The sequence below is a fragment of the Megalobrama amblycephala genome, linkage group LG17 (genome assembly GCF_018812025.1).
Source record: "Megalobrama amblycephala isolate DHTTF-2021 linkage group LG17, ASM1881202v1, whole genome shotgun sequence".
In the NCBI taxonomy this organism is placed as follows: Eukaryota; Metazoa; Chordata; class Actinopteri; order Cypriniformes; family Xenocyprididae; genus Megalobrama; species Megalobrama amblycephala.
The window spans coordinates 47093561-47164532 of record NC_063060.1 but is presented as its reverse complement, the minus strand read 5'-3'; the positions used below and the strand labels follow the sequence as shown (position 1 = coordinate 47164532).

Below are 70972 nucleotides of genomic sequence, written 5' to 3'. Positions count from 1 at the left end.
TAATCCTTTGGGCAACACAAATGGTTTGTTTCTAGTGCGAACGTGCTAATTGCAGCTTCTGCTTTTATAATCATCGGGACCCCTGATACATTTCTCAGCTCCCGTTTGTCTCACAACTGGAGCTGATTCTAGTTTAAAGGGGCAGGACTGTATGACCCCCGAGTAGTCTCCCAGGTAGCCTGTCTTTCTTTTAGAAGCTTCCTTTTGGATGCTACCAGAGCAGGATTTGCAGCATTATCACAAGTAGAAACAATGTGGCCATCCTCGCCACAGCGGAAGCAGTACCATGCTTTAGGTTTAGTCTGCTTAGAAGAAAAGCTGTGGGAAACTTCACTCAGGTTTGTTTGCACAGACTGTGATTTGGTCATCTTTGCAGCATATTTAACATTTGCAGACTTTGTTGGCTTAACAGCAACAATTTCACTTTGCAACTCTGCTACTTGTTTTTGCAAATCACGAACCATACTCTCATGAGAACCCTTGGTTTGATCTTTGGCCTTCTTTAAGCTCTCAACCTGTCCCTGAAGCACTGAAATTTGCTTCTTCAAGTCAGAAACCGAAGTTTGAGCTGACACCACCTCATCCGAGGAAGCATACAAGGAGTAAGATGAAGTGCGCTGCTTGGATGTACCAAGATGCTTTCTCATATGGAACTCTTTTGTGCTTTCTTTGTCTTCGGTTGTGCGCAACAGCAGCAAAAGTTCTGAGAAAGGAGGGGGATCAGATTTCTTTTGTTCAAGCTGAAACTCTGAAATGAGGGCATTGTCCCAACAACCCATACAGAACTGTCTCAGCAAGTGTCGATCAGCCTCACTAGAGGACACACCACCTCTTCTTATGGCTAGTGTCAAAGCTACTTGCAGACGTTGTAAGAACTGGGATGGTCTCTCTCCAGCGTCCTGCAGAGTGTTCAAGAATTTAGCAAACAACTCATCGCCATCTTCCACGGTTCCAAAAGCTGAATCTGATAGATCAAGATATGCTCTGGGTGTAGCATGTGAACCCAGTGTCCGCACAATATCTGCTGCTGGAGGCAAAAGGCTGTCAAGAATGTTTCGAGATCTGACTAGATCAGAAACAGCAGGATCTTGTAGCATGAGTTCAACGCTGTTGTGCCATGTATCATAATCCACCTCATTCCCTGGACGAGGGATTCACATTAGGAACAGGCATTCTGGTTAATGGAACAAATGCACATTAGGAACAGGCATTCTGGTTAATGGAACAAATGCACATTAGGAACAGGCATTCTGGTTAATGGAACAAATGCAGCATCAGCGGGTGTTTCACGGTTCCCCTGAACTTGACTGACCCTGGGAAAATCTGTTTGGATCTCAGGCATGGCATTTGCAATAGTAGGTGGTTGAAGATTTCTCCCAGATTCATCTTCATTTTGAGATACAGGTTCTCTGCATTTTGAAAGCTCCTCATTTAAGAGTTCCTCAAAAGATTTACCACTCAACTTTGCAATGCGCTTCAGTTCCTCCATATAGCCCTTGGTGGCACTACTAGTGACTGTTTGCACATAGATACTGGACAAAGCTTTAATCTCATACTTGAGATTGGTCTGATGTGGGCTTTCAAAAATGAATGGCAGATGAGGGTCTAAGCTCTTCAGTGCACTCCCACTCTCATACTCAATTATCACATTTTTGTGATATGGGGACTCAGGGTTGTCAATGCGAACAATCCTTCCAATGCACCCATATCTGCTGAGATGCTCAGTCAGATCGTTATCTCTCTCGGTATTTGTAATACCACTCACAATAAGTGAGTTTGGAACCTTAACATTCTCTTGCTCAATGACTTCCATTCTTACAGTGCAATATCTCTTTAAATTTGTCTGTTCTATTATTAAGATATCTCTCTACTCACTGCTCCTGGATGGCTCGCCAAAACTGTAGAGCCTCCTTCAGGTCACCAGGATACCGCAGCTGAATGGACACCCAGGTGAGTTAAACAAGAGGAAACGTGGACCAGTACCTCTAGGTTCTTAAGGAGCAATAGTGAGAGATTGAAAGAACAGACAGCCAACAAAGGTAAGTTCAAAGTTTTTTTTTTTTTTTAAATATACTTCAAGATGGCGCCACGCATGGCAGCCACAGTGCTTAGCTCTTCAGTGTTTGTACTGTTTTTGTTAGTTTTTCATGTTTTTTGTTTTTCAAACACCGTCAGTTTTACCAGGGAACTGCTGAACATTCGGCAGTACACACCACAAAATCTTTTACCGGATTTTGATTATTCAGACTTTTTGTTGAATATTGTAGTCGGCGGAGCGGCAGCGCTGTTTAGACGCTTCAGGACGCGCAGACGGGGGAAGCGTGCCGGCGCCCTCATGAAGCTCAGACAGCACGGATTAAGAACGCCGCTGCCTAGCATCCATGCAGCGAATCTCCGCTCTCTGCCCAACAAAACGGACAAACTCCTTCTGCTCTCCCGGACAAATAAGGATTTCTCGAACTCGGCTGCTCTGTGCTTCACGGAAATCTTGCTGAATGACGCCATTCCGGACAGCGTGTTAAGTCTGCCGGGCTTTCAGTTGTTTAGGTCAGATCGCTACACAGTATCAACGGGGAAATCGCGCGGTGGCGGGACGTGCTTTTACATCAATGAAAGGTGGTGTTCAGATGTAACGGTGTTAAAGAAGATGTGCTGTCCAGATCTTGAAACACTCTTCATTAACTGCAAACCGTTCTATTCGCCGCGGGAGTCTTGCTCGTTCGTTCTGGTGAGCGTCTACATTCCTCCGCAAGTGCACATGAGCTCGGCTTTACAGATACTCGCTGATATGATCACAGAGAGCGAGCAACAACACCCGGACTCTGTTCTAATCATTCTCGGGGACTTTAATAAAGCAGTTCTCTCACGTGAACTTCCAAAATACAGACAGCATGTTACCTGTCCCACCAGAGACAGTAATATACTCGACCATTGTTACACAGCAATAAAGGATGCATATCACTCTGTCCCACGGGCAGCTTTGGGGCTCTCTGATCACTGTTTAGTTCATCTCATACCAACCTACAGGCAGAAACTGAAATCAGCTAAACCTGTAGCAAAAACTGTGAAGAGATGGACCACCGAAACAGAGCGGGCTTTACAAGCCTGTTTCGAATGAACTGATTGGAGTGTTTTTGAAGCCGCTGCCACTGATCTGGACGAGCTCACAGAGACTGTTACATCATATATCAGTTTCTGTGAGGATCTGTGCATTCCTACAAAGACTCATTTATCTTACAACAATGACAAACCCTGGTTCACTGCAAAACTCAGCCAGCTCCGTCAGGCCAAAGAAGATGCTTGCAGAAAAGGGGACAGAGTCTTGTACAAACAGGCCAAATACACACTGGAAAAGGAGATCAGAGTGGCAAAGAGGAATTATTCTGATAAACTTCGGAATCAGTTCTCTTCTAATGACACAGCTTCAGTGTGGAAAGGTCTGAAAGACATTACCAACTACAAGACACCATCCCCCAGCTCTGTGGAGAATCAACGACTGGCAGACGATCTGAATGAGTTTTATTGCAGGTTTGAAAAATCACCATTCACACCTCCAACAACCCCCTCTCCCCCACACCTGCAATTCAGTTCAGTGAAGATGACGTGCGCCAGGTCTTCAGAAAGAACAAGAGAAGAAAGGCACCAGGCCCAGACAGCGTTTCACCAGCCTGTCTGAAAACCTGCGCTGACCAGCTGGCCCCTATCTTCACACAGATCTTCAACAGATCACTGGAGCTGTGCGAAGTCCCCTCATGCTTCAAATGCTCCACCATCATCCCCGTCCCAAAGAAACCCCAAATTACTGGACTGAATGTCTACAGACCTGTGGCTCTAAAGTCTGTGGCCATGAAGTCATTTGAAAGACTGGTTCTGGCTTATCTGAAGGACATCACTGGACCCTTACTGGACCCCCTGCAGTTTGCTTACCGAGCAAACAGGTCTGTGGATGATGCAGTCAATATGGGACTGCATTATGTTCTCCAGCATCTGGACAGACCAGGGACTTATGTGAGGATCCTGTTTGTGGACTTCAGCTCTGCTTTTAACACCATCATACCATCACTCCTCCAGCCCAAACTAACTCAGCTCTCCGTGCCCACCTCTGTCTGTCAGTGGATCACCAGCTTCCTGACAGACAGGCAGCAGCTAGTGAGGCTGGGAAAATTCTCATCCAGCTCCTGCACCATCAGCACCGGCGCCCCTCAGGGCTGTGTGCTCTCCCCACTGCTCTTCTCCCTCTACACCAACGACTGCACCTCCAAAGACCCCTCTGTCAAGCTCCTGAAGTTTGCGGATGACACCACACTGATCGGCCTCATCCAGGATGGTGACGAGTCTGCTTACAGACTGGAGGTTGAACAGCAGGCTGTCTGGTGCAGTCTTAACAACCTGGAGCTCAACACGCTCAAGACAGTGGAGATGATCGTGGACTTCAGGAGAAACCCCCCCTGCTCTCCCCCCACTCACCATCATGAACAGCACTGTGGCAGCAGTGGAGTCATTCAGGTTCCTGGGCACCACCATCTCCCAGGACCTGAAGTGGGACAATCACATTCAGTCCATTGTGAAAAAGGCCCAGCAGAGGTTGTACTTCCTTCGCCAGCTGAGGAAGTTCAACCTACCACAGGAGCTGCTGAAACAGTTTTACTCTGCCATCATTGAATCCATCCTCTGCACTTCAATTACCATCTGTTTCAGCTCAGCTACCAAATCTGACCTCAGAAGACTACAGAGGGTAGTCCGGTCTGCTGAGCGAATCATTGGCACAACCCTCCCCACTCTCCAAGAACTGTACTTATCCAGAGTGAGAAAAAGGGCAAAGAAGATCACTCTGGACCCCTCACATCCAGCACACTCCCTCTTTGAACTGTTGCCATCCGGTCGACGCTCCAGAGCCCTGAGCACCAGAACGACCAGACACAGGAACAGTTTCTTCCCTCAAGCAATCCATCTCATGAACACTTGACAAACACAGAACACACAACACTATTACACATTATTTACTTAAAACACTTATTTATATTTCAAATTTGCACACATAATTGTACATACAAATTGTCTATATTATATATTGCTTTTGCTTTTTTTGCACTTTGACTATCTTGTAAATTTGTATATTATTATTTTATTCTTTTTATTATGTGTCTTGTCTTGTCGCTGTTACTCTGTTGCAATGTGGAGCTTCTGTCACTAAAACAACTTCCTAATATGTGTAAACAACATACCTGCAATAAAGCTCTTTCTGAAATTATATTGAAAAATTTATATCAAGGAAAATGATACATGATACACCAGGATACCACAGCTGAATGGACACCCAGGTGAGTTAAACAAGAGGAAACGTGGACCAGTACCTCTAGGTCAGTGTTTCTCAACCCTGGTCCTGAAGGCACTGCAGGTTTTGTCTTTCTCCCTAATTAAACACACCTGATTCAACTCATCAGCTCATTAGAAGAAACTCCACTACCTGAAATGAGTGTGTCAGACAGAGGAGACTTTCAAAATGTGCAGTGTTGGGGGTCCTCCAGGACCAGGGTTGAGAAACACTGCTCTAGGTTCTTAAGGAGCAATAGTGAAAGATTGAAAGAACAGACAGCCAACAAAGGTAAGTTCAAATTATATTGAAAAATTTATATCAAGGAAAATGATACATGAAATGAATTAACAAATTGTTTCTCTTTCAGGTAAAAGCAGAAACAATGGAAAAGATTGACGATCAACAAAATAACAATGAAATTACTAACTGACAATAAATTCAAGAAAAACAAATAAACTGGGCTCTGGGTTTGTTTTCTTATTAGAATGATCTGTTATTTATCCTTATTTTATCTCTTTTTCTTTTAGGACGTATTCCTTTTAAATCTTTTTGAAATCAAGACTTATAGTATATTATTCCTAGTTTAGTATTTTTAGTATATTTAGTATTAGTTTGGTTTAGTATATTTAGTATTGCTAATTTAATTTTCTTTTTCCTATTTATCTTTTAGTGTTCTAATCATTTATTTGAATCGTTTTAGATTTTAGGTTCCTTAACTGAACCCTACACTGGTCTGTTTCAATTTTTTAAATACTATGTAGCTTTAAATTTGAATGTGATATTCAAACCAGCAATACAGCAAAAATAAATACATAAATAAATAAATAAAACTTACATTTCAAATATTTCACCCAATAAACCTTATCTTCACATTAAAACAACACAGGTATTGAATAATGAAACAAATAATAAAAAAAAAAATACAATTCAACTGTTAACGTGTAAACAGCTCAAACACCAATAAATTCAGTAATGTATTTTCAAATACCAGTCTCTGAATTCAAAAGGAAAACCAATCATCCATACCCGATTGAGACGTTAGATACAATAATCCACGCCTACCGTTGTGTTGAACAATCGACCAAACCTGAATGAGACTTTAGATGCAATGATCCAGGCCTTCTTCTGTCGTATTGAACAGAATTGCACATACAAGAAGAAAAGAGAGTTCGACGTCTGTTCACTCACAGTTTTTTTTTTCCTCCGTCCGGGGAAAACTAGCAGTGAATCCGCTGAAATCACTCGACGATTTCGTCGTAATCTCAGATCGCAGTTTTGCTCATTCACACTGCGTGATTGTCACTCGCGTGAACGAGCACCGATTTGCCTGTGATTTCGGACATTTGTCGGCGATTCCTCGAAACCTGTCGGCGAGCCAAAATCGGGGCTAAAATCGTGCAGTCTGAACTCGGCATTACATTCTCAACATAACATAACAAAAAAACAAGAAAAAGAAAACACTCTTTTTGATCATTTATGAAAAGTTTTACCTTTGCATTTATGAATTTAGTTATTAATTTACTTTTCTCTTTTTTTAGTAACCCTTCTGGGTTTTTTTTCTTCCCCTTATTCTTATTGTCTATTTGTAATCACTCTGGGTTACACGTTCTATAAGGTGCATTAGTAATCAGTCTAATTGTTGCATGATATAAAACATCTAATTGTTCCAGAACACCTTTACATCCATTTCTATATACCACATCACCATAATCAAACAAGTGTAAAACAGTGGTTTCAACAAGGTATTTCTTGGCTGATATAGTAAACGCAGATCTGTTTCAATATTGAAAAATTGAAAAGATTTAAAGGGTCATGAAACCACAAAACACATTTTCTGAGATATAAACAGATATTTATAGGCTGCACATCATTGAAAACACTGAGGGTACTCATTAATGTTATTCATAAGTGAAAAATAGTTATTTTTGCATTTTTCAGAGCAATTTCTGTCTTCCGGTTTGAAAAGCTGAGTCGGAGCAACATCACAAAATCTGAAGTAATCGTGTACTTTCGGCCCATTCTCCTCTGCCTGCTCTAGCTGTGTTCAAACACGCGAGCAGTGTGTATGTTTCCTTCAGCACAGCAGCACATGTGTTTGTGTTTTGCTCACGATGTGGTCAGAACTGGAGTTTGAATACGAACACATGAAAAATACGACTGTTATTATGATATAGACGCGGAGCACGCATATGCTCGGTTTCAGCGCGGAGCTCCGCGATGAGTTTAATAACACTAGCCACGTGTCACATAGCTCATACAGAATAAAGTATCCGTGTTTAAAGTTTTTATTTCACACATTCTTCTGCACCAAACATTAACCAGCACGGTGTAGTTATGCACACATATTTCATCAAGTCTTCTTCAAATGAATTATATGTGCAAACTGGACACTGATACAGTGGTGTAGCCTCTGAACGCGGTGACACGATTATTCTAAAAGACTGATTTTGAGGCTGCAGTGCTCGTAAACGTAATCAAAGTAGTCTATTATTAGCCCTATTAAATATTCTTTCGCATTTCTCCCTTGTGCTTGGGAGTTTGTTGGCATTCTCTCCGTGCTCATATATTAATATTCATTATTCTGTATAATGAGTGTGTTGTATGTCTGTGTTTCATTGGTTGTTCTCTCCCCTCTTCTCCCCCCTCTACACTCCCACTTTTCCAGAGCTTTACACGCCCATTTTAACAGAGTTTTTCCAGCTCTGAGGTGTGAACGACCAGGCTAAAACAGGGGGTTTCATGACCCTTTAACTTTCTTCTGAAGATGAGTTATATGATAAGAGAAGTCAAAGAACTATCGAGCCAAATGCTGAGATATTTATATGAATGGTTTCCTTTTCCTAACATCATAGCATACTCCTAATATCATTACAAGCAGTATTCTCAGTTCTCAGTGTATATGACATTAATCTGTTAAGATTTAGAAATGAGAAATGGACCTTATTTTTGAATGGTACAATACACACACGTAATTTTAATCATTTAAAAGTGTTTTTACTCCTGATCATTTAAGAAAAGGATCCCTTCACAATTCTTAACGAATACATTCATGTCCCTGTACTGCCTTTCTCACTGCTTTCCCACACTGAAGATAGACAAATGGCTTCACAGTGGAGTGAGTTTTTAAGTGAAGATTAAAGTTGTGTTTCAGTGTAAAACTCTTCCCGCACTGAGCGCATGTAAACGGTTTTTCCTCAGAGTGAGTTCTCATGTGCATCCCAAGGCTTCCTTTCTGTCTGTAGCTCTTCCCACATTGACTGCAGCTGTAAGGCTTCTCTCCAGTGTGAATTCTGATGTGTTCTGTAAGGCTTCCGCTCTGTTTAAACCCTCGTCCACAGTGACTGCATGTGAAAGGTCTTTCTCCAGTGTGGATCCTCATGTGATCCTTCAGGCTTCCTCTACATGTGAAACTCTTTCCACACAGACGGCAGGTGCATGATGACCTTTTACCTTTCGTTCTTTGAGTTCTTTTCTGTGACACATTGGCTGCGTCCGAAATCGCATACTTCCCTACAATATAGTATGCGAAAAACAGTATGCGAGGCGAGTAGTATGTCCGAATTCATAGTATTCGAAAAACAGTAGGCGAGAAGTACCCGGATGACCTACTGCTTCCGCCCGAATTCTGTAGTAGGCATTCGATGGACGCTGCGCTATCCCGTGATGCCACAGGAGAGGATTCTTAAGAGGATTCAAAAATGGCGGAAAACGGCGATATGCAGCTCATTCAAGTCCTTAAGTACCTCAGGGAAAAACGGTGTTTACTGTGGTTAAATTGCACTTGTTTAACATAATGTAAGTAAACGGCTGACTTATTGAAAGTTTAAACAATGTAATGAGAAGATTAAGAGTTGGCTGTAAAAAGATGTTTAATCATTATTACTGACAGCACATCAAGCTAACGAACAGGTCGAGATAACGTTGCATCCGCTTGTTAACACTGTTTTATTTAACGGAGTCGTTCGTTGTTAAGCAGTTTAATGAGATTAGAAAACTTAACGGTCAGCAACATTCAGGCGGCAGTAGTTTATAGAGCTCACAATTTGTAGGTTTTTTTTTTAGAATATGTATATTATTATCATTGTATTTATTTGTATATATTGTATATAATATTTAGGCTATGTTGTGTATTTCTCTCGCCCTCTCTGTCTATCTACACATTATTTATTTTTATATAAGTTAATGTTTTCAAGTTTGTTTATTGATTCATGTCTTTTGTTTCTCGTGTATTTTTATATGCATTCATTTTTAACAATAAATTACTTAATTTCGTTGCTCTGTCGTGATATTAACAGATGTATTTTTTTTCTGAGGTAAAATTTGCTAGCTAAATAGGTGATTATACTTTGACATATTTAACAAGCTGTTGAAGAAAGCGTGATCTGCGAGCAGCTGACCGACGCCTCCTTTGAGCTGTTGATTGAATCGACATTAAAACAACGATGAAAGCGGTAAGCATTAATAAAAAACATTGCTGATGAAAGCGGAGTAGAGCAGGCCCTTTAAATTTTCGCGCTGTTGTGACGACACATGACACGTGACAACATTAACATGGCAGATGTAGTACGTCCGAATTCCATTCATACTACTCATATTCATACTATATAGAACGTACTGTTTTAACGGTTGGGTAGTATGTTCAAATTCAAATGTAGTACCTATTCGTGTAGTATGCGATTTCGGACGCAGCCATTCTGTTTAGTCTTTGAGCAGCTAGAAGATTTTGCTCTAGTCGTGACATTCTGAGATCTCTGATGTTCTTCCTCTTCACTCAATTCTTCACTCAGATTCTTTAATTTCCTCTTCCTCTTTCATCAGATCTGAAAGGAACAAATTAAATTCACATTTTCGAAAATCTATTCAATTGACTATAAAGATAAAATATTCACATTTATTTTGGCTATAAATCTGCATTTCTTCTTCTTCATGATCTGTGAATTCAGGCGACATGGTCCTCTGGTCTGAAATCAGTGTTTTATTCATAGTGACTCTTAATTTTTAATGCATATAGTTGGTTGGTCATTTAGAAGATCACTTAATGTGCTACTGTCGTTCTAGTCCAAACACTCTCCTACAGAGTTATGATCCAGTCACAACACTGTTCGTCATTCACTTTTAAGTCACTAAAGCTACTGAAGCGTCAAGAAACATCCCCACATCACGTCCCTCGGTATCTTCATCTTTCGGATCATACGTGTCTTCTTCACGCTCCTCTTTAGTAAACGCCATCATCTCAGCGGTAGATCAGCTGTTGCTCCTGGACTGTTCTGTGATCAGTGTGAGTATGAGGTCTCTGCGGAACAAAAGTGGGTGTTTATAAATCATGCAATGAAAATGATCCCCTTAACCCGACCCCACCCCTACCACACTCTGACGTGGGCAAATCAGATAATCCTCTCAAAAACGCCCCTCTGATTATGGCCTCGCCCACTGATCTGGTAACTCCTATTACTGTCCTGCAGAGACCTGTACTTGATCAGTGTGGTCAGGATGATCTGTCTGTGTTTATATTGATGAGCGGCTGTGGGAGGGGCTAACTGAAGCTCTGATGGTCAGTGTGGATGGACACTGTCCGGGCTTGTCTCCTGCAGTTCTCTGTGCAGATGTTGGAGGAAACCAACACCAGTCCACTGGTTGTGTCCTACAGACCGATGTCACTGTGATGCATGGCATGATTTATGAGTAGGGCTTATAATTTATGACCATCTGTCACTCATATTGACCAGTCATCGGGTGTCAGTGACTGTTTGTCCTCCCTTTAATCTCGCATAAACTTCAACCTAAGGTTTTTATTTAACAGATTTATTCCAGTCCAAAATATTTAAGTTAACATTTTAAAGCCTAACCTGTACTTAGTTCTGTCAGATCTAATTTCTACCAAGATTCAAGCAGCATTTAGCTACAATTATGTGATGAAGCACATTGACAAATGAGTTTGACTCAATAATGATGTGCACTGATAAATCATTAAGAATAAACACTGCAATATTACATTAAAAAACAAGAATTGTCAATTTTGATGCCATGGTGACTTCAACTTGATTACAAATCAAGAGTAAGTTGTTAAACAAACAAATTAAATATTTATATATTTATTTATTACAAATTAAGTAAAATTATTTTTATGAGTACCTATAAATTCATCTTTGAAGACAGGAAAGTTTCCCTAATTAAATGAAAAATGTGTGGGAGAAAACTAAAATATGAGAGAAAACAAAATTCTTCATTAATAAAATCCATAAAGCAGAAGTGTTTTTAGAAAAGCTTTTATCACGTGGTTAAACAGCGCCATCTTCCATCAGTGAGGAGAGAAGAAGAACTGCAGATTCATCTTATCGTCTTTGCACGGTGCATTAAGATGTAAATTCTGTTTTCTTAACTAATGGGAGAAATCATATTGACAGGAGAAAGTATTGACCCGTCGATCAAATAAAGCAGTGTGGGGGTAAAATCCTCAGTAATATGAGCAAATCAGTCGTTTTTCGAGAGTTTTCGCCGATGAATCGCGGATTTGATGTGGTCACGCGCTTGTGAATCCTACTATGGCGGAGGATTTGCTCATGAATATTACGCACGTAACGCCACGTTCATCCAGTAGCCCTCACCGATTGGTTGACAGGCAAGACATCAGTTAGAGATCTGACCAATTAGCGGCTCCTCCTAGAGTGACGGCTGGGGATCTGAATATTAATGAGATTTCGTGACCGAACGCTCCAGTGAAATCACCGCGCGACTGCAGCCTGACTCGATTAATATTCATGAGCGGCGGATCGTGAAGCGCCGCCAGTCAGTCGCTCATTGGTCGCGTCCTGCGCCAATTGCATCGTAATTAGTGCGGCTGCGTTGCGGGGCGATTAATTTGTCTTCGGAGAGAAAGACTATAGGATGAGATAGCGGGACATACAGATGTGTCCTGTCCGATCTGCCCACAGTAACAGCCTCTCTCGCCTGCGGTGTTTTCAGCATCAATAACTGGATTAGGTTTTGCGCTTTGAGGCTGTTGCTGCTTTAAGACGGCTCAGGTGGAGCAGGATAACGGTAAGTCTTTCCCTGGATGAATAATGTCAGTTTATATGGAGGCGACGGGCCGAGGCGATGGCGTATTCAGTCCCTCACAAATACAGCCACATCCCAATATCATCCATATAGCTGCATCCCTTATAAATGCATCTACATCCCTTATTATTCTCCGTATAAACGCATGTGCATCCCATAATAATGTCATCCGTATGAACAGGCCTATAATGCATCTTTAACACACACACACACACACACACACACACACACACACACACACACACACAGCCATGGGCCTGTAGAGTCACAGTGATGGTGAATGAGTGAAGCTCCGGATCTGCCCTTGACAATCTGCGCTCGCGATGATAAACAGTTGCGCAATGTTTGTGTGTGTGCAGCTGATGCGCGTGTAGAAGCGCGTCTCCTCCTCCTCTAGTGCAGACACTGCCGCATCTTCATCATCATCATGGGGAACAGGGGCATGGAGGAGCTCATCCCGCTGGTCAACCGGCTGCAGGACGCCTTCAGCTCCATCGGCCAGAGCTGCAACCTCGACCTGCCGCAGATCGCAGTGGTGGGCGGGCAGAGCGCCGGGAAGAGCTCCGTGCTCGAGAACTTCGTGGGCAAGTGAGTGATGGACATTACAGGGCACACATTTAATAACTGGCAAATCTCTACATTTATTGCGTTTAATAGTGTGTACTGTAAATAATAATGTGCCAACTACTACACAAAAAGGCCGTAATGCGTTTTGATTGAGATTTAAAGGGTTAGTTCACCCACAAATGAAGATTCTGTCATTAATTACTCTCCCTCATGTCGTTCCACACCCGTAAGACCTTCATTCATCTTCAGAACACAAATTAAGATATTTTTGATGAAATCCGAGAGGTATATGACTAGCATATACTAGAATAATACTAGAATATATTCTTTATATATATTCTGTAATAGAATAAGAGACGAGAATACTTTTTGTGCGCAAAAACAAAACAAAAATAACCACTTTATTCAACAATCTCTTCTCTTCTGTCATTATCCTACGCAGGTGACGCAGTAACAGTGAAGCTTCCGTGTTTACATCTGAACGCCGGCTCAGTATTGGCCAAAGCTGGTCACATGATCAGCACGACGCATGTGTGTGATCAGCTGACTCAGGAGTCGGCCAATAATGAGTCGGCATTCTGACGATGAACCTGGAAGCGCTGGACGTAAACAACGTATGAGAATGACACAGAGGAGAAGATGTTGTTGAATAAAGTGGTTATTTTTGTTTTGTTTTTGCGCACAAATTTTTTGTGTGAACTCACCCTTTAACTAATAATCAGGGCAGGTAGCTGTAAACACAAAATGTTTTGAGTAATAATAGTAAATATAATGAACAAATGATTATAAACATATGGATAACTGGTTTGAAAGTAGAGCTGGAAGATTCTGTCTAATAGAGATCACGATTCTGAACAGACGACAAAACAACAAGCACTGGTTCAGACAGAATATTAATTGCTACAGTGTATTTGAAAATATTAAATTCATTTTAATTATAACTTTTTTTAAATCAGTTTGAATTAATGATTCGAAGATGTATTCATAAAGATCTCACTTGTTTCATTTCTGGATGAATCAGCATTTTTGAACAATGATCATTCAAAAACATGTCGCCACCTACTGGTGTAATCGAAACGATCATTATTTGAGGCTCCAAGTTACTTTCAAAAGGTGATTTACTCTGTTTTGATCACTACCGTAAACATCATGTTTATATCCTGTAACTATAATCTATAATCTTCTATGATCATTTGAATTATTGAATGATTGTAAGACAGAAATAATGATGCTGTGTGGTTGTGAAGCTGTTTCATATCTATACATGTCAACGGCTCTGGATCATCTGCAGCGCCACAGAGATCTGAATGTTCGCTGCGATCGTACTTCTCAAAGGTTTAACAGAAATAGATGAATCACTGTCATTTAGGAATAAGATCACATGAGTGTTTGAAACAAGATCGCGATTATTTAATGATTAATCGTGCAAGAACGTTACAAGGTGGTTTGTGTGGGCAATAAAACAGAATGAGGAGTCAAATATCATCAGTATGTGAAGGCCTAACCTCACTGTCAATGTCTAAGAGATCTGAGAGAGAATTTGGGCTCAACTAGCCTGATTTCAGAGTTTAATTTCAGAAAGTTCAGTCAGGAATAGGAGAGGTCCGAGAAGTGAGCCCTGAGGAACACCTCTGGAAACTGAGACTGTTAGCAGCTGAAGAAGATCATGTGCTTTCTGTAGTTTAAATACAATCTCTCGAGTACTAGTGATTCTGTCAGACCTGACTAGTGCGGTGAACAGAAGCTAGATGAATGTGTTAAAAAAATATTGGCTGCCTTTTTTCACAGATAAGATCTCAAATATAAAGAGCTCAGAGAATACAAACTTCCATAACAACATATTAGCTCACATTATGGATATATAAAGTGCTCATTAGTAAAATCAAACAACAAAATGTTTCCATATTGTGTGTGTTAGCGTGGGTTAGACGTGTTCCAGTGGGATCAGTTCCAGTAACACTTTCTGTTTGTCAGTAATCCACTGCAAAATAATGTTTTTTTCATGCTGCAAAATAATGGTTTTGAGATCTTTTCTTTTAGACACAGACTAGACAAGCCCGGTAACAGTGACAAAGGGTCCAGTTCCAGGTTTATACTATATTAGGTTTATAATTTTAATCTTTAAATGATGGATGTATGTCTTTTAAGAGATCTTCAGACTGAGGCTTGAACTTTTCCAGGAAGGAAATTCCAAGCATCCCATTACGTTTATATTAGCCATTAGCCAGTTTGGATTTTTATCCGGTCTGGCGGCCGATATGCATGGATGACGCAATCCAGTTAACTGATACACAGCATTCCTGAAATTATATGAAACATTTATCACAAAGTTCACTCAAAACTATTGGATGTATTGGAGTGTTCCTCATTATTCTTTGACAGTGAGGTTTAATTGGCCATTCATACATGGCAAATTTCAGTTAAAATATTGTAAAACAGTAAATGTTCATGATCTCGGACAGGGTACCAGTAGATTAGACAGGTGTGTTAATCAGGTGATCAGGCACGGCTATAATAATGTCTGATGAAGCGGTCTACAGTGGAGCATAACACGCACAGACACATGTAGGATGGCCGTGAAACACATACATCGGTCTTTCATGATGATGTTGTGATGTTGATCCAGTGAGACGGACAGCACTAGTTCGGTTCTGTGTGTTTTCCAGGGATTTTCTTCCTCGTGGATCTGGCATCGTCACTCGCAGGCCTCTGGTTCTGCAGCTCATCAGTGCCAACACAGGTGAAGCCGTTTCTCTGATTTCAATCTGAGTGTGGTTAACATGCATGTGTGTGAGAATCTGTGTGTGTGTGTGTGTGTTTCCTGTGTCGTCTCGACTCTACAGAGTGGGCTGAGTTCCTGCACTGCAAAGGGAAGAAGTTCACTGACTTCGATGAGGTCCGTCAGGAGATCGAGGCCGAGACGGACCGCGTTACTGGGGCGAATAAGGGCATTTCCCCCATTCCCATCAACCTGAGGGTCTTTTCCCCACATGGTACTGAAAAACACTGCTGAAACAAAACTCACTGCGTATGCTTATACACAACATAACTAATCTTTAATCTGAGGAAGAGTACAGCTAGACTGAGTTTTCAAAGGTTAAGACAGAAGCTTTGAGGTTATGAGACATCTCAAACCTTCTAGCATTATTCTTTCAGTCTATATCCCGTTTTATTTGCCTTCTCTGCCGGTCCTCGTCACGACTCCTCATCGCACCATCTGTCCTCTTCCCTGTGTGCAGTACTGAATCTGACGCTCATCGACCTGCCGGGCATCACTAAAGTGCCGGTGGGCGATCAGCCGGTGGACATCGAGCATCAGATCCGAGACATGATCATGCAGTTCATTTCTCGAGAGAGCTGCCTCATCCTGGCCGTCACCCCCGCCAACACTGACCTGGCCAACTCCGACGCGCTCAAACTGGCCAAAGACGTGGACCCTCAGGGTGCGTGAGAGCTGCTGACACACACGGCCAGACTCACTAAACACACACTTTAGCGTGAGAACACAATCCTGCACCTGATGATGAGATGATCTTCTGACAATTAAAGAAGCAGCAGCTCATTTCCATAATGACCAACACAATCCCAGCTGACATGAACATGTTCAGTGAACGTTTTGCTCACCAAATTAAGTTATGAAAACATTATTTCTGAATGTTCTCTGAGTGCTCAAAACCAGTTTTTAAATGTTTTAAGAAGGTTTTCTGGGTTAAATAAATGTTAAGGGAACGTTCTGTTATTTCATTCTTCAATCATTATGGGAACGTTACTTTTGAATGAAAAAACGTTCTTTGAACAATGTATAAATCATTTTTTTGTGTTAACGTGAACTAACTTTGAACAAATGTTCTGTTAGGGTTACTGGAAGAACTGTAAAGTTCACAGCTTTACCAGAACATTAGCAGTACAAATTAGCATAGAGCCGATGATAATCAGGTGCAGTTAATCTATTAGCAAATTAAAAATAAGGTGGCTTGTCAGATAACATCTTCCTCTAGCAATCCAAATAAATGAAGAGGGCTGGAGAAGATTCGGTCTCTTCTGTCACACGCCGTCTGTTTCCTCTCACAGCAAATATCACAGCATGTCAAGCATGGGATGGGTTCAGATGTGCTTTTCTGGGCATTAAATAATGGCAGATACTATTAAAACTGCAAACCCCAGTAAATCATGTTGTGTGATTCATTTAAATACTCTCCTAACATAAATTTTGTGTCTGAAAGAGAAACTCTTACAAAAGCATATGCAATAATGTCAGTTACAAAAATAACTCTTTTCATCGCTAATTTCTCAGTTAAATCCGTATTTTTTAACGCCAGAAGAGTGTTTGCACAGTGCTGCCTGTTAGTCAAGTCAAGTCAAGTCAAATTTATTTATATAGCGCTTTTACAATTGGTAATTGTTTCAAAGCAGCTTTACATATTAGAAGCACAGAAAAAAGGGAAGTGGTTATAAATAAGCTGTACAAACAAGCGTGGTAATATGTAACATATACAAGATGGTGCTACATTAAGCCAATGTCGGCTGACTCCCAGGGGTGGAAAAAAACCCCTAGGAGAAAAACCCAGCGTGCTAACACTGGGAAAAAAGTCCTAGGAGGGAAAAAACCCCTTGGAAGATATATATAATATATGTAAATGGATATGGAGATCAAAATCTGAATTATACATTTTTATTATAGAAATTAAAAATAGATTATATATAAATATATGTAAGCGGATACGGAGATTTAAAAATCTGAATTATAGATGCAGCCAGACTGGATCAGTAGCCCATTGTCTCCTGGGCTACGTTGTAGTCAGGTCCAGACACAGGTTCTCCATCTGATCTGGATACGGCCTGGATCCAGCACCCGGCAAACCTCAGGATAAGCAGAGAGACAGATATTAGCGTAGATGCCATTCTTATTCTGATGTACAGGTATATCTAGTGTTATAGGAAATGTTCTCGGGTCCGGCCGACCTAATTATTGCAGCGTAACAATCCTTTAACGGATTTGAAAAATGTTAATGTTAGTAAAAGTTTGAGTATCTTACTCAATTTAAATTACAAATGAATTCCTTAGGTTTAAGACAATAACATGAAGGCTTATGGTGTATTTTATTGGGAAGACACATTAATATATGATTAATTTCTGTCAGGATTAAATTCAGAGGACCCTTAACCACAATGCAGTGGTTTAGTTTTAACAGTGTTTGATTAGTTGTACTGAAGTCTCGAGGTCTCTCGAATGTGTGTCGTTACAGGCCAGAGGACGATCGGTGTGATCACCAAACTAGATCTGATGGATGAAGGCACAGACGCTCGAGACGTCCTGGAGAACAAGCTCCTGCCGCTACGCAGGGGTGAGAAACCGTCTTTCCTCTCTGTCTAATGTCTCTCTTTTTTCCAGTTTTAGTGAATATTTTTGGCCTCAGATCTCCACCACACCCTCACATCCTCTCTGGGGAGAATTCACTAAACGCTTGTGTGACTTCAGCCCAAACGTACATCTCTTCCACATCAGGGTTAGTCTGGGCTGAGTGTGCGGTGTGAGTATTTAGATTCACTCACTGTTATTCTGGTGTTTAATGATGAAACGATGGAGAAGAGTGTTATGAGCAGGCGTATCTCCAGCGGTTGGGTTCACTTTCAGCTTTTCTCCAGCCGATGGAGGTGTCTGGACCACAGTAAAGCACAGCAGAAGATGAAAGTGTGGTGCACTCATCTGACGACACGTGAATGTTTCCGGCACAGAGTTTGTGGCCGTGTTTATCTGCTTTGTCTAGTGCTTTCAGCGAAACAGACACTAAAGCAGCATTCAGATGAATGAGCCGTGTTTCCTGTGTCTCTCTCAGGTTATATCGGGGTGGTGAACCGCAGTCAGAAAGACATTGAAGGGAAGAAGGACATCAAAGCGGCTCTGGCAGCGGAGAGGAAGTTCTTCCTCTCTCATCCATCCTACAGACACCTGGCGGACAGCATGGGAACCCCACACCTGCAGAAAGTCCTCAATCAGGTACGCCTGCTCTGCCATGTGACACTAGACTTCACACGCTTGTAGTTTCCTTTCCTAAACGTGCGTTTGTGTTTCACAGCAACTGACCAATCACATCCGGGACACTCTGCCTGCCTTCCGCAGTAAACTGCAGTCGCAGCTGCTTTCGCTGGACAGAGAGGCGGAGGAGTACCGCCACTACCGGCCCGACGACCCGTCGCGCAAGACCAAAGCCCTGCTGCAGTGAGTGCTTCAGCTTAACTCTACAGCTGACGGCCTCCAGATAACCTTCTGAACAGGTTCTTACAGGAACATTAACCCTTTAAGGCCGGGTGGAGCGCCGGCGCTCCCATTTGCGTGTCTCTCTTTAAGAGCCAATAAAAACTGAACCCATATAGGTAGCACAAAAATTCTTTTTGCATACAAAACCAGAGACTTTACACGTTCAGATCAAGCCTCCAACATGCTTCTGTTGCGTTGTTTTCACCCTCTAATGAGTCTGAGTTATATGCATTTACAACAACAGCACAGCCACTAACTGTAGATTTCACATGCTCATAACAGATCATAGAAAATGGCAAGTCATTATTTAAAGCAGATTCTCACGATTAAATTGAACCCAAAATCAACATAATATATTGTGATGATCACAAGATATTACTCACAGAATGATTGAACATACTTGGCTAAAAACATGTCTCTCATCTTTCCGGGATGCAGTGTGTATTCAGTGTTCCCGGACCCATCCATGTTCGTTTTATAACGTGAAAAATAGGTATCATCTTAAAGCTTAGAAACTCATCTTTTTAATGCATCTAACCATTTTGAAAAACTCCTAACGAGTGCTGAGAAGTGCCTCTAAACCAGAGTTTACCGCCTGTTGGCACCATCTGGCTGCGAAAAAATTAATAACAATTTATTCAACTATACTTTATGCTATCACCACAAAATTTGAACCAGATGCAGCTCACATGTAGGAGAGCATCATCAAAAAATACTTTTTCTCTGATCTTATTGCGTTCCTGAGTTATTCCATGTCAAATAAAAAAAATGAAAAATTATTTTTTAAAAAATACATACATTTTTTGTCTTTTATCAGCGGTTTCTCAGCATGAAAATGTCCAAATGTAATTTATATTTTCTATCAAATGATACCTACCTTTTGACTCTTCTTGCTACAGTTTTGGAGTTATGAGTCTTTATTTTTGTGTGTGTCGCTCCGAAAAAAACCTTCTAAAAAAGCCTTCAGGTCTTAAAGGGTTAACAGAACGTTTGTTTAAAGTTATATGGCCTTTAATATTGTTTTCTTTAGCCAGAATACATGGTCTCTAACCCATCTGAGCCAATGCATAACTCAAAGTATCTTGATGTACATACAGCGTACAATACAGCATCTTAACTGCTGAACCTGAATCACATGACAGATCGCCTTTTCTCTGCTGTTCAGCTGAAGCTCAGAATAACACTTTGGTTGAAATGGATGGCCATCACTGTCCTCTATGGCCGAGGGAATACGTCTCGTAAATGGGATGGCCAGTTTTTTCTTTCAGTTAGCTTTATCCAGTACTCAAAATGATCTTTTTCAATGAGCGATCAGACCCATATATGTGTATGTCAGACACGTCAAGCAGAAGATGCAGATGTCTGTTTGTGTGCGCTCACCTGACAGGATGGTTCAGCAGTTCTCGGTGGACTTCGAGAAGCGCATCGAAGGTTCAGGCGATCAGGTGGACACCGTCGAGCTGTCGGGCGGAGCCAAGATCAACCGCATCTTCCACGAGCGCTTCCCCTTTGAGCTGGTCAAGGCAGGTGTCGGGACACGCAGTCTGAACATTTTGAGTTTGCGTGTTCTTACGTCTTCATCCAAAATGTTCTTGTGTTTCGTGACACAGATGGAGTGTGACGAGAAGGAGATGCGTCGTGAAATCAGCTACGCCATCAAGAACATTCATGGTATCAGGTGAGAGTTTGTTTCACTCGTTCATTTGTCGATTGAGGATGTGGAGATCAAGTTTGCATGACCAGTTTCTGCCTTCACAAATCCTCTTTTATTCCTCACTTCTAATGTATGATCAGATGTTTATGGTGTTTATAGCAGTGCCGTGGGAACTTGAGCGTAATTCTGTTTGTTTCTGACGCAGGACCGGTTTGTTCACTCCAGACATGGCCTTCGAGGCGATTGTGAAGAAGCAGATTGTGAAGATAAAGGAGCCGTGCATTAAATGCATTGATCTGGTGGTTCAGGAGCTGATCAACACCGTCCGTCAGTGCTCCAATAAGGTAAACAAGTCACAGCTGCTTCTGACCAATCAGCACTCAGGACCTGAACTATCCTGAACTATGACTGATACAGAAGGAGCTCTAGTTTATACAGCAGCACCAACGAGGATTTGTTCACTTCTGTTGTGTATGAATGCCGTCCGATGGGTCGAGTGTGTGTATCTATAATCTCTGTTCGTATTGCTCAGTGAGGAACCACAGGTGTAGTTCACAACACATTCATCTAATAAACTGTATCATTATCCGTATCTTTATTTGCTCACCCCCATGTCACTTCTGAGTCCCATGAACCTCACAAGGGGAATTTTGAAGCAGCTTGACTGGAAGAAACCCGCTTGTTCACCAGAAGAGACTGAAGTGAAAAGATAGACAGAGGGCAGTGAATTGTCTCCCTGAAGCCGTCATCCTGAAATTTCCCAAATCTTTTGATATTTACATGACACAACACCTGAGAACTGGTGGAATGACTGAACACAGAATGGAGATGCCTCTATCAGAACACACTTTTCAAGGTCGACTCTCAGACCCAAATCCATTAGAAGACTAAGAACAATATCCCAGTGTTGCGCTGCCAGCCGGTCTGAGTGGACTGTCGCCCTGGAGCCTCAGACGGGCTTGTGCTGCATCATGAAAGAATGTGAAAGCTTAAATGGAAAGACTCTGAACTCATATTCCTTCAGAATTTGCCTGTATGTGAAAATATGCCTCCTTCAGGCATGCGTCAGATCGTCTAGCGTCAGTATTCACAGACATTATTTCATAGTGAAATTCAAATGTCTCGCATCCAACTCACCATCTTTCTTAGGTACAAGAAGTGTTGCCTCTGTCTACCGAGGATGGATGGATGGATAAGCAGAGCTTCTTGTGGAGAAACCACCATGGGAAGAACTCTGTTGAACACAAGTGGATGATGTTGCAACTGAATACCATGCTTTATTAACCAAATTACTCATTTGGGAACAACTGGCAGCATTACCTCTGACACAGAATGATTTGAAGTGCAGTGATTTTGAGAGGCCACAAGATTGCACCATTGCTACATTTTAGATCATTCTAGATCAATCTTTTCACTTTCAATTAATTAAATTACAACTTCAGTTTCTAATATAAAGCTGCTCTTCATGTTTTTTAATCGTGTCTGACCTCGACAGACTGAACAGTAGAAATGAACTGAAGAAGATTTACACCTCAACGAAGGTGGAGCCTCAGAGCCACACCCACCTGTTACATCATCGCCACTGACCAATGGGAGTTTGAAGGTGTTTACCAGCCAGAGCAAACTTTTCTGGAAGCTGTTTCAAATTCCAGAAACAAATGCCAAATAAACTTTGTTTTGGCCTGTTTTTGTTCAAAATGACACCACACAAGTTCATTCTTTAATTTTGCTCACAGAAGTATATTGTTTTTCAAAGTATACTGGTGTCTTAACAGTATCATTACATTAGTCCATATAATTATCATGCACTATATTTCAAGTCATACACCACTGAGTCACGGCCGAGTGTGTTTTTCACACTGGTTTGGTAACACTGTTGCAGTGTAGTATAGTAATATGACAGGCAGCCACCCTCCTAAAACTAGGGGTCAGATTTTTAATTTTGTATTTTAATTTTCTGCATATTCAGCTGGATTCTTTCCCACGACTGCGGGAGGAAACAGAGCGTATTGTCACCTCTCATATCCGTGACAGAGAGAGCCAAGCCAAAGAGCAGGTACGATATTCCTGCGTATGTGTGAACGCAGGGCTCATAATGAGATTACGGCTCTGTAATGAGATTACGGCTCTGTACTGTTTGTGTGCACACACTGTATGTACATCTGTATGTCTCTGCAGGTTTTGCTGCTTATTGACGTTCAGCTCGCGTACATTAACACCAACCATGAGGATTTCATCGGCTTTGCAAAGTATGTACAACTCTGGGAGATGTTTGCCTGAGCACATACTTAGACATGTTCTGATTGCATAAACATACATATTAGATATTAAATGTGTCATCTGTATGTCATATTCAGCATTGCTTTCTCTCTCTCTCTATCAGTGCCCAGCAGCGAAGTAGCCAAGCAAACAAGAAGAGTTCTGCTGGAAACCAGGTCAGTGTGTCCAATAAATGTGCTTGTGATGGCCATATACAAAGTTCTGTCATGAAACTCTAGATGGCGCTGGCTGATAAGTCCTTAACTCAATCTGCTTGCAATCACATCATTCTCTACAGGGCACAGCTGATTGGTTCCTGCGGTATCAGTAGCCAATGAGCTCACTGCTCAACTTTCAAATACTTGGTCAGCATTTGCTGTAGCATTTTGCAGCACCTTTTCAGAAACTCTCCACCTTCCCCAGCTCCACCTGTATAGATCTGCTATGGGTAATTTGTGTATGGCCTTTAATTTCATCTAACAGTTGGGGGACAATAAACATAAAATTTCTCAAGAGCAATTTTTGAAGGGGACAGAAATAATACAGCCAAAATTGTGCTTGTCATTTTATAATTATTAAATTATCTTGCGTCCTCCATATAGGCCAATACAATAGAGGACATCTCTTACTTAGATATTCAACTGCAGCAAACCCACTGATCTGCCACTTAACATCATATTGAGTAAAACCCAACGCAATGCTAGATCTACAATATTAGCCTAATATTAGTTCACACATTAGTTGTAGTGGGTGACTTACTATCCAACAAGCTACGGTATTAAACAAGCTACCAAACAAGCTTAATATTTGTGTCATGTCTAATTTATTAAAGGGTTAGTTCACCCAAAATTAACATTTCTGTCATTAATTACTCTCGCTTATGTCGTTCCACACCCGTAAGACCTTTGTTTATCTTCAGAACACAAATAAAGGATATTTTTGATTGAATCCATGAGGTATCTGAACCAAGGCAGCAACATCATTACACCTTTCAAGGCCCAGAAAGGTAGCAAAGACATTGTTAAAATAGTCCATGTGACTACAGTGGTTTAACCTTGATGTTATTAAGTGACGAGAATACTTTACCTAAAGGTGGAAAGCAGGACATTGACCAAAGCACTGTGAGGCAAGGGAGGGGGAACTCATGTTTCTAAACTTAAAACTTTTTTTTGCCCCATTTGCATTTGTATTGTTCACTACTTGCACAATTATTTAAAGTATATATCATTATATTATTTACAGCTAATAGCATGGTTTTAATGATATTTAGGCAACCCTCAGATGGGATGGGCCCTGACCCCCTGAACCCCCCGTGATTTCCGCCTTATGAATTTGTGTATGCTTTTTTACAGCAGCAGCATGTCTTACTTGCTCATAGCAGCATGTTGTGTATGTATTGACAGTAGCAAGTCCCATAGTTGTTCAACAGCAGCATGAGCAATGACAGCAGCATTAATATCAGCAGCAGCAGCAATAACTAACAGCAGTAGCAGCAGTAATAACAGCAGCAGCAATAACCAAAATCAACAGCAGCAGCAATAACAGCAGCAGCAGCAATAACAGCAGCAGCAATAACAGCAGCAGCAGCAGCAGCAGCAATAACTAACAGCAGTAGCAGCAGCAGCAATAACCAACAGCAGCAGCAGCAATAACAGCAGCAGCAATAACCAACAGCAGCAGCAGCAGCAGCAGCAATAACAGCAGCAGCAATAACAGCAGCAGCAGCAGCAATAACAGCAGCAGCATCAGCAATAACAGCAGCAGCATTAGCAATAACAGAAGCAGCATTAGCAATAATAGCAGCAGCAGTAATAACAGCAGCAGGATCGGAAATAACAGCAGCAGCAATAACAGCAGCAGCAGCAGCAGCAGCAATAACAGCAGCAGCATTAGCAATAACAGCAGCAGCAATAACAGCAGCAGCATCAGCAATAACAGCAGCAGCATTAGCAATAACAGCAGCAGCAGTAATAACAGCAGTAGCAGCAGTAATAACAGCAGCAGCAGCAATAACAGCAGCAGCAATAACAGCAGCAGCATCAGCAATAACAGCAGCAGCATTAGCAATAACAGCAGCAGCAGTAATAACAGCAGTAGCAGCAGTAATAACAGCAGCAGCAGCAATAACAGCAGCAGCAATAACAGCAGCAGCAATAACAGCTGCAGCAGCAGCAGCAGCAATAACAGCAGCAGCAGTAACAGCAGCAGCATTAGCAATAACAGCAGCAGCAATAACAGCAGCAGCATCAGCAATAACAGCAGCAGCATTAGCAATAACAGCAGCAGCAGTAATAACAGCAGCAGCAGCAGTAATAACAGCAGTAGCAGCAGTAATAACAGCAGCAGCAGCAATAACAGCATCGGAAATAACAGCAGCAGCAATAACAGCTGCAGCAGCAGCAGCAGCAATAACAGCAGCAGCAGTAACAGCAGCAGCATTAGCAATAACAGCAGCAGCAATAACAGCAGCAGCATCAGCAATAACAGCAGCAGCATTAGCAATAACAGCAGCAGCAGTAATAACAGCAGTAGCAGCAGTAATAACAGCAGCAGCAGCAATAACAGCAGCAGCAATAACAGCAGCAGCATCGGAAATAACAGCAGCAGCAACAACAGCAGCAGCATCGGCAATAACAGCAGCAGCAATAACAGCAGCAGCATCAGCAATAACAGCAGCAGCATTAGCAATAACAGAAGCAGCATTAGCAATAATAGCAGCAGCAGTAATAACAGCAGCAGCAGCAGCAGTAATAACAGCAGTAATAACAGCAGCAGTAATAGCAGTAATAACAGCAGCAGCAATAATAGCAGTAATAACAGCAACAGTAATAACAGCAGTAATAACAGCAGCAGCATCAGAAATAACAGCAGTAATAACAGCAGCAGCAATAACAGCAGTAATAACAGCAGCAGCAGCAGCAGCAATAATAGCAGTAATAACAGCAACAGTAATAACAGCAGTAATAACAGCAGCAGCAGCAGTAATAACAGCAGTAATAACAGCAGCAGCATCAGTAATAACAGCAGTAATAACAGCAGCAGCAATAACAGCAGTAATAACAGCAACAGTAATAACAGCAGTAATAACAGCAACAGTAATAACAGCAGTAATAACAGCATCAGCAGCAGTAGCAGCAGTAATAACAGCAGTAATAACAGCAGCAGCAATAACAGCAGTAATAACAGCAGTAATAACAGCAGCAGTAACAGCAGCAGCATCAGTAATAATAACAGCAGCAGCAGCAGCAATAACAGCAGTAATAACAGCAGCAGCAATAACAGCAGTAATAACAGCAGCAGCAGCAGCAATAACAGCAGCAGCAATAACAGCAGTAATAACAGCAGCAGCAGTAACAGCAGTAATAACAGCAACAGTAATAACAGCAGTAATAACAGCAGCAGTAATAACAGCAGCAGCAATAACAGCAGTAATAACAGCAGTAATAGCAGCAGCAGCAGCAGCAATAACAGCAGTAATAACAGCAACAGTAACAGCAGCAGCAATAACAGCAGTAATAACAGCAGTAATAACAGCAGCAGCAGCAGCAGCAGCAATAACAGCAGTAATAACAGCAACAGTAACAGCAGCAGCAATAACAGCAGTAATAGCAGCAGCAATAACAGCAGCAGTAATAACAGCAGCAGCAGTAATAACAGCAGCAGCAATAACAGCAGTAATAACAGCAGCAGCAGCAATAACAGCAGTAATAACAGCAGCAGTAACAGTAGCAGCAGCAATAACAGCAGCAGTAACAGTAGCAGCAGCAATAACAGCAGCAGTAATAACAGCAGCAGCAATAACAGCAGTAATAACAGCAGCAGCAATAACAGCAGTAATAACAGCAGCAGTAACAGTAGCAGCAGCAATAACAGCAGCAGTAACAGTAGCAGCAGCAATAACAGCAGTAATAACAGCAGCAGTAACAGCAGCAGTAACAGCAGCAGCAGTAATAACATCAGCAGCAGTAATAACAGCAGTAATAACAGCAGCAGCAGCAGCAGCAATAACAGCAGTAGTAACAGCAGCAATAACAGTAGCAGCAGTAATAACAGCAGTAACAGTATCAGTAACAGCAGCAGCAGCAATAATAACAGCAGTAATAACAGCAGTAACAGTATCAGTAACAACAGCAGCAGCAGCAGTAATACCAGCAGTAACAGTATCAGTAACAGCAGCAGCAGCAATAATAACAGCAGTAATAACAGCAGTAACAGTATCAGTAACAACAGCAGCAGCAGCAGTAATAACAGCAGTAATAACAGCAGCAGCAGCAGTAATAACAGCAGTAATAACAGCAGTAACAGTATCAGTAACAGCAGCAGCAGCAGTAATAACAGCAGTAATAACAGCAGCAGCAGCAGTAATAACAGCAGTAATAACAGCAGTAACAGTATCAGTAACAGTAGCAGCAGCAGTAATAACATCAGTAATAACAGCAGTAATACAGCAGCAGCAGCAGTAATAACAGCAGTAATAACAGCAGCAGTAACAGCAGCAGCATCAGTAATAATAACAGCAGCAGCAGCAGCAATAACAGCAGTAATAACAGCAGCAGCAGCAGCAATAACAGCAGCAGCAATAACAGCAGTAATAACAGCATCAGCAGCAGCAATAACAGCAGCAGCAATAACAGCAGTAATAACAGCAGCAGCAGTAACAGCAGTAATAACAGCAACAGTAATAACAGCAGTAATAACAGCAGCAGCAATAACAGCAGTAATAACAGCAGTAATAACAGCAGCAGCAGCAGCAATAACAGCAGTAATAACAGCAACAGTAACAGCAGCAGCAATAACAGCAGTAATAACAGCAGTAATAACAGCAGCAGCAGCAGCAATAACAGCAGTAATAACAGCAACAGTAACAGCAGCAGCAATAACAGCAGTAATAGCAGCAGCAATAACAGCAGCAGTAATAACAGCAGCAGCAGTAATAACAGCAGCAGCAATAACAGCAGTAATAACAGCAGCAGCAGCAGCAATAACAGCAGTAATAACAGCAGCAGTAACAGTAGCAGCAGCAATAACAGCAGCAGTAACAGTAGCAGCAGCAATAACAGCAGTAATAAAAGCAGCAGTAACAGCAGCAGCAGTAATAACAGCAGTAATAACAGCAATAATAACAGCAGCAGCAGCAGCAATAACAGCAGTAATAACAGCAGCAATAACAGTAGCAGCAGCAATAACAGCAGCAGTAACAGTAGCAGCAGCAATAACAGCACCAGCAATAACAGCAGTAATAACAGCAGCAGTAACAGCAGCAGCAGTAATAACAGCAGTAATAACAGCAGCAGCAGCAGCAGCAGCAGCAATAACAGCAGTAATAACAGCAGCAATAACAGCAGCAGCAGTAATAACAGCAGTAACAGTATCAGTAACAGCAGCAGCAGTAATAACAGCAGTAATAACAGCAGTAACAGTATCAGTAACAGCAGCAGCAGTAATAACAGCAGCAGCAGTAATAACAGCGGTAATACAGCAGCAGCAGCAGCAGTAATAACAGCAGTAACAGTATCAGTAACAGCAGCAGCAGCAGCAGTAATAACAGCAGTAATAACAGCAGCAGCAATAACAGCAGTAATAACAGCAGTAACAGTATCAGTAACAGCAGCAGCAGCAGCAGTAATAACAGCAGTAATAACAGCAGTAATAACAGCAGTAACAGTATCAGTAACAGCAGCAGCAGTAATAACAGCAGCAGCAGCAGTAATACAGCAGCAGCAGTAATAACAGCAGCAGCAGCAGTAATAACAGCAGTAATAACAGCAGTAACAGTATCAGTAACAGCAGCAGCAGTAATAACAGCAGCAGCAGTAATAACAGCAGTAATACAGCAGCAGCAGCAGCAGTAATAACAGCAGTAACAGTATCAGTAACAGCAGCAGCAGCAGCAGTAATAACAGCAGTAATAACAGCAGCAGCAATAACAGCAGTAATAACAGCAGTAACAGTATCAGTAACAGCAGCAGCAGCAGCAGCAGCAGCAGTAATAACAGCAGTAATAACAGCAGTAATAACAGCAGCAGCAATAACAGCAGTAATAACAGCAGTAACAGTATCAGTAACAGCAGCAGCAGCAGCAGTAATAACAGCAGTAATAACAGCAGTAATAACAGCAGCAGCAATAACAGCAGCAGTAATAACAGCAGCAGCAGCAGTAATAACAGCAGTAACAGTATCAGTAACAGCAGCAGCAGCAGCAGTAATAACAGCAGCAGCAGCAGTAATAACAGCAGTAACAGTATCAGTAACAGCAGCAGCAGCAGCAGCAGTAATAACAGCAGCAGCAATAACAGCAGTAATAACAGCAGCAGCAGCAGTAATAACAGCAGTAATAACAGCAGTAACAGTATCAGTAACAGCAGCAGCAGCAGCAGCAGCAGTAATAACAGCAGCAGCAATAACAGCAGTAATAACAGCAGTAATAACAGCAGCAGCAGCAGTAATAACAGCAGTAACAGTATCAGTAACAGCAGCAGCAGCAGCAGCAGTAATAACAGCAGCAGCAATAACAGCAGTAATAACAGCAGTAATAACAGCAGCAGCAGCAGCAGTAATAACAGCAGTAACAGTATCAGTAACAGCAGCAGCAGCAGCAGCAGTAATAACAGCAGTAACAGTATCAGTAACAGCAGCAGCAGCAGCAGCAGCAGTAATAACAGCAGCAGCAATAACAGCAGTAATAACAGCAGTAATAACAGCAGCAGCAGCAGTAATAACAGCAGTAACAGTATCAGTAACAGCAGCAGCAGCAGCAGCAGTAATAACAGCAGCAGCAATAACAGCAGTAATAACAGCAGCAGCAGCAGTAATAACAGCAGTAACAGTATCAGTAACAGCAGCAGCATAGCAGATCCAAGACCAAACGTATCAACATTGTCATATCATTACCATGCTAAACACTCTGAGAGTTGTCATGACAGAACTATGTTTATGACACTCCAGATATTAATGTTATTTAGCTTTTTGTTGCCGTTTGATGTGGCTTTGACTTTCTTTCTGCTCTACTTCTATTACCTTCATTTATCCACTGCAGGATAAATGTCCTTCGGTTTTGATCATGTTATGGACATTTTACGTTTGTACGTTTATGTTCTGAAACACACGTGTCATGTTTTCTTCACTACCCTCCTGTGTGAACGAGCGGCTCCTGCATGACGAGCTGTTGTCTTTTTCCCTCAGGAGCTCCAGGTAAGAGCGACTGTTCTTTCTGCTCTCTGTCTCAGTAGATTGTGACTGTGATGAGAAACTCCTCTGAGGTTGTTGATGCATCATTACAACAGAGCATTCAAGTCCTTTATGTTTTCTCACTGCTATTATGTAGCGTGACGTCAACTTTGTGTTATTTTTCTCATTGACATTTCCATGGCTCTTTCTCTCACCTGACGCTGTGCTCTGTGTACTAGTGATGTCCTACTGCCCTCTTGCAGCGTAGATGTGATGTCACACACACACAGCATAGGTTTTTTTTTTTTTTTTAGGTTTTTAACACAATCATTTATCATAGAAGGGTTTCATTTATGTATGTATTTATTTTATTTATTAGTTTTTTTTTGGTCAACAAGCAAAATTCCATTTGCATCATTTTGCACAGGAAAGCATGAGACTTACAGGTACCTACATACAATTGTGCATATGCATGTACACATACATAACCATACAAAATAAAATAATTACAAGATCATTCAAAAAAGAAAAAGAAAAAGAAAAAACAAGATGTTTACACTCTTATTTTAACATTTTATTCACATATTTTTAGAACTATAGGGCTGTCGCACAGATAAGGTTTGCCATTAATCACCTAATTAGTCCTGCCTCAGTTTCCTACTGAACCAGAAATTCTCAAAATTCTAGAAAATGTCACTAATAATTACAAAGAAATGGCATGTAATTGAATTTGAGTTAAAATTTTGAAGTAGAAAGACTAGCTAGTACGTTAGCTCATTATCTGAGGTTGACGTTATTTCCAGCGGCTCTGACAGCGTAAGTGTTTTCAGCATCAGAGGAGTGAGTTTCTTCATCATGTTCAGATTTAAAGTTAACTTTACAGTGTTTTCCTCTGGTGGAGCCGCACTTACAGAATCCTGTGGGAGACACTGTGAATAATCACAGCTTTGGCTTTATGTTGCATAAAAACAGGTAAAATAATCACGTTTCAATTACACTGGCCTATCATGTGCTGGGAAACGCTGGACTCTGACTCTGAGTTTTGTGACTGTTCAGGAGCGTGTTGGTGTTCGACACGTGTAATTTGGCATTAGTGTTTCAGTCCTGTTAGTGGAGCTTTGAGTGTTTGATCACCTGACAGGTTTCAGTATCGGCTGTATCAGTTATCTGCAGCTCATGTCTGTCATATTCATTGCTTATTTGTGGTCAGTCTCTTAGTAAAACACAAGCAGGCGTTACTCTGTTTACTTTAGCGTAGTGTGGTAAAGTTGGTGATTAGGTGCAGTGAGAGGGAACAGGGAAGTCCAGCCCTGAACAGGACGATCCGGTCTCTACTGTCGTACACACGAGCGCTGATTGGGTTAGCTGGGTTATGGAGCATGTGTCCATGTGTGTCTCTCTCTTCAGGCCTCGTCTCCTCCAGCTTCGGGCATCATTGTAAGCCGTCAGGTTCTTGTGTGTAATAATAAATGCACTGGAGGTGAAGAAGAGCACAGCCGTAGTTCAGTCGAGCACTGCACGCTTCTTCACATCTACTGTCGGCTCTCTCACACGCATTCAGAAAGTGTTCATAACCTCATGGGAACATTAGCAAAACATTCCTGAAGCGTATTTTTGTTAGCTGGGCAGACCGTTTATAGAACAGCGCGTGTCTGTCCGATTCGTGTCCAATCGTTTGAATTTGCCACAGATTTTCTGATCACTGCATCACTCCAGCCTCCAAAAGCAGGTGTTCAAAGCTTGTGCCGTCAAACCCAAGAAGACCGAGGCTGGAGTCGCGGCAAATAGTGTCTGAATGTGATATTTCAGTTTTTTAATAGATTTGTGAAGTTATCAAAAATGTGTTTTTTGCTTGGTCATTATGTGGAACTGAGTGTAGATGGATGGGAAAAGTAATGAGCGTAACAGATGTGACGCACTGAACACTTTCTGAACGCTGGAGGTGAACACACTCACTTCCGCACCAGAGACTTCACGCATGCTTGAGCCTTTAACTCATTACAATCACTTTACTCAGACTCTGGTATAAATAACGACCGTATTAATAAATGTAATGCAACAATAAATAATTGACAGCTGTAATCCTGATGCTGATACTGCGTTCCAGCTGATTCCACCATATAGTTACAGCTTCGGCTTTTACATTCCAGAGCCGGTCAGTATTTTGGTTGAATGTGAATGCTTTTTGTAGTAACACAACTACACCAGTAGGTGGAGACAAGTGACTGTGTGTCATTAAATCAGTCATCCAGTGGAAATGAAACACGTGATTGTCCGCTCCTCACATTCGCTCCTGTATCTGATATAGTGCACTATGTTCACAACAGGTTATTTCTCCAGGACTAAGAGCTTGTGGAGTTTTTCATTCCTTGTCACAGACACCTGGAGCAAAGATGTTTTATACACGTCTCACCTGGTTGATTTCTCACATCGATCTTTATTCATCCACTCTTTGCATTGATCAGTGTCGTATGTATTGATCACTGTTGTGTTGAATGTAGCCGAGTTTGCGATGTGACGTGTCTCGTTTTCTCCATCAGGTCATTCGTAAGGGCTGGTTGACCATCAATAACATCAGCATCATGAAGGGCGGAGCGAAGGAGTACTGGTTTGTGCTGACCGCCGAGAGCCTGTCCTGGTTCAAAGATGACGAGGTGAGCGCTTCCGTCCGTCCGTAATGAGACGCTTTCCAGAGTGACGTTCAACAACGTCATCTTATACATCATGAGCTGATGATGGTGAAAAGTGATTCTACATGAAAAATTAGAGAATTGGTAACATTTTTTTATTAATTATTGTGCACAGTATCATTTTCAACATGAAACAAAATGAACATGAACATTAAGCAAGTAATTAGTGTCCGTTTCATGCTCCCTCAGCGTGATTTGAGTCTGTAGAGAGCTGTGATGATGATGGCAGATGATCCTCCGTCCCTCGGAGCGAATGCATGTGTTTCGCTGTCTGTCTGCCTGTCTGTGCCTGCTGTACAGCCTCAGGATCCTCTGCACAGCAAGTGTAGACAGGCGCACACACCTCGACCACCTCCTAATGATGCACACACTGATACAGAGACATCAGACGAGATTGATAAACTCGTTTCCATAAAGCTGGAGTGTGTCTTTCCACCAAACAGAATTGATAAAATAATCAATGGTTTCCCCCTGTCTACCATTGGTCAGACAAACATATAGCCCCTCCCCTAAACTCGCGCCATTGGTTGAGTCAGTGTTGAGACAGTGTTGAGACACCATTTTAATCTTAAACACTACAACATTTCACAAATAATTCTGTCTTTAAATAATACATATTCTCCTTCCAGTGTTCAGTTAAAAAATATTCACGTTTTCACAAAACCATGTTTATTACTGAAGACTGAAGTCATGTGATATTCAGTTAGGCTGGGTGTGAAATTATGTGTGAAATGTCTTCAGTTGAAATATTCACTGCTGTTAATGCAGTCTTTTTACTCTGAATACAATTCAACATGAGATTTTGTCATTAATTTACTTAACAGCACCCTGGCAACCACCCAGGACACCCTAGAAACCACACAGAACACTCTAGCAACTGTATAGGGACACCCTGGCAACCACCCAGAACACCCTAGAAACCACACAGAACACTCTAGCAACTGCATAGCGACACCCTGGCAACCACCCAGAACACACTAGAAACCACACAGAACATTCTAGCAACTGCATAGCGACACCCTGGCAACCACCCAGAACACACTAGAAACCACACAGAACACTCTAGCAACTGCATAGCGACACCCTGGCAACCACCCAGAACACACTAGAAACCACACAGAACATTCTAGCAACTGCATAGCGACACCCTGGCAAGCACCCGGAACACCCTAGAAACCACACAGACATTCTAGCAACTGCATAGCGACACCCTGGCAACCACCCAGGACACCCTAGGAACCACACAGAACACTCTAGCAACTGAATAGCAACACCCTGGCAACCACCCGGAACACCGTAGAAACCACACAGAATACTCTAGCAACTGCATAGCGACACCCTGGCAACCACCCAGGACACCCTAGAAACCACACAGAATACTCTAGCAACTGCATAGCAACACCCTGGCAACCACCCGGAACACCCTAGAAACCACACAGACATTCTAGCAACTGCATAGCGACACCCTGGCAACCACCCAGGACACCCTAGAAACCACACAGAAACATGCAAAAACCACACAGGACGCTTTAGCAGCTCCATAGCAACACCTTGGAAACCATCCAGAGCAGCCTAGCAACCCCATGGCAACACTAAACACCCCTCAGAACAGGCATGTCAGATTTGCTTCAGAAACTGTAAGAATGTATCTTGTTCTAATGATTGATGAGAAGCACACACACCATCATACGGCGCTCAGATGAACATGCGTTTGAGTCACACATCATGCTCTTACAGTCACGAGTAGCACTGAATTCAGTATCTCTTCACACACACACACACACTCTACTGCTGCACTAACTCTCCCGATCGATCCTGTGATCAGTTCACAGCTCTTTTAAAGCTGATAGTGAAGTCAGAGTCATTACTGACACGCTCAAATACCTCACAGGATCAATATGGCTGTTTCACTATAGTAATCTAGCCAATACCACACTTCAACCATCAGCACAGGAATGCATGAAACCCTCACGTCACTCTGAGAGCAAACGAGACGGTTTATATGAGCACGGATTCATACAAACACCGACTGCATAAGAGATGTGCTGAGGGACCGAAAGAGTCTCAAATAAATGATTCAGATGCTTCTTTGTTCAAATGTACAGATCTGGTGTTGTTAAGATTTGATTGACAAACTGTCGCACATTCTCTAAAACAACATTTACTCTCTTCCCCCTTTTCATCAGAAACGTCTTCATGTTACTCTATACATCTGCTGTTATTATTGTGACTTTAACAATATGTTGCACTTTTGAATCATATAAATCACTGAAGTGAGCAAACAGTCGATGTGTTCGGGACTTTTAGCATTATGAGATTCTCATTTGTTGGATGAAAACTGGATAAAGCTTTTGTTAAGCTCCCGTGTCAGACCCGCAGCATTCCTGAGCTCGCACGAGTCCGTGTGCGGCGGAGCTAAAAGCATTTGAGATGAAATATCCTCGCTCAGTGTTCAGTGTTTGTGCGTACTGTCAGACTTCAAATCATCTCTTTCGTTAGCACTGGATAAACTGCATCTTAAAAGAAAGAGCAGAGAGAGGAAAAGCAAGCAGGTTATTTACAATGCTTGTGAAAGACTGTGACACAGTCCTGAAACCGACCCAAGAATCACATCCTCAAGTTTACAAGGACTCGCGGTGAGTTTTCCTCACCCAGTCTAACCAATGTGCAGACTACTGTACACTAGCTTGACCATGAACAGGTAGTCTGAACACTGGGCAGACGGAGCGTGACACGGACCGAAGCCTCCTCTTCATCTCCGAAACACACGGTCCCGGCGTCGAGTTCGATCCCACCGCTCCTGTCCCGCATCGTCCCGTGTGGCTGCGCAGGCCGAGCGCCGGATCCAGCCTTGACGTGGCAGTCGAATCTGGGCGTGCTTTCGCACAAACTCTGCTGCAGGAGTGAGAGAAGAGCGACGGAGAGAGGCGGTGAAGGTCGGAGGAGGGACTTCAGACCGCTGGACGGTCCTCTGGGTGCAGGACGTCTGGAGCCGTAAATCCCAGTAACCCAAATCCATCCTGACTGCTGAGCGCTGAAGTCTCATTCGTCCTCCATCACGCATTGATTTTGTCTGTGCTGTTCTGCAGAGGTTTGCCGGTGAAGTTTCATGCGTCTCTCTTTCTGAGCTGTTAAGCACTTCCAGATGTTCAGACTGAATGCCAGCCTGATGTTTAACCTCCCTCTCTCTGTCCTGATCCAAACGCAGACAGGAAACGGGCCCCTCTGCAGCGGGGGGGAAATATTCATGAAAACCCAGAGGAGGAACTGCAGCTCTCAGACGTTCACGACGGTCTGAAGTTCACAGAGTTTCACACACTCATGAACATGAGCTCACACTTCAGCCCGAAATTAAAAGAAGAAGATGAGAAAATAGAGAAGACTAAACTAATCTATGAGATACAAAGACTCACAACATCACAGCAGTGTTTCAGTCCTTTATCTTTGCAGGTTTCACAGAACTTTCTTTTTTCTCATTTACCTGCATTTTCTCTCCCAACTTGGAAATTTATAGTCAGATTTCACAGCTGTTCTTTCGTTCACAGAGGCTGTTGCATTAGGAGTTTTTTAGTCTATAAAAAGAATGTGATGACTCCATGAGTTTGCTGTCAAACGCTCCTGCTGATCCCACAGGAGAAAGAGAAGAAGTACATGCTGCCCTTGGACAATCTGAAGGTCAGAGATGTGGAGAAGAGCTTCATGTCCAGCAAGCACATGTTTGCCATCTTCAACACAGAGCAGCGGTAAGACTCGGACAGATATCTCTGTTGTCTCTATTGGAAGTGGTCATGGTCAGAGCTGTTTGAACTGAAGTGATTTCATGTCATCGGTTCTCAAAGAACACATCAGATCTTCATCAGCCGGAGACGGTCTTGTGTGACTTTAGACTGTTAAGGCCCGTTCACACCAACAACGATAACTATATTTTCAGTGAGAATAGCAAAGTATGAATACCAACTATAACATATTGTGTTGTTATAGTTGGTATTCAAACTCTGCTATTCGCATTGAAAATAAGGAGTTATTTCATTTCCAGCTGATGAATGATAAAAATATTGACAGCCAATCAGAATCCACCCTGCTTTAATGAGCTCCAGCATTTAAAGTGACAGATGGCAAAACTGGAGCGCACTTATAATAAACAACGATATTGTGCGTTTGTGCGGACGCTAATGTCGTTATATGCCTTTAATGCAGAATGAACTTCATTTGTACCTTCTTTGGGTTTTTTTTTAATTTGTGACCTTTTTCTGCAATTCAGTTTTTAAATCAAGAAGTTTGGAAGTTAATCATTTGTTTCTTTATTCACACTTTATGTTTATTATTCTGATGATGGCACATACACAAAAGCTTGGGTTAATATTCATACTGTCATGCTTCAGGCATCTCAGTTGAGTTTTTTTATTTTGTCCAAGAGAGTTTTAAAAGGTCCTACCATATTTTGTTGTCTATGATGATTTATGTAATCAGATATTTTATCCTCTGGTAAATGTTGGAAGAACCTGGAGGATCATTTGAATGATGGCTTGTTTTCTCTCAGGAACGTCTTTAAGGACAATCGTTTCTTGGAGCTGGCCTGCGACACTCTGGAGGAGGTGGAGAGCTGGAGGGCGTCGCTCCTGCGGGCCGGCGTCTATCCGGAGAAGGCCGTGGTGAGGAACGGCTCATGTTTGAGACATCAGTACACATTTGATATCACCTACATGAGATTCACCTCAAAATCTGAAGCATGAAACCTTATCGCTCATCTTGACCTTCTGACTGCTGTTGGTCTCTTTCTGCCAGGTGGAGAGCGATAGTTCTGGTCCGTCAGAGAACTTCTCTATGGATCCTCAGCTGGAGAGGAAGGTGGAGACCATCCGCAACCTGGTGGACTCCTACATGGCCATCGTCAACAAATGCATCCGTGACCTTATGCCCAAGAGCATTATGCATCTCATGATCAATAATGTAAGGAGGATGCACCATGACAGATTTTCTTTCTGATTGTTTTGGAACTGATGAACCGTCACTGTTAATAACATCAAATACGAGACACTATATCTGAGAGAGGGCAGAAAACTGGGAATGTTACTGTATTTACACAATCATCTATATGCTCCAACTGAAACACTGAATGTGTTATATACAGGTCATGTCGTGAACCTGAAATTTGATCTGACTGCTCAGGTTTGATTGATTTTCAAAGTTTGGCAAACAGAAAGTGTCCAATTATTACTTCATATATATGAAACCCAGTAAACTTCAAACTATTTAAAGGTTTTAAAAAAAATTATGTGTTTGTGCTATATGTCTTGAAAATCAATTACACTTATGTTATATCGTGCGAAGACATGCATACGTTTTAATCGTTTTTGGGGCCATTGTACATAAACAGCAAAACTCTCTCATGTGTAGCGCTCATTCTCAAGAAGCATCAAGAATTCTGTAAATCGCTTTTATTTTATTGAAGCATCTGATGCTTCGGTGCAGTTGATCACAAAGAGTAGATTCTTGGAAAGTGTAAGTGTATTTGCACAAGAATATGACCTAATAAGCATCACGCTCCTCTTCCTAAGGTGAAAGACTTCATTAACGCAGAGCTTCTGGCCCAGCTGTATTCGGCCGGAGACCAGAACGCACTGATGGATGAGTCTCAGGAGCAGGTACAGCGGAGGGAAGAAGTGCTGCGCACACACCATGCCCTGAAGGAAGCGCTGGGTATCATCGGGGATATCTCCACCTCCACCATCTCCACCCCGCTGCCGCCTCCTGTGGACAACTCATGGCTGCATGCCGGCCAGGGCGGCTCTCGAAGGTAACTCTCTGACCTAGATCATGGATGATGTTCAAATGTCAAAAGGCTGCTGAGCCCTGAGGTAAAGCTGGCCTGTGCCTCAAACATAAAGAAGTGTGAACCCTGCTGAAAAATCCAGCATTGCTGGTCCCCAGAACAAGGTATGAGTTGACCAGCTGGACCAGCACCATACCAGCTCTATCCAGCATAAACCAGCCTGGACCAACATGGACTTCATGCTGGTTTATGCTGGATTTCTTAAGCAGGGAAGTACAATGCAGCGATCCAGTGGGTAATCTGGAGGTGCAGATCATGGTCCACTCAGCTCTGATGATGTTGTGTAGGTGGAGGACTCGAGGTGTCGTCTACCGATACGTCACGCAGACTGAACCGTAAGACACTAGAAACTGTGGTTAGGTCAAGGTTGACTATGAATCAGGCCAATACTAGGTGCTCAGTCAATGCAGTCATTTCTGCATGGTGGTTCTGGTGTCAGAACCGTCTGGCTGGACCAGGTGTCCTTGGACTCCTTAATGCATTAGTTGCATGACTTGCTTCAGCTGTGGCTCCACTGCCTCTCTTTGGAAGTGGACATGATAGAGTCCAGTTGTATAACGTTCCTGCCAAGATGCCAAACATTGTGATGTTGGCTTCAGATCATTCCCTCTCCAACTTCACAACTCATAAAACAGGAAAGCAAATTGAGCGAATTGAGCAAATTAAACTCTGCTGGAAGGAGCAGGATTGGACACCCCTGTACAGTCATAAATCATAACACCCGGCATTCTGGGAGACTTGGAAGTGTCTTTGAGCCCAGCTGCGGCACTATGTGGTCCATGTGAAGATGAGGAGTGAAGCACAGTTACTGTGAAGCTCAGATCAGAGAGCTGAGACAGAATCTGATGACTGTGTTGAAGGCAGCGGCCCGGTCTGGTCAGATGGTTTGGAGTTAGCTTTAACAGTTTCATTGATGGACCATGGGTCACCATGGAACGAACCCAGATTTTTCTGTGAAAGAAAAGATGATGGAAAACAATTCCCTTGGGAGTTTTGAGAGTTGATTTCCAGCAATAGTGTGTATAGTTCTCCTGGTTCTTTGCTGTGAGCATCTCCTGGTTTTTTAGGTCTCCTCCGCCCAGTCCCACGGCTCCGCGCAGGATGTCTGGAGGACAGAGACCGGCGGGTAGGGGCGCTCCTCTGCCTCCGTCTCGTCCAGGACCTTTAGGGCCCTTGAATAACAGCGCTGACAGCCCACAAGTTCCCAGTCGGCCCAACAGGGCACCGCCCAGCATTCCCAGGTGAGATCTTACCCACCCGCACCTTCGGCCTGAATGAGCCCTTAAATGTCTGCTTTCCTCCCACACCTCTTATCTCTTTATTTAACACATTCTTTTCTATTTCTAATCTTATTAAAATGTTTCTCGCAAGTGTGCAAACACATGCTTGATTCCCCGGCCAAATCATTGCCAGTATGCAGTACATTTGCACATACTTAATGTGCTTCTCTTAAAGTACTAAAGTGGCTGCGAGTCTCTAGCTAATGTCATTAAACCAGATTACAACTTGTCAACAAACTTGAACTAACGTGCTCACCAAAAGTGTCTTCACACTGTTGCTCCATCATGACATTAGTTGAGCTGATGGAGATGACGCTTTTCACTATTGCCCACTATATACTATATACTTGCCTCATGAATTGTGTTTTTTGACTTATTTCAAAACATAACAGCATATGAAATCAAAAACTTCCCTGTATATGCTGGTTAGGTGTGTCTTGAAGCATGGCAGCTGCTTTGAGCTGGTCCTCAGCAACAAGCTCCAGCTCAGGACCAGCTCAAACCAGCTGCCATGCTTCAAAACATCCCTAACCAGCAACAGGGTTGTCCCTATAGGCCCCATTTTCGTACCCCTGTTAGACGCAAGGTCACGCTCTACACACTTCACTACACTTTGTTCAGTTTGTACAAGAGATTTGCTAAATTTAAGTGCAGTTTCCATGCTAGTGCATCTGTGACTTTCTATATTAACAGACTGTCTTTTCTACTTCAGGCACTACATTGGCTACAGATACTAATTCTGTCTTTTTTGTCTCTTACTCCACCATCCATTCCAACAACGCTTCTGCTGTCATCAACCATCTTCTTCTTCTTCTTCTTCTTCTTCTTCCTCTAACACAGTCGTCGTCCTCCACCTTCCCCAACCAGACAGGTTCCCCCTTAAGGGGCCGTTTTATTTCCTCCTGGATCGAGTGCGATACTCCAGGCCCATTCTCATGTGAACAGTACGCCAACGTCAGTCCTGTACCAAAGCTCCTGCATGTGCTAGTCCTCTCCCTCCCGTGTCCTGCTCCAGTGTGACGGTGGTGTCTGTGATAGCAGTGCTCGTTGTGTGTCGTCTGTCAGTGCCTGTGATTCAGTCTGGTTCAGACTTCGAGTCTCATCACGCTTTCCTCCACTAGTCTCCACCCAAACCCCAGCAGGCTCTTTCCTCCATGGTGAAATCATTTGTGGCAGAGCTGTGCTTCCCGTTCCTCACAGCGCTGACCCTTATAGCCACGCATGTGTGTTTATTTCAGGGTGTTGTATGCGTGTCCACACACTCGTGTCATATTATAGCACAGTGTGTGAGTGATATATCTTAGTATAAGCTGGGAAGCGTGTGTGTGTGTGTGTGTGTGTGTGTGTGGCTGAATTAAAATATAAATGTGTAAAATAGTTTAAGATTACGTGATGTTTGTGTTCTGATAGCAGTCACCGTTTGACATTTAAATTATTGTTGTTGTTTTTTTTATTTTAATGTTGTTTGTCATTAAAAGGGTTTATTTGACTTTACGGTGTGTTCACACTTGGCAGGTTTGATTCCATTAAAACAAACTCAGTTGTGTTAGTGCGGTTCGGTGTTGAAAACGACAGTGTGAACGCTAAACGAACCCGGACTTTCTTTTTTTTCTGGACCAAAAGAACCAGGAGAACCGGACTACAAGTGTGAACACTCCCTGTGTGATTTGCTGGTTTTGTTGTTTCAGTCTTGCTCACTTTAGATCTGCAAACACTTATATGAGCACCACAATATGAAGTATCATATTCATCTTCTTGAATAGCGCCACCTGCTTGCAATACTAGTTCATGACAGATAATCCAAATCGTCAACCAAAGTCCCTGGAGCGACGCTTCTGTTCTGTGCGTGTTTCGGATAACTAACGCTAGACCCGTCACCAGAGCAGAGTCCCGTTACTGGCAATAACTCCAGCAGTAGTTGTGTTGTGTCTGTGAGTCTGTTCATTACATTAGTGAGATTTATTTGCTACTCTACTCATGTTAAGTAACTACAACACTACTCTTCGTTTGAGAATAATATTATAGCGCTCTAAAGGACTAGATAAGGAATGTAAGCATGCAGGGACTCATGGAAACAGCTGGTGTATTTTTAATTATTAACATGAATATATGGATATATTATCTGTAGGTTTGTGAATCAGAGACTGAACTTTGTACTTGTTTCATATGGATGTAAAGGCGTGTCATGCAGTATTTGTTGGCATTAGTCCTCCTCGCTCAGGTGAAGGATCAACTAACCCTTCGCTGTTCACTCACATAAACACAGAGATCAGGGACAGACTGAACAACACCATCTCAGAACGAACGTTATACTGAGAGACACTTGCTGAACCAGCTCAGATCATTTTAGAGTTTCACACACTATCTTCAGACAGGGATATTAGTCTCTCAGATGTAAAGCCAGTGTTTTATATCAGATCTGAGCTCACATTATTATACACTCTTACGGTGGGACAACCGAATGCTTCAGCCGTTTACTCCGAGAGACACAGACGGTGGAGTCTTACACGAGTCGAGATCTGAGAGTGTTTAACGTGAACATCTCACTCTCTGTATGTTTCATTATGGCTTGATGTACTGTACCTCTATATGTATGAAATAATATGTATTAAGGAAAATGAAATAAAATGAGAACCTGCAGTGTATAATTACTGTCCGTTTCAAGTGGATTGTGGTGTGAACTTTCTTTAAAAAGGTTTTTGACTTTCACAAAGAAGCTGATCTGAAATATGAAGACAGATCTGATTTCTCTATTGTGTGTTGTGTGGCACAGCTGGAATATGAGTTTGATTTATACACACATTACTGTATCTGAACAGTGTCTCTGAAACAGCAGATGAATGACTGTAATGACCTCAGATCAACATCTCAACACGCTATTATAACACATGTAAACATGTCATGCTCCAGCAGAATACAGACAGAGCCACTGAAAGAAGACATGAGAAAAGAAAGAAAGAAAGCTGGGCTGATTTATGGATGATGGAGTGAATGAGACAGGAGCGTACGGTGAGCGTTATGATCATCATGAATCATTATAATGTAGTCAGAAAATTAAATCAATCCAAGACTGGAAAGAGGCGTTTAAATCACTAGATGATGTTACCAGAGCACAGTTCAGATTATTCACCGGAAACCAGTGATTTCAGATAAAACTGAGGAAAGACGTTCCCTGCAGCCCACTATCCTCCCTAAATAGTGTTGAATATTACTACATACGATTCAGGATAGTGTGCACACTGAGACACTGACTTAAATAGTCACTTTGCTGTAATCTGAAACTTTAAAAAAGATGTTTTTATGGTAGCGATAAAATATGGTACATTATATGATATATAGACTACATATTTAACTATGAATGTAAATGGATATCTAAAAAAAACTAATTTTACAGATTTAAAAATAGAAATCGGCCTCTACCATAATAGATACATGGAAATGGAAAATAAAAAGCAAAAAGAGATGTGAATTATTGTCCTTTTCAATATTAATGCTGCTATTTTTGAGAATTAATTTCTGTTCTTCTTTATTGGAAAATGCTGATGTTGTGATTGTCGTACGGCAGCGCGCGCCTGTGACGTCAGCCCGCCATTAACCAACGAAGAAGGAAAACAGGAAGAGCGAAAGATCGTCTAAAATGCGCGGGACAGTTGCTGTGGAATCGAAATAATATTTCTACAATTTACATTAGGCTCTGACTGTGATTTCAAGTTTGTTAGAGTCATTATGTAGCTGTAGATCATTTTCCACACAGGCGATGAAGCAGCGCGTGGACTGCTCGGTCACGTGATACTCGTTGCTTTTCTCAGCGCTGCTAGAATGGACCAATCACGCGCGAGATCGGTGGATCATCCGCTTCTTTATAAACTTTATTTTATAGACGGTGCTGAGGCAGATCCTCTCAGTGTTTCAGACGCTGAATCTTGTAGATAATACATTTAAATGATTGCGCTTTTAAGAGTAATAATGTCTCCTGTAAGACGAAACTCGTGTGTGTGTTCAGAAGCGGTGAAAGTGTAAAGTTCATTGATTTCTCAGACGTCACTGATCAAGAAACCGTGAAATCGCGATTGTTTATCGTTCGTGTGTGAGGACAGATCTCCAGAAGACGGAATAATGTGTGGATGATGAAGATCCAGCTGCTGCTGCTCTGCTGCTGTTTCTGGTGCGTTATATACTGTACTACTATTATTCATCTGAGTGTTGTGTTTTATAAACATGTGTTTATGTAATAAGCCAACAAATACACCATAGTAATAGCATGGGCTCTTCTGAACCTTTACCATGGTATTATTCGGAGCTCAGTGTAAATGCAGATGAATATGTCAGTCATCAGGTTCATGTGTGATTCATGAAGAACTTTGATTGACAGGACAGACCTGAGGTCAGAGACACTGAAGTGAAAGCAGCTTCACAACATGAACATGTGTGTTAGTTACAGATGTTTACTGTACTACACTTTATATACAGTATATTTATATATATGTACAAAATAATTTGACTCTAAAATTGCTATAAAATCAAAGTCATGTGTCTAACAGAGTTCCAGATGTGAAGGTGATATCATGAACTGAGGTGTGTGTCTCGTTCCTCCGCAGGTGTGCTGCACACGGCCTGAGCTCTCCACACGAGGACACACACACGGATCCACAGGTCTGAAACACGCCAGAGAGCTGCTGTCACGCGTGTCTGCTGTCATGTGACGTGTTTGTGTGGCGTCGTATATGTCACGTGTGTTCCTGTCCATCTCTGTCATGTAGACTCGTATGTGTTCATTCAGCAGTGACTTACAGGTGTGTGTGTGTGTGTGTGTGTGTGTGTGGTTCTGTTGGCAGCTGGTGATTGACAGCAGCAGTGAAGTGGAGTCACAGTCTTCCTCTTCCTCACAGATCCCGGACGTCGTTCCCGTCAGTGCCGGTCCTCATGTGTCGGGATCCTCCGGCCGGTCAGTCTCCTCGTTCACTCGTTAGCCTTCAGGAGTCGAGGGAGTTTGGATCAAGATAGCAAACGCATGTAGAATGTAATGTAGAAATAACACTAATTTAGATTCAAAGAAACTCATTTCTGACTAGGAACAAAAGTTTACCGCTGAATGATGGGAATGTTGGGATTAAAAGTCTTAAAGGATTCGTTCACGCTGTCATTAATTACTCTCCCTCATGTCGTTCCACACCCGTAAGACCTTCATCATCTTCTGAACACAAATTAAGATATTTTTGATGAAATCCGTCCATAGACAGCAATATAATCAACACTTTCAAGGTCCAGAAAGGTACTAAAGACATCGTTAAAACAGTCATGTGACTGCAGTGGATCAACCTTAATGTTACGAAGAGACGAGAATACTTTCTGTGCGCAAAAACGAAACAAAAATAACCACTTTATTCAACAATCTCTTCTCTTCTGTGTCATTCTCATACGTTGTTTATGTTCAGTGTAATTATCACTCATTATTGGCCAAAGCTGATCATGTGATCAGCGTGTGACGCTGAAGCAGGAGTCGGCCAATAGTGGCTCAGCGTTCTGGAGAATGACGTGTGGTGTTTCTCTCAGGGATCGCGGCTCTTCAGACTCCTGCTCTGCTGACCGTCTCGTGTCGGACGCGTGTGACGCTGCAGAAGAGCTGCCGTTCGACCCCACGCTGCCCAGGTACTGAAGTCACGTGACACCAGATCACATGGGCTGTGAACGCCTCTGAAATAATCTGAAATAACCAGAAACAAGTTCTCCATCTGAGGTGTTTTATGTGTTCTTCATCTGTGTCTGTCTGAAGTTTTCCAGCGGTTCAAGAGAACGTCAGTGTCCGTGAGACGAGAAAACCCGCCAAAGACCAAACTAGGAAACGGAGCAACGCCTCCCACGTCCTGAAAGAACAGGTGACGCTTCCTCAAAGACTCGGACAGAAGCTCTGCCGATGTGATTCTTCCTGTAACATTTTTCGTAATTCAACATATAATAAATCCAAGATGTAAAAATATGCAGTCTCCTTTAATTCAGCGACGAGCTCACGCCGTGATGCGTGTCCTGCTGGTGTCAGTGCAGTTCCTCTAGGTTTAGATCTGTATGTTATCTGGTGTGAACAGTGATTCATCAGCGGCTCAGAGCTGATCCGTTCTCCCTGTGAATCTCATCCTCTGGATCTGCTGTTTCTGACAGGGATCCTCCGACACGGACCCTGCGGTGCCCTGCCCTGACCAGGAGATCCCCACCTTCGACGAATGGACCAAGATCATGATGGAGACGGAGAAGAGTGAGTAGTTTTCTGCCGGAGCGTCTGAGGCGCTGCTCTCGCTGACGGCTGTTTGTGTCCGTCAGGTCAGGTGACTCCTCACGCTCCCGACGGGAAGAAGCTGCAGCAGACCATCACCAACTACGCCTCGGTGGAGTGTGGAGCCAAGATCCTGTCCTCCAACCCCGAGGCCAAGGTACTCGTCTCTCGACACGTCACTGACCACACTAATCTAGTGACTCCACTGTATGTAGGGTTAGTTATAGTCTTATGTGAGGAAGTTCACTGAAGAGAATAAGTGTGCTGAATCCGTTTCACTCCGTGTTTGTGTTTCAGAGCACCTCAGCTGTCCTGATGGAGAACATGGACATGTACATGCTGAATCCCTGCAATAACAAGATCTGGTCAGAGTGTTTTCTGTGTCTGACGCCCAACAGAGCTGAAGATTGTTGTGTGTTCCCATGATGTTTTTCTTAAGATGATCTCAAGTTCTGCCATCATATTTGCTGTGTGAAATTCACCACCAGCGATCAAAAGATTGCAATAATTACAATGTTTTAATGATTCTGAAAGAGTCTCTTCTGCTCAAGGCTGCATTTATGATCAAAAATACAGTAAAAACAGTGAAATATTATTCCAGTGTAAATCAGCTGTTTTCTATGTGAATATATAGTAAAGTGTAATTTATTCCTGTGATCAAATTTTCAGTCATTGGTGGATCTCAGGAGGGGGCGGGGTCTCTGTATGCGGTCACTCTGAGTGTGTGTGTGTGTGTGTGTGTGTGTGTGTGTGTGTCGACAGGTTCATCATCGAGCTCTGTCAGCCCATTCAGGTCAAGCAGCTGGACATCGCCAACTTTGAGATCTTTTCCTCAAACCCCAAAGACTTCCTGGTGTCAATCAGTGACAGGTCAGCAGATTCGGCTTTATCAAAGAGCCTTAATGTTTTTGTTTTTTAATTTGATGAAGTTACGTAATGCTGTTTTGATGTAATCTGTGACGTGTCTGTACTCAGATATCCAAACAAGAAGTGGGTGAAGCTGGGGACGTTCCACGCGCGTGACGAGCGGACGGTGCAGAGCTTCCCTCTGGATGAGCATCTGTTCGCCAAATACGTCAAGGTGAGCGAGAGCGAGCGACACTAGTGTGTGTCTAAAGTCCCATCATGCCTTTCTCTCAGCTCTCTCTGTCTCTTCTCCTTCTCCTGCATCAGATGTTCACCAGATACATCAAGGTTAGAGTGTGTGAACGGCTTGAGCTGGGTTTGCTGTCTGCACACACACACACATACACACACACACACGCTCACACACACACACACACACACACACACAAGAGCTCTTTTCTCAAATCATTCTCCAGTGTGTGTGTGTGTGTGTGTGAGCGTGTGTGTGTGTGTATGTGTGTGTGTGTGTGTGTTGAACGTGTGATCGCTCTGATTTCTCTCTAGTTACAGCATGTGAGGTCTGCAGATAACACTGTGTTTGGAGCTTCACACACATGATCAGTGTTTGTTGTTTGCAGGTGGAGCTGCTGTCGCACTTCGGCTCTGAGCACTTCTGTCCTCTCAGTCTGATCAGGTCTATAACACACACACGCACACACACACACACACACACACACGCACACACACACACACACACGCGCACACACACACACACACACACACTGACAGTTCAGGCAAGACATGTCAGGTCAACATAGGCTTAACTAACAGATCTCACCATACTTCACCAGTTCATCCATTAATCACACCACATTTATCAGTCATGTTAATCTCTCTCTCTCTGAAGGGTGTTTGGCACGAGTATGATGGAGGAGTATGAGCTGAACTCGGAGCCGTCAGACAGACACACACACAGTCACGATGACTACGGTAACACTCGCGGCTGCAGTGACCAATGATCTGCTTGCGCTCTGTCTCTGTCTCGTTGGTCATGTGTTTTCTCTTGATGAATGTTTAGATCAGCCGCCTGACTTTCTGCCAGTAGATGACAAATCCTCCAAGAATCTGATCGGATCTGCCAAAGGTCAGTGTGTGATCAATGTGATCATGTGATCATCAATCCCAGCCTGAACCTGCAGACACTGAACCGCTGATGATGTCTTGTGTTTCAGACGCTCTTCTCACCATGGTGAACAACATCGCTGCCAATGTGCTCGGAGGGCACCCGGAGAGCGCAGGTCTGTTCTGACATCACTTCCTGCTGACATCTGACAGCTCAGCACCTCTCTCATGAGTTAGAACAGCTGTATGAATGAGACTGTGTTTGTGCTCTTCAGGAAACTCTTCCACTGACGGTGTAAACGCGTCAGACATGGTTCTCCCTGCTGGAGCGATGCACTCTGGGTACGTGACCGTGCTCTCGCTGTCAGTCAGTCATGCTGCAGCTGCTGTAATGTGTGCAATCATGAAAGCGACCAGGAGAAATGACCTGTATCCAGTCCAGCAGCCATCACATGTTCTTCACTGTTCCTCACTGTTCCTCACATGTTCTTCACTGTTCCTCACTGTTCCTCACTGCTCTTCACTGTTCTTCACTGTTCTTCACTGTTTTTCACTGTTCCTCACTGTTTTTCACTGTTCCTCACTGTTTTTCACTGTTCCTCACTGTTCCTCACTGTTCCTCACTGTTTTTCACTGTTTTTCTCTGTTCCTCACTGTTCTTCACTGTTCCTCACTGTTCCTCACTGTTTTTCACTGTTCCTCACTGTTCTTCACTGTTCCTCACTGTTCCTCACTGATCTTCACTGATCTTCACTGTTCCTCACGTTCTTCACTGTTCCTCACGTTTTTCACTGTTCCTCACATGTTCTTCACTGTTTTTCCAATGTTCCTCACTGTTCCTCACTGTTCTTCAATGTTCCTCACTGTTCTTCACTGTTCTTCACTGTTCTTCAATGTTCCTCACTGTTCTTCACTGTTCTTCACTGTTCCTCACTGTTCTTCACTGTTCTTCAATGTTCCTCACTGTTCTTCACTGTTCTTCAATGTTCCTCACTGTTCTTCACTGTTCTTCAATGTTCCTCACTGTTCTTCACTGTTCTTCACTGTTCCTCACTGTTCTTCACTGTTCTTCCCTGTTCTTCACTGTTCTTCACTGTTCTTCACTGTTCCTCACGTGTTCTTCACTGTTCCTCACTGTTCTTCCCTGTTCCTCACTGTTCTTCACTGTTCCTCACTGTTCTTCCCTGTTCCTCACATTCTTCACTGTTCCTCACTGTTCTTCCCTGTTCCTCACTGTTCTTCACTGTTCTTCACTGTTCCTCACTGTTCTTCACTGTTCTTCACTGTTCTTCCCTGTTCTTCACTGTTCTTCCCTGTTCCTCACTGTTCTTCCCTGTTCCTCACTGTTCCTCACTGTTCTTCACTGTTCCTCACTGTTCTTCCCTGTTCCTCACGTTCTTCACTGTTCCTCACTGTTCTTCCCTGTTCCTCACTGTTCTTCACTGTTCCTCACTGTTCTTCCCTGTTCCTCACGTTCTTCACTGTTCCTCACTGTTCTTCCCTGTTCCTCACTGTTCTTCACTGTTCTTCACTGTTCCTCACGTGTTCTTCACTGTTCCTCACTGTTCCTCACATGTTCTTCACTGTTCCTCACGTTCTTCACTGTTCCTCACATGTTCTTCACTGTTCCTCACTGTTCCTCACTGTTTCTCACTGTTCCTCACTGTTCCTCACTGTTCCTCACTGTTCTTCACTGTTCCTCACTGTTCTTCACTGTTCTTCAATGTTCCTCACTGTTCTTCCCTGTTCCTCACTGTTCCTCACTGTTCCTCACTGTTCCTCACTGTTTCTCACTGTTCCTCACATTCTTCACTGTTCCTCACTGTTCTTCCCTGTTCCTCACTGTTCTTCACTGTTCTTCACTGTTCCTCACTGTTCTTCACTGTTCTTCACTGTTCTTCCCTGTTCTTCACTGTTCTTCCCTGTTCCTCACTGTTCTTCCCTGTTCCTCACTGTTCTTCACTGTTCCTCACTGTTCTTCCCTGTTCCTCACGTTCTTCACTGTTCCTCACTGTTCTTCCCTGTTCCTCACTGTTCTTCACTGTTCCTCACTGTTCTTCCCTGTTCCTCACGTTCTTCACTGTTCCTCACTGTTCTTCCCTGTTCCTCACTGTTCTTCACTGTTCTTCACTGTTCCTCACGTGTTCTTCACTGTTCCTCACTGTTCCTCACATGTTCTTCACTGTTCCTCACGTTCTTCACTGTTCCTCACATGTTCTTCACTGTTCCTCACTGTTCCTCACTGTTCCTCACTGTTTCTCACTGTTCCTCACTGTTCCTCACTGTTCTTCACTGTTCCTCACTGTTCTTCACTGTTCTTCAATGTTCCTCACTGTTCTTCCCTGTTCCTCACTGTTCCTCACTGTTCCTCACTGTTTCTCACTGTTCCTCACATTCTTCACTGTTCCTCACTGTTCCTCACTGTTCTTCAATGTTCCTCACTGTTCCTCACTGTTCTTCAATGTTCCTCACTGTTCTTCACTGTTCCTCACTGTTCCTCACTGTTCCTCACGTTCTTCACTGTTCTTCACTGTTCCTCACTGTTCTTCACTGTTCTTCCCTGTTCCTCACTGTTCCTCACTGTTCTCCACTGTTTCTCACTGTTCCTCACGTTCTTCACTGTTCCTCACTGTTCTTCACTGTTCTTCACTGTTCCTCACTGTTCCTCACTGTTCTTCACTGTTCTTCACTGTTCTTCAATGTTCCTCACTGTTCTTCCCTGTTCCTCACTGTTCCTCACGTTCTTCACTGTTCTTCACTGTTCCTCACTGTTCTTCACTGTTCTTCCCTGTTCCTCACTGTTCTCCACTGTTCTCACTGTTCCTCACGTTCTTCACTGTTCCTCACTGTTCTTCACTGTTCCTCACTGTTCCTCACTGTTCTCCACTGTTCTTCACTGTTCCTCACTGTTCTTCACTGTTCTTCACTGTTCTTCACTGTTCCTCACTGTTCCTCACTGTTCTCCACTGTTCTTCACTGTTCCTCACTGTTCTTCACTGTTCTTCAATGTTCCTCACTGTTCTTCCCTGTTCCTCACTGTTCTTCACTGTTCCTCACTGTTCTTCCCTGTTCCTCACTGTTCCTCACTGTTCCTCACTGTTCTTCCCTGTTCCGCACTGTTCTTCCCTGTTCTTCCCTGTTCTTCACTGTTCCTCACTGTTCCTCACTGTTCTTCCCTGTTCCTCACTGTTCTTCCCTGTTCCTCACTGTTCCTCACTGTTCTTCCCTGTCCCGCACTGTTCTTCCCTGTTCCGCACTGTTCTTCCCTGTTCTTCCCTGTTCCTCACTGTTCCTCACTGTTCTTCACTGTTCCTCACTGTTCTTCACTGTTCTTCAATGTTCCTCACTGTTCTTCCCTGTTCCTCACTGTTCCTCACTGTTCTTCCCTGTTCCGCACTGTTCTTCCCTGTTCTTCCCTGTTCTTCACTGTTCTTCCCTGTTCCTCACTGTTCTTCCCTGTTCCTCACATGTTCCTCACTGTTCTTCACTGTTCCTCATATCATATTCATATAATTTCCCTTCTTTTTCCATTCAGGGCAGTGGAAGATCAGCTGGATGTCACTGGGGTTACAGAAACCGTCAGCATTACATCAGCGACACACACAGACGCTCCAACCCCTGAAACACGTCCCGCCGAACACAGTCCCATCCGAACCGAGCCGGACGCAGAGCAGATCGTCACTCTGCTGCCTGAGGTGGAGGATGAATCGGATCAGTCCTCTGAGGCAGAACTGGGCCAAACAGAGCCGCAGAACGGACGTGTGAATGTAAACGCAGTGCGCTCTGAATCACACATCTTCTCTCTTCACGAGTACCTTCTGCAGCGCTGCTCTGTTCAGAAGAGGAAGACAGACTCACGATCGCACTCTCGTTCGGCTGTAAAAGCCTCATCTACGAGCACAATCACAGAGAGTCCCGTCATTCTCACTCCAGACGCCCGTTTGGAGCTTCAGCCGGTCGTGTGGGATCTCGCACCGAGCCTGACTTCAGATCTGCTGGTTTCTACTGACCGTCTGTCCGTCAGCGAGTGCCTTACAGCGACGCTCCCTCCACAGAGCACTGATCGTCTGCTTGAGTCCGGTCAGAATCCTGATCACGTGACGCTCTCGGACCTCTTGACCCGCTCTAGTGGAGATGAGGTAGATCGTGAACAGATCTCGGCCACATCTGGCCTTAAAAGTGACATTTCAACTCCTGCTGTTTCCAGTAGTCCAGTAGATGAGTCTCAGTCCATGTCCGCTCCTGTGGATGAAGCAGCGAGTGTCACGCTGACTCCTGCCGAAGCCGCTCACCCTTCAGATGGACCCGTAGAGTCAGCCGAGGCCAAAAGCAAGGAGCTAGTGGACGATAAAGGCAGCGCTAACATGGAGCAGCCCTCCTCGGAGATCTACGGCGAAACGCTCAACTCCAGCGAGGCGCCCGCGCACGGCTCCAGTCAGAAAGAGTCTGTTTTCATGAGGCTCAACAATCGCATCAAGGCTCTGGAGATGAACATGTCTCTCAGCGGACGCTACCTGGAGCAGCTGAGCCAGAGGTGAGTCCAGCCAACACCAGCCGCTGTTAGTGAGCAAGAGCCAGAGAGATAAAGGTCAACTTCAGTTTCATTCTTCACTCAAGAAGTTTGAAGTACCTGAGCAGCGATATACTGTTAGTGAACATCCCGACACCGCCCACGCTCAGATGAATATGTAAATATGTGCTGCGCTCTTTCCTCTCAATAACAAAATAAACACACAACAAAACTGAGACAACAGCAGTTAAAGCGTTAACTGAAGGAGATTCTCACCTCAAAGAAGGCGGAGCCTCAGAGCCTCAGAGCCAGACATGACGAGAATGAGTTTACAGTTATAGCGCAGTATGTAAATACACACAGCTTTCAGTGAATAAGACTGCTTAAAGGGTTTTTGTGCACAAAAAAACAGACATATATTGGCAAACATTATTATTTTCCACCCTCATTCTGCAGGAAGTAGAAAACGAGTCTGCTCTTTTTGCAGTGAGGAGGAAACAGTATTTTATGGTTCAGTGACGTCTTATGACAAAATATCAAAGAAAATGTGATTCCTCATGTCATCATGACCCTGAAAAAATAACAAGAACACCGATGTGCGCCTCAACAGTGAAAGACACACAACGTTGTGTCACAAGACCCGTTTTGGGCGAGTATTCACATAAAAGTCTTCACACTCGGTTTTGTTGGTTTCGCTCACCCAAACGATTAAGTTTCTTTTGTTCTTATTGTATTACCTGGAGAGTTCTGGAGAATCGTTCAGTTTCACTGGTATCTAAAATGTTGGGGATGTTGAGCACATGAATCTGTATTGTGATGGTGGAAGGAGACTTTGGTCACACTGAGACTGATTGTTCTGGCCGTGTTTGTGTTGTGTGTGCAGGTACAGGAAGCAGGTGGAGGAGATGCAGAGAGCCTTCAACAAAACCATCATCAAGCTGCAGAACACCTCCAGAACGGCCGAGGAGCAGGTCAGCAGAGACGAACTCCAGACCAGATCTAATGCATTAGTCCCAAGAGATTCACATGAGACTGACTCGTGTGTGTGTGTGTGTGTGTGTGTGTGTGTGTGTGTGTGTGTGTGTGTGTGTGTGTGTGTGTCTCAGGACCAGAGGCAGACGGACTCCATCCAGGTGCTGCAGGCTCAGCTGGAGAACGTGACACAACTCGTCCTCGGCCTGTCTGTCAGCGTGAGTCATCTACAGCAGGAGGTACTCATTCATCACCTGTTCTCCATCCGTTTACAGTGACGAAACACCTTCTGTCCTGTTTCACATCTGTATCAGAGATCCACCGATATCAGCGAATGAAGCTGTTTTCAGTCCACATTACTCACTCGAAGCAGTGTGACTGTATTACACATGCTACGATGGGTTATTAAATGATATTAAGCTAGCGTATTGTGTGCCATGTGGTTCTGAAGATTATTTTCAGGTTAGGGTTAGTGACATTCTGATAGTGTGATAGAAATGTATAAACATTTCAGTCGATGGCAGGAACCTCGATTTTTGTGACAACTTGATTAGACATGGCTTTGATTTTAGACTAAAAAAATACATGTTTTGTATAAAATGTAACATGTTTAGTACAGTACATTTGCTTTTATAGTAAACTTAAACTTCTAAAAGTTTGAGACGAGGAGAGAAGAGATCAGAGATTCTCTGCTAACTCAAATATACCAGAAGAAATTATCGCTGAAAATATCTGCAGATTCTCAGAATGATGATAATAACTGAATTTTCACAGTTACCAGCTGATCATTTCTGATAAACTGCAGGAATTACACCATGAACAGAGCTGTGAGCTACTGCTGCCGGCTTTGAGCTCATGATGATGATGATGATGATGATGATGATGTTCTGCAGGTGTCTGACAGGCAGAGCTACATCCTGCTGTGTCTGGTCCTCTGTGTGCTGCTCGCGCTGCTGATCTGTGTCAACTACCGTCAGATGTGTGAGAGTCCAGCGCTCGACACGCACAGATCCTGCTGCCCTGAGAGGTGAGGAGACGTCACACGGGTCATGTGACTCCCACGTGTGTGTATGACGGCCCGTCAGCCTCTCTGAGATGATGGGAAATGGGCTAACGGAGAAACCTGAGCATGTCAACGCTAAAGAACGATACATGTGCATAAATATATACACACAATAAAGTTTCTTTGGAGTACTTAATAAATCATCAGATATGATGTAGGCTAAACATTGATTATGTTTGTGAAGAACCGTATGAAAGGCTGCCGTTCAGAGCGACACGAACGCACTTCTGTATCCTGTCAAACGATGATGACAGGATACAGATCATGATCATGATCCCAGCAGAAAGAGCAGAGATAGAGTGTGTTCAACAGCTGAACATCAGGCTTTACCATCTGTCCGAGTTTCAGTCCGTCCTCTGCTCCACAGCATCACCAACACACGCCACATGAGTACAGCACGGCCGTTATGTTCAGACTGCACACAATAATGGACACATCCTGAACTGAGTTTACCCTTCAGGCCGAACACACACGTGACGTGACGGAGCGAAGAGTTTCTGTCAGCTAATATACTGTCAGAAGACCTGGAATATTCTGTGCATTCATAATACTTTGTTTGCCCTTTGAGTTTAACAGTAACAGATCAGGGAGGAACAGATCCGTATGGAGCATCAGGAGTGCAGAGAAGTGCTGCTGATTTGATTATTTCAGCTCGTGTAGTCTCACAGTGGACGACAAAATCGTATAATCTGACAAAAATATTGTGTAGTCTGAGCTGGCATTACATTCCTCACACATCTTAAAATCGTACTCTGAGACACAAACATCTTCATTCATCTTCATTTACATCTGTTGTGTAGTGTGTTGTGTTGTGTGTTGTGTTGTGTTGTGTTGTGTAGTGTGGTGTGTTGTGTAGTGTGTTGTGTTGTGTGTTGTGTTGTGTAGTGTGTTGTGTTGTGTAGTGTGGTGTGTTGTGTAGTGTGTTGTGTTGTGTGTTGTGTTGTGGTGTGTTGTGTAGTGTGTTGTGTTGTGTGTTGTGTTGTGTTGTGTTGTGTAGTGTGGTGTGTTGTGTTGTTGTGTTAACCCAGCTCATGCCTGTTTCCAGAGAGCTGCTGTCTGAAGAAGAGCCGGTGATGCTGAGACGCAGAGCCTCTGATCCGCCCTCGCTCTCGTCCCTCCAGACGCCTGAAGGTCAGATCATGACCCACATGTCAGGGATTCAGTGATTCCTCACATCATGTGTGTTTTTCAGGGATCAGTAAAACACTGCTGCTGTTGCTCTTTATTTCAGGAGGTGCAGAGGAAACCCTGACCCGGAAGCAGTGGAAACAGAGTCCAGTTAGTAGAAAAGTACGATGACTCGATGATGCGGTGCTGTAGACTGCAGTAAAACCCAGAAAGCTTTCATAGCGTTTATCGTTGAGGAAATAATCACTGTTCGTCTGTCTTTCTTGCAGAAGAAGCATAAGCTGAAGCTCAGCAGGAGTCCAGAGACTCGAGCCGCTCCGCCGGTCACTCGTGTGATTCCTCAGAGCACCATCGGCCCTCAGGAGGTCAGAGACGTGATGTCGGACGGATCCGAGGGCTCCTCGCATTCTGACGAGACGCTGTTCTGTGGAATCACCAGCTGCACGCGTCTGTGTGAGACGATACCGGCGCCGAGAAGCTGGACACAGAGCAGACGGCAGAAAAACACAGAACAGCTGCATCAGCCTCCGCAGCGCAGCGTCCCGTATAATCTGACCCGCACTGGACACACTGACCCACACACTGACCCGCACTGGACACACTGACCCACTGGTGTCTAACCCGCACTGGACACACTGACCCACACACTGACCCGCACTGGACACACTGACCCACTGGTGTCTGACCCGCACTGGACATACTGACCCGCACTGGACACACTGACCCACACTGGACACACTGACCCACACTGGACACACTGACCCGCACACTGACCCGCACTGGACACACTGACCCGCTAGGGTCTGACCCGCACTAGACACACTGACCCGCTAGGGTCTGACCCGCACTGGACACACTGACCCACACACTGACCCGCACTGGACACACTGACCCACTGACCCGTGGACACACTCTGGTGTCTGACCCGCACTGGACATACTGACCCGCACTGGACACACTGACCCACACTGGACACACTGACCCACACTGACCCGACACACTGACCCACACTGGACTATCTGCTGACCCGCACTCTAACCCGACTGGACCACTGACCCGCTAGGGTCTGACCCGCACTAGACACACTGACCCGCTAGGGTCTGACCCGCACTGGACACACCCACACTGACCCGCACACTGACCCGCTGGACACACTGACCCGCCCGCACTACACACTGACCCGCTAGGGTCTGACCCGCACTGGTTACTGACCCGCACTGGACACACTGCTAGGGTCTGACCCGCTACACTGACCCGGGTGCACACTGACCCGCTAGGGTCTGACCCGCACTGGACACACTGACCCGCACTGGACACACTGACCCGCTAGGGTCTGACCCGCACTGGACACACTGACCCGCTAGGGTCTGACCCGCACTGGACACACTGACCCGCACTGGACACACTGACCCGCTAGGGTCTGACCCGCACTGGTGACCCGCACTACACTGACCCACACCCGCACTGGACACACTGACCCGCACTCTGCACACTGACCCGCACTGGACACACTGACCGGCCGCTGCTGATCCAGCCCGCACTGGTTACTGACCCACACTGCACTGATCTGCACACTCCCGCACTGGACACACTGACCGGCCGCTGCTGATCCAGTTGACTGGTCACTCTGGAAGTTGAACTCTTCAGCGTCTCTCTTCAGGTTTATACAGTTTGGCATTATTCTTTTCTAATAATGTGCCACTTTCAGACAATCATTAATAAAACAGAAATAATTGAACTGCTGCTTTGATTTTATATTTATAGTGTATTCTGACAAATTACTTTTTTCAGCTTGGATATGTGAGTATTTCACTAATAATCATCATATACTCTCAGCGGACACTTTGTTGGCTAGCACCGTCTGGACCCCTTTCGCCTTCAGAACTGCTTTAAAGTCTGAGTAAAGCAACATTAAATCTGTGTTCTGAGTTTCACACCACAGAAAAATGTGTTATTAAACACCAGCCGAATCTGAATGATAAAAAACTGGCAAGTAAATGAATAAGTTATCAAAATCTTAAAAGATTAGCAGTATTCTCTGCTCTCAAGCGCTGAAAGATGCCGCCTCTCGTTTCCTGAATGACTGTCACTGGAGCCTCACTGCTGAGGATGACTCCAGGTGTCGGGACGGGAAACTCTCCGGTGTGAACGATCACTGCAGTGAACTCACTTCACGTTCAGGAGATGATTTGAGCTTTGACGTGTGTTATCCTGCTGGAAGTAGATCAGAAGATGTGGTCGTAAGGGATGGACAGGGTCAGCAGCAATACTCAGGTCAGCTGTGGCGATGCTCAGCTGGAACAGTGTGCCAGAGCTCTTCCTCCACACATCACACGAGCCGCGACCATCACACTCCTCGATCTGACTGCAGCTGTGGAGAAAGACACAGGCGTACTCATAATCAGTGCTCTTCTCTCTGTTTGGAAAAGGGTTTCTCACTGTCTTGTGCTGCAGGAACGCCTCGGCCTATAAAGGCAATGCCATGTGTTATAAATTAAACTTATGGCTCAAAAACTGACACATTGTGCATATAAGATGACCTCCATGATTCAAAAACACACATCTTCTTCTTCAGCTTTAATTAAACGCTGTCTTTTGGTTTCCTCTGAAAACTATTTGATATATATTCCCCCAAACCGGAAGTGCCACTCAAAGGTGGCTAGAGCGCCGCCTGGAGGACGAGAGCGTCACCGTCTGATGACGTCAGTCGCCCACTGACACGCCCTCTTGTGTTCCTCCAATCAGAATCACTTCCTGTCAGGATCGGATGGATTATCATGTTCATTCTGAAGAGAAAAAGATCTGCTCTGATTCTTGAGCTATAATTCATATCTGTGATGTAATATTAGTGTTATGACATCATATTCAGACTGACACGAGCGGTTCGTCAAACTACTGAAGGATTTCCGTAGCGTCGCCGCGAGCACTATTATAAACATTATAGCGACATTCGGCGATTATTTCTTACTGCAGCATCATGATTATGATGATAATGATGATAATGAGTGATAATGAGTGAAGTTGAGGCGGTTCTGTGAACAAACGCGTTTGATATGATGGACAGCGCGTGACCGCACACTGAGCTAAAGCTAACGCTAATGCTAACGCTCGCGCTCCTCAGTGTCCGAATAAAGAGTTAATCCGCTGAAGACTGACCGGTGGATGTGACACACACACTCCAGCTGACCATCGGGTCGCTGACGCTCGAGCGGTCGGTGTGTGACGCGATGAGCCCTCAGAAGAAGATGAAGAAGAGGAAGGAGCTGAACGCGCTGATCGGCCTGAGCGACAGCAGCAGGAGGAAGAGCAAACACCGGCTGCTGCGGACCGAGCCGCCCGAGAGCGAGTCCGAGTCCGGGTCCGAGGAGCAGGAGTTCAGCGGCGGCCGCACCGGCCTGTTCGGGAAGTGAGTGTGTTTTAATGTAATCATAATATACTGATACTGATCATAAACTGATACTGATGATATATTGATCATAAACTGATACAGATGATATATTGATCATAAACTGATACTGATGATATATTGATCATAAACTGATACAGATGATATATTGATCATAAACTGATACTGATGATATATTGATCATACACTGGTACTGATCGCTTCACAGACATGCTTTATTCAGTTGGGTGAATCTGAGGGTTGTAAACATCTCGTGTTTCTTCAGTCCTGCCCTGGTGAAGCGTGACAGATACTGACCTCTAGTCCTCAAGAGACAGAAATAACTGAAGCTTCATGTTCCCTCCCGAGCATCAGTCCCTCAGTGTCAGCGGATCTGAACATCTTACAGAAGATGCTGGAGAACCAATGGATGAAGAGGAGCTTCAGAGAAACCTGAACAGAAGATGAAGCAGTTATCAGTGTCTGTGGTGTGCAGGAGCTTCATCAGGGCAGGACTGAAGAAACTGTGGCATTTTAAGATCCATTCTTTCAGTGAAGATCCTCTAGATTCATGTGTTTCATTGGAAGATCTGCAGGTGACATTCCTCAGTCACATGACCTGATTTATTGAGGAAGTAGAAGAGAGAGTTGCTGCTGATGCTGACTGTGATTGTGTCAGTCATCAGAGTAAAGTTTACTCACATATACTCACATGATCTCACATACAGTCGGTCTTACTGGCCACTGAATTTCATCTACTGACGTCACACGCAAAACACATCTCTATGGGTGTATTGGATTATTCGGGGGCGTGTCAAAAATGTCTTAATTTCAGTGTTTTCAATCATCAATACTGCATTACATGAACAATAACGCCATGCCTTTGATTATTAATATCATCAGTGTTTGTTCAGGAGATCCCATTGAAGTCTTTACATACTGGCCTTAAAATCAGCATACGGCACATTTTGGCTGCTATGATGAACTTAATCAGATCAGTTTGATTAAATATTGTTTACATGAGGTAAAGTTTAATCAGCATTCATCATAATCTCAGTGAGAGTGCAGATGAACACAGTCAGCGACACACGACGGCTCAGTGATCCAGCTAGAATAATTCAAGGATTAGTTCACTTTCAAATGAAAATTACTCTAAGCATGTAATGACACTGGTGTGTGTGTGTGTGTGTGTGTGTGTGTGTGTGTGTGTGTGTGTGTGTGTGTGTGCAGGAGCTCAGTGCAGTGCTGCTCGCTCTGTTACCCGCTGTGTGTCTTCATCCTGCTGGCCGCGTGCGTCATGGCCTGCGCCGGACTCATCTGGATGCAGATCGCCCTCAAAGAGGACCTGGACTCCATGAAGGAGAAGATCCGCACCAGTACGTCCTCATCCGACCGACCGCACACACACACACACACACACACACACACACACACACACACACACACACACACACACACACACACACACACACACACGAGATCAGACTGATGCTCAACCATCCCTTCACTCACATTATTACAGAAATATCATTCATCGAACACCTTCATATAGAGCAGGTACTATATGTGCAAAGAATATGTTCTAAGAATGTTTTGCTAACGTTAGCATTCAAATTATGACAATGTTATTTCTGAATGTTCTCTGAACGTTCTGTAACAAACACCTAACTAACATCCAACTAAAAGGTTTCAGGAAAACGCTCCGTGAACGATTGTTTTTGTGTTGAATGTTTTGAGAACATTATTGAAGATCAGATTATTTGAACGAAACATTCTACTAACGTTTGCTCATAACGTTGAGAGAACGTTTCTGTTAGAGTGTCCCAGACGTGAGCAGGAGTGTGAAGATGTTTCCTGTCGGTGATGTTGTTGATGATGTGTGACAGTGGAGAGCAGCCAGAAGCTGTCGTCACACGAGATCCTGAAGCTCAGCGAGGAGCTGAAGGCCAAACAGATGAAGCTGGACGACATGGAGAGCGGAGAGCGAGGCCTGACCCGACTCTGGTCCAACCTGACGGAGGTCAATCAGAAGGTCAGCGATGAACGTCATTAACTCTCGTACAAATGACTGATTTCCTGCGTCACACTGTGAGCTAATGTGCTTTATGGACCGAATGGTAAAATGTTGTTGAAATTTAAACTGCACCATTATTGTGTTTATCTCGAATGATGACGATCAGTAATAATCGTCTCGGAGCTCATTGATCAGCACAGCGGTGTCATGTGACCGATGTGTGTGTCTCCTGCAGCTCAGCGCTCTGGATTCAGCTGTCAATCATCTGAAGGCCAACATCAAATCCGCGTCGGACCTCATCGCTCTTCCCAGGAGTGTGGAGGAGCTGCAGAAGGTTTGCTGCTGTTCATCTGGATCTCCAGCGCATGTAAAGAGTCGTGTCTCACAGTGTGTGTGTGTGTGTGTGTGTGTGTGTGTGTGTGTGTGTGTGTGTGTGTGTGTGTGTGTGTGCAGAGCGTGGCCTCCATCGGCAGCACCGTCACCAGCCTCCAGCACGACGTCACCTTGATACAGGCTGTGGTGGAAGAGCGAAGAACAGGAGCAGATCAGCTGAAGGACAGCACGGTACGACACGCTTACACCGTCAACACCTCAGGACAGTTTTCACCGTCCAACTCTGTGTTTAAATCAGAGACGCTGTTAAACATCCTTCAGTCGTCCTTCCAAACCCGTGTGACTTCCTCAGACAAACACAAACAGAAGATGTGTTCAGAAGAGTGTGTGTTTCTCAGTACAGTGGAAGTCATTGCTCATTCTTCTGTTGTGCTCATCTGAAGCAGGTTTGAGTGACATGAGGATAAATGAGGACAGAACGGGTGAATAATCCCTTTAAGAGTCTCTCGTACCCGAGAACAAACGTAACGACGCTGCCTTTAGGAAACATAGTGACCAAAATCAACGCGCTATTTTATATCGTTGCTGGAGATCATGTTGTTTTGATGTTTGTGCCTCAGATCAGTGTCTGCTGCTGTGAGAGTGACTGTGTTCATGTGTCCTTGTTTTACATGGCCTGACCTCACCTTCTGACCATGAAGAGCGGAGTGAAACCAGTGAACGACAGCAGCTGGGCAGCACTTAAACAGGTAACACACACACACACACACACACACACACACACACAACACACACACACACACACACACACACACACCTGAGAACTGGTTCTTATCCGCAGCATATGAAGTCATATTCAGTTGTGTGATTCTGAACTGAGCGTGAGGTTAGTCGAGTTGAACAGATTCTTTTCACGATTCAGAACTACAGAAATTGCTCATCTTTTTTACGCTGGGGGAAAAGATGACATCTGGATATAGAGGACTCACACCTGATGTGTGACGGACACCAAACGACTCGCAAACCATTTTAAACTGCGGTGTGTGTGTGTGTGCGATTTTCAAAGAAGAGAACCGTCTGATTGAGCGTCTGTGTACGTGACATCACTGACGTCAACATTAACATGTTCAGACACACCGCTGGAGTCATGAGGAGATTCACTCCTGAACTACTAAAAACATGATTATTGAAAAACAGATCTCCAAACCCCTCGTCTCCTGTAGGGTCACGGTAAGAACTTAATGGCTGATATCAATAATATTTATAAGTAAATATTACGTTAAAACATCAGCATGTGACCTTCAAATAAGTAAATATTGCTTTAAAAAGGTCAAGGGAAAAGTAAAATGGAGAAACCTAAAATAGAGGTATAGAAATATAAGCACAGCGCTGTGACGATACGATACTTTAAACACTTCCAAAATAAAGAAGCTTTTCTTAAATTATTACATCTAACACATGATAAACGGTTTACAGGAAGTCCTGTTCATCGGTTCATCAGGAGTGGACTTCCTCCCACATGTTCATGTTTCTGCCCAGCTGAGAGTTGTGTTCGACGCACCTGCTCTCTCTCATTACTGATGTTTGAAGGTGTTCACAGGTGATCTGATCACGTCATGTGACCCGCCGCATGTTTAGTGTAAACGCTCACTGCCGCCCACTCAGCGAACACATGATGGATCTGGGCGTGTTGTGAGAGAGTGATTCAGACTGAACACAGCCGCCTCCTTCACCCTCTCCAAACTCACACAGATTCAGACAGTCTAAACTGCAGCTATATTCTCACCCAGCTGCTAAATTTGACTCCGCCCACACGCTCTTCTGATTGGCTGTGATTTGTGATTTATTTTGTCCAGGAGACGAGGTGTGTGTATGTAGCCGACTGAACTCGACAGTGCCCAAACACACTCTCTTACTCTGATTATTATTAAGTGTGAACGCGTGAAACTGCCCGTCGCTGGGGTCTGGTTAGGACACGGTGTCTGACACTCATCAGGCCTGTGCTGGCGTTACCCATAATGCAGTTGTGTGTGATGCTGGTGTGGCAGGATGTGCAGGATCTTCAGGACGGGGTGAGCGAGGTGAACGGCTCTCTGCTGCTCCATCAGTCCTGGTGCCGCGAGCAGATCCAGAGCGTCCACTTCATGCTGTCCAACCTGAGCCGCTGGGTGTCTGTGCTGGAGCGGAGCGAGTCAGGTGACACGGTGAGACCTCACACACACTCTCTCTCTCTCACACACACTCTCTCTCACACACACACACACACACACACACACACACACACACGCCGCTCATCCCTCAGCTCTCTCTCTCTCTCTCTGCAGTGGACGGCTCCGGCCGCTCATCAGCTCCAGACGGACGCAGGTGTGTATCGGTTCAGTCACGCTTGAGTTGACGCTCACCTGATCACCTGACTGATCACAAGCCTGTGTGTTTCAGGTTCCCCCCCGCCCCGCCGCCCCAGGGCCGCGTCCCGCAGACGCTTCAGAAGAGGACCGCCGCCCTCCAGCAGGACCGAGTCTGTGACAGGTGCATAAGCTGCTCGTGTTGTCATAGTAACTGCGTCACATGATACTTTACACGTCACAGACGTCCACTGAAGGAGTGACACTGGAACTGACGTGTGTAAATATACTAAACTCATCAACATTACATACACAGAGTCATGGACATATATTGGTAAAAATGAGATTCATTCATTTATTTTTATATCTCTCCTGAAATGTGGAGCTCATGGTTCCCGTCAGAATCTCCAGATGTCCGTGAGGAAGTCTGTGTTGTGTCAGTTTCTCTGTTGATTCTGGGGTTAAAGGTCAACACTGGCGTCTGAATCTTGTTCTCTCGCTGTCAGATGTGGAGCGGCTGCTGCGGGACCGTCCGGCTCCAGGCCTGCAGGAGGCGTTCGGGTCGGACCGGGACCAGACGGACCCGCCGGAGGAGCCGCTGATCCACCGCGACTGACCTCAGACTCGCTCCGAGTGTTTGGTTTCTGTGAAGCAGCTGGAAATCCTTCATGTGACGGACAGGATTGATCAGCTGACTCATCTCAGATTAGAGTGAATCTCAGTCCTGCCGGGATCAGATCCAGTGTGCCGGAGCATGAACGTGTTCTTCACTGTATTTGATCCTGAATCTGCCCAAAATCAAACATGCTAGTTTTCGTTGTACTGCTGATTTGAAGTCTTTGTTTTCCGGTGTAACGCAGTAAATTATTACAGTCGTGATGAAAACGACCGCAGACGCCCGTCAGAAGATCTGATGAATTCACTCACGGTCACATGTTTATTTCCTCCGACAAACTCCCGTGACTTCTGCTGAACCTGGACGTGATTTACTGAGATTCACTCATATATTTACACAAGTGTCTGTCTCTGTATGAACTGAGGGCAATGAAGAGTTTAAACTGTCAGATTAGCAATAATATGATTGCTTTAGTGGATGTAATCAGATATTTATGATAATATAATCCATGCACTCAGCTACTTGTTTGATCAGATGTAGGTTTTAATTTAAAGTATGTTCAGCACAATAGTGTGTGTGTGTGTGTGTGTGTGTGTGAGTGTGTGTGTGTGAGTGTGTGTGTGTGTCTGCAGACTGAAGGCCTCGCAGGCGCTGCTCTAGTTTTGTTCTCCAGTTGCTTGAAAATAAAGTCTCTCAGACTCTGCTGTCGCTTTATAAAAGGTGTAAATATTGTAGAATTGGACATTTCTATGTCAGAAACTAATTTTAAGCAGTAGGAAGATGATGATGATGATGATGATGATGAAATGGCATCTGGTGAGTTTGCACTGCATGTTCTCTTTAACGTAACATGAATAAAAGCTGATTTTATTGAAGTGTCCGTCTGTTTCTTTATCATTGAGCATCAAGAATCCCGTGAAGCTCGTGTGGATCTCGAGAAGCTCGTGTGGATCTCGTGAAGCTCGTGTGGATCTCGTGAAGCTCGTGTGGATCTCGAGAAGCTCGTGTGGATCTCGAGAAGCTCGTGTGGATCTCGAGAAGCTCGTGTGGATCTCGTGAAGCTCGTGTGGATCTCGAGAAGCTCGTGTGGATCTCGTGAAGCTCGTGTGGATCTCGTGAAGCTCGTGTGGATCTCGAGAAGCTCGTGTGGATCTCGTGAAGCTCGTGTGGATCTCGAGAAGCTCGTGTGGATCTCGTGAAGCTCGTGTGGATCTCGAGAAGCTCGTGTGGATCTCGTGAAGCTCGTGTGGATCTCGAGAAGCTCGTGTGGATCTCGTGAAGCTCGTGTGGATCTCGAGAAGCTCGTGTGGATCTCGAGAAGCTCGTGTGGATCTCGTGAAGCTCGTGTGGATCTCGAGAAGCTCGTGTGGATCTCGTGAAGCTCGTGTGGATCTCGAGAAGCTCGTGTGGATCTCGTGAAGCTCGTGTGGATCTCGTGAAGCTCGTGTGGATCTCGAGAAGCTCGTGTGGATCTCGTGAAGCTCGTGTGGATCTCGAGAAGCTCGTGTGGATCTCGAGAAGCTGTGGTTCGTCAGAATCAGAAACATCTTATGTTTCAGCTGTACTGCTTATTGCTTGCCATGTTTTAGATGTTGCAAATAGGGAAGAACACAAAATAAATCTGGAACAAGAAGTAAGGTGAGTTTTCCACTTACAACTCATGAAGCTTTTACTGTTTCTTTGATGAAATGAAATGGTCTTTAAGTCATGTGATGGAGAAAACCCCCTAATGATTGAACACTAGTTCAGATTTATAGTTTAAAAAACTGATAAGACAATTTCTGGAGTCAAAGTGAAAAATATTCCATCATTAGACCCTTGTGTGCATCACGGGGAAAGTGTTAACAGATGCAAATACATTTATTGGTATTCAAACGTTCTTTTTCTGCAATGAACAGGAGTGATTATAAGAGCTCATATATGATCATCTTCATCACTGCCTCACAGGCCTCGTGTTCATGTCAGATATCTGCTCATCATCGGTCTGGCTCTCATGAGCGCTGTAACCATCATCATCATCATCACAGAGGAAGAACGTGTCCTCAACAGACTCTTAACAGCTTCCATCACTTTATTTAGATCTATATAAAACCTTTTTATCCCAGACCATACAGACGCAAACCTACAGCCTGAAACTTCACAATCTTCCTTGGCTCCAGGGGTTTCTTTAATAAAATGTGTAGAAAACATCCTACATTTGATCTTAATATCATTTCTCTAATCTGTGTATGTGATTCAGAGGACGAACATGTACGTCTCTCTTCCAGATGAGAAATCTGTACATCGCAAATGATCTTCAAATTGTGTGCAGCTGAATGGGTTCAGAGATTATATATATATCCTGCCTAACCATTCGATGCACAGCAGAAATCTTGATTATATCGTCTCTGTAAGAGAACTATCCTATCATCTGCTCAAGTCTGCTTTTATTAGGCATTGCAGTCTTAAACAAACATGAGTCGTGTAAAGATGTGTATTGTGAATAAAGAGTTAAACAATAATAACACGGTAACTGAAGGACATCAGAGGATTATTAAAGATTTGTGCAGGAACAATCAAACATGTACAAACTCTGAAGCTGCTGTGCTTTATAGACAGTTCACACTGCTTCTGATTTAACGAGTCTCTGTATGAACACACATCATCATCATCTTCATCATCATCATCACTCCAGAGAAACAGGTCAGAAATGAGTTCTTCAGCAGGTAACGTGTGTTTGATCACGCCAGCGCTCCTTTGGCCCTCCAGTCCTGCGTCAGCACGTGCATCAGCTCTTCCTCATCCTCCTCCTCGCCGCCGGCCGACCGCGGCTCGTCCCGCTGCCGTCTCTCTCTCCTCAGCGCGCTCTTCACTACTTCCTGTTTGGCGCGTAATACCTCCACGCGGCGAAAGCACTGGATCTGCTCGTCGATCTCATCAATCTGCCGCTCCAGCCGCCCTTCCTCGTCGTCTTCAGCTACGATGGCGTCGGACGCGGTGTTCACCTGCCGCATCTCCTTCTGGAACTCCTCCCACTCACGGTCCATGTGATCTCGGGGCGTGTCCACGTTACGCACTTTGGCGTCGCGCACCGGATCGTCGAAGAAGCCCTCGGGTAAAGCTTCGGCCGTGTTGTCCTTCTTCTCCGGCGCCGTCTCGTCCCCGTCCTCGGCTTTGGACACGGAGCCGGAGTGAGAGACGGCCGGCGGCGCGGCGGAGACGCTGCTGTCGAAGAAATCCGCAGGGAGGCCGGCGGCCGGGACCGGCTCCTCAGCTGGAGCTGCACTGCTGGTGTCTTCATCATCATCATCATCATAGTGTCCGACGAGGAGCCCGAGACCTGCTGACTGACGGGAAGATACGGCCGTCTGCTCCGGCTGTCCCGCGGCTGCACCTGCGCACACACACACGCACACACGCACACACACACACACACACACAGGTCAATCACCTGAAAGACGTCTGATCAGAACCTCCGTCACTCATAAAGCACTCCAGTTTATGGAGTTATCAAAGGCCTCGCACAGACTGCAGTGTCTGTAAATGTGGTTAATTCAGTTGTAGAAGTGAGTGTGAACAGAACAGGATTAAAGACTGAGAACTGAACTGAATTGAACTGCAGTGTGAACATGATCTGCGCTGAGATTAAGTGTTTTCACCTGCTGGACAAACATCTGAACAGCGTCTCGGAGCGTTTACACCTGAATCCAGTGCTGAACTGACCGATACGGATCAAAACACTGGTGTAAACAGAAGTGGGTATGAAACTGATTTACACTTCACACGTGTAAACTAGTGCTGCTCCTGGTGAATGATCTTCCTAAATCTGTCCAGACAAGTTATTCTGATTAAAGAAAATAATGTGGACAGATAATTCATTATAATAAATAGTATAATATTCCACTTAAAGAGATTTTATGGAGAGTTTAACTGTATCTTGCTGGGAAAACATTCTCTACTCTCACTATTTCCCTGTTTCATCTGATTCTAACCATGTCTGAAACTTCTCGTGCTTCACTTGTGAGAAGCTTTTGATAAAAGCGTGTCAAACATATGAATGTGGAGGAACATCTGACTCCCTGAAGACACTGACGCTCGCGTGACTGAATACATGAATGAATGTACAGTATAAATGTGACTATTATTGTTGTTGTTGTGATGGTGTCGCACCTGCAGTGGTGTGACTCTTGGCTCTTTTCCCTGAGGATGAGGAGGATGAAGAACACACGGGCTCCGGCGCGCCTCTCTTCAGCGATGATGATGATGATGATGATGATGAAGGAGCAGGTGTCGGAGTGCTGTCTCTGTTCTTCAGCTCGCTGACTCTGTCCTTGTGTTGTTTTCCCAGCACGTGAGTCTGCCACAGCAGCGCGGATTTGACGGGCGCGTTGCACAGCGCGCAGCTCAGCTGACCCACACTGTTGTATTTGGCGTACGGCGATTCCACGCGCTTCTCCCGCTCCGTCGACCGCTTCTTCTCCCTCATTAACCGCCGTAAATCGTCTTGATTTACCACTTTCTTCCCCTTCTGTAACGAAGCCATCTTCGCAGGCTCGTCGCGGGACAATGACGTGATTCTCGGGCGACGCTCTGTTAGGAGCTCGACCTCCAGGCGGCGCTATAAACCTTCAGTCATCTGCGATACATTCAACATGTGAGCGTTTGCGTGTCGTTCATAAAAACGTGTCATATCTGCCTCAGAGTCTATAAAATGTTTAAATAAAGTAAATAGATGATATAAATTAAATAGATCATCATCCTCAGTGATGAAGAGGAGCGGAAAAAGGTTCAAGCTGATCCAGGATTGGTCCGTCCTGACCAGCGCTGAGGAAAGTAACAAGCATCACGTGACTCCGTCGTCTCAATGTGCACTCTATCCACCCTAAATAGTGTGTCACAGCAGATAGTATGAACACGGATGCAAGGTCTCTATTTTTATGAAACAAAAGTCACAGATGTCTTTTATTGTTTGTAACGACGGAGCAGCTCTGCTTAGTGATGGCGAGATGAAGCATTGAAGCTTTTCAGCCAAGTGGTTCACAAAAGGGTTCATTTCTCGAGGCTTCATTTGCTCACAACACCACCTGGTGGTCAAAGAGTGTAAAACATGCAGATTCATTACAGATGACCTGATGTGATCTGTGATACACTTTATTTTGCGGCAGTTAAGGTTTAGAAATAACAGTGAAGAAAAAAATCAATTTACACATAAACTAATATATTTATTTGAATGTAATGTGTATTTTCTGGTTGTATATAATGACTGTTTAACATAACTGTGTAATAAACATATTGGCTTCAAATGAATGGGGCTATCAAATGTGTGTAAATAAATTATTTGGTCATAACAGGCAGGAGGGGCGATATTATTATTCTAAAAGCACACATTCTGAGGGGATCCCATGGTTTATATATCTGTCAGAATGTGGCGCCAAGATTTGAACCGCATCCTGAACCAGTCAGACAGAAGCGAGGCTTCGAACGTCATCAATGACGTCATCGATCTAAAGTGATACAAGCCTCGAAACGCGCTTCACTGAAAGCTTCCGGTATTTCTCGACACACGCCCCGAAGCCTCGGCACAGACCGTAACATCACTAGCTCTGCTAACGCCTCAATACTGCAGGTAATGATGATTTATAAACTTATAACAGTATAAATCATGGACACACTGTTTGATGGGCTCCAGTGCTTGTCACTTTGCCCTTACCAAATACACATGAACTAGATCAGAATTGTTATGGTTGAATCCTTAGGTACAAATTTAGTAAAATGTCATTGTGTATGTTTACCCTTAATGAAACCCTTAATGTAAATGTACACACACACACACACACACGCACGAACACGCACGCACACACACACACACACACACACACACCATTCGCATCTTTTATGCATTGGTTATATTGTTTCCACTTCATTTTTGTGTTCTGTGTTGCTGATTTTATGATTTTATTTGACAAATTTAATTGCCAGCAAGTGTCCACAAAGTCTTCAAATCTCATGTCATTTAGATTAAGACAACTTTTCTTTTCTTTTTTAAAAAAAAAAAGATATTTCAGTATCACTGAACTGCAGTTTTACTGTGATTATACTTCACCAAGGTTATTAATGCCTTCGTTTTGTCTCGTCTGGACTATTGTAATGTGTTGTATGTGGAGTCCTGCCAGATCACTATTTCACGTTTGCAGTTAGTTCAGAGTGCAGCAGCTAGGCTGAAAGTCATCATATCTCTCCTATTTTAGCTTCTCTCAAGTGGCTACCAGTGAACTGGATACAATATAAAACTCTTGTATGTTTAGCAGC

General features: G+C 43.9%; 4 protein-coding genes across 8 annotated transcripts; 3 read left to right on the top strand and 1 right to left on the bottom strand.

The window, feature by feature from the left end:
- The first annotated feature begins 12097 nt into the window (after positions 1-12097).
- Positions 12098-42746, top strand: LOC125250435 (dynamin-3-like). Of its 2 annotated transcripts, XM_048163008.1 has the most exons (22): positions 12098-12355; positions 12733-12961; positions 15607-15680; positions 15784-15933; positions 16180-16383; positions 18187-18285; positions 18778-18938; positions 19018-19160; positions 20587-20722; positions 20810-20877; positions 21059-21197; positions 22823-22909; positions 23032-23102; positions 23237-23288; positions 30295-30303; positions 32820-32933; positions 36603-36712; positions 37510-37621; positions 37755-37919; positions 38528-38766; positions 39870-40043; positions 40923-42746. In XM_048163008.1, exons 2-22 carry the CDS (start codon positions 12801-12803, stop codon positions 40963-40965), a joined length of 2511 nt encoding a protein of 836 aa, XP_048018965.1. In that variant the 5' UTR covers positions 12098-12355; positions 12733-12800; the 3' UTR covers positions 40966-42746. The 2 variants fall into 2 exon arrangements, with proteins under 2 accessions (XP_048018965.1, XP_048018966.1); XM_048163009.1 differs by lacking the exon at positions 30295-30303.
- A 905-nt stretch (positions 42747-43651) lies between these two features.
- LOC125250434 (SUN domain-containing ossification factor-like) lies at positions 43652-56883 on the top strand. 4 transcript variants are annotated; one of them, XM_048163006.1, is made up of 24 exons: positions 43652-44247; positions 44455-44508; positions 44681-44735; positions 44918-45027; positions 45636-45731; positions 45856-45958; positions 46239-46332; positions 46398-46507; positions 46648-46715; positions 47113-47220; positions 47326-47431; positions 47524-47544; positions 47835-47890; positions 48104-48186; positions 48275-48340; positions 48429-48494; positions 48594-48660; positions 51854-52852; positions 53712-53799; positions 53935-54039; positions 54694-54827; positions 55909-55994; positions 56095-56153; positions 56261-56881. In XM_048163006.1, the coding sequence occupies exons 2-24, from the start codon at positions 44501-44503 to the stop codon at positions 56594-56596; spliced, it is 3024 nt and encodes a 1007-aa protein (XP_048018963.1). In that variant the 5' UTR covers positions 43652-44247; positions 44455-44500; the 3' UTR covers positions 56597-56881. The 4 variants fall into 4 exon arrangements, with proteins under 4 accessions (XP_048018963.1, XP_048018960.1, XP_048018961.1 ...); XM_048163003.1 differs by lacking the exon at positions 44455-44508 and having other exon boundaries at positions 56261-56883; XM_048163004.1 differs by lacking the exon at positions 44455-44508 and having other exon boundaries at positions 44918-45028; positions 45652-45731.
- A 2120-nt stretch (positions 56884-59003) lies between these two features.
- On the top strand, positions 59004-65559 carry LOC125250436 (EF-hand calcium-binding domain-containing protein 14-like). The gene is made up of 10 exons (XM_048163010.1): positions 59004-59397; positions 60607-60752; positions 61263-61408; positions 61626-61724; positions 61844-61954; positions 62425-62472; positions 63772-63927; positions 64048-64087; positions 64163-64252; positions 64575-65559. The coding sequence occupies exons 1-10, from the start codon at positions 59219-59221 to the stop codon at positions 64682-64684; spliced, it is 1125 nt and encodes a 374-aa protein (XP_048018967.1). The 5' UTR covers positions 59004-59218; the 3' UTR covers positions 64685-65559.
- Positions 65560-66737: 1178 nt separating this feature from the next.
- LOC125250438 (zinc finger protein 830-like) lies at positions 66738-69273 on the bottom strand. Its single transcript, XM_048163012.1, has 2 exons — positions 68834-69273; positions 66738-68057 (listed from the first exon to the last, which is right to left on the bottom strand). Exons 1-2 carry the CDS (start codon positions 69204-69206, stop codon positions 67405-67407), a joined length of 1026 nt encoding a protein of 341 aa, XP_048018969.1. The 5' UTR covers positions 69207-69273; the 3' UTR covers positions 66738-67404.
- Positions 69274-70972: the final 1699 nt, after the last annotated feature.

Coding starts and splice junctions, on each gene's coding strand:
- LOC125250435 (XM_048163008.1), top strand. CDS start 12,801: ATGGGGAACAGGGGCATGGAGGAGCTCATCCCGCTGGTCAACCGGCTG. Junction 18,939..19,017: donor TGCAGAAAGTCCTCAATCAG/GTACGCCTGCTC, acceptor TGTGTTTCACAG/CAACTGACCAATCACATCCG. Junction 38,767..39,869: donor GGCCAGGGCGGCTCTCGAAG/GTAACTCTCTGA, acceptor CTGGTTTTTTAG/GTCTCCTCCGCCCAGTCCCA.
- LOC125250434 (XM_048163003.1), top strand. CDS start 44,207: ATGATGAAGATCCAGCTGCTGCTGCTCTGCTGCTGTTTCTG. Junction 47,221..47,325: donor CTGGTGTCAATCAGTGACAG/GTCAGCAGATTC, acceptor GTCTGTACTCAG/ATATCCAAACAAGAAGTGGG. Junction 48,341..48,428: donor TCTGATCGGATCTGCCAAAG/GTCAGTGTGTGA, acceptor CTTGTGTTTCAG/ACGCTCTTCTCACCATGGTG.
- LOC125250436 (XM_048163010.1), top strand. CDS start 59,219: ATGAGCCCTCAGAAGAAGATGAAGAAGAGGAAGGAGCTGAACGCGCTG. Junction 62,473..63,771: donor GCTGGGCAGCACTTAAACAG/GTAACACACACA, acceptor CTGGTGTGGCAG/GATGTGCAGGATCTTCAGGA. Junction 64,253..64,574: donor CAGGACCGAGTCTGTGACAG/GTGCATAAGCTG, acceptor TCTCGCTGTCAG/ATGTGGAGCGGCTGCTGCGG.
- LOC125250438 (XM_048163012.1), bottom strand. CDS start 69,206: ATGGCTTCGTTACAGAAGGGGAAGAAAGTGGTAAATCAAGACGATTTA. Junction 68,058..68,833: donor CAAGAGTCACACCACTGCAG/GTGCGACACCAT, acceptor GTGTGTGCGCAG/GTGCAGCCGCGGGACAGCCG.